The sequence below is a fragment of the Aegilops tauschii genome, chromosome 1 (genome assembly GCF_002575655.3).
Source record: "Aegilops tauschii subsp. strangulata cultivar AL8/78 chromosome 1, Aet v6.0, whole genome shotgun sequence".
In the NCBI taxonomy this organism is placed as follows: Eukaryota; Viridiplantae; Streptophyta; class Magnoliopsida; order Poales; family Poaceae; genus Aegilops; species Aegilops tauschii.
The window spans coordinates 38103921-38176009 of record NC_053035.3 but is presented as its reverse complement, the minus strand read 5'-3'; the positions used below and the strand labels follow the sequence as shown (position 1 = coordinate 38176009).

General features: G+C 43.6%; 1 protein-coding gene across 1 annotated transcript; it reads left to right on the top strand.

Annotated features, from left to right (window-relative positions):
* The first annotated feature begins 44093 nt into the window (after nt 1-44093).
* Nucleotides 44094-54175, top strand: LOC109782766 (nuclear pore complex protein NUP107). Its single transcript, XM_020341380.4, has 25 exons — nt 44094-44504; nt 45235-45551; nt 46053-46122; nt 46375-46490; nt 46599-46630; nt 46733-46858; nt 47710-47868; nt 48263-48355; nt 48432-48599; nt 48778-48876; nt 48994-49196; nt 49277-49334; nt 49746-49834; nt 49924-50055; nt 50387-50509; nt 50902-51000; nt 51108-51299; nt 51619-51790; nt 51909-52065; nt 52240-52442; nt 52629-52770; nt 52868-53028; nt 53149-53265; nt 53354-53454; nt 53873-54175. The coding sequence occupies exons 1-24, from the start codon at nt 44395-44397 to the stop codon at nt 53429-53431; spliced, it is 3216 nt and encodes a 1071-aa protein (XP_020196969.1). The 5' UTR covers nt 44094-44394; the 3' UTR covers nt 53432-53454; nt 53873-54175.
* Nucleotides 54176-72089: the final 17914 nt, after the last annotated feature.

The window sequence follows — 72089 nt, the reverse complement described above, 5'->3', positions numbered from 1 at the left end:
ATTCCTACTCCAGTTCCCCAAAATCCCCCTCCTGTACTCCTTGTACTCAAGCGCACTATCATGTCACCGGTCAACGCAGATCTCCGAGCCGGAGATCCTGAGGTCCGTCCTGCCTTCGGGCGCTCCATGCTGTCGCTCAACAGTGGCATGGCGGCGCTTGACGACCAGTTTGCCAGCAAAGTGATGATGGTAACCATCAACGGCGACCGGCCTCCCGTCTCGCCGGACGACCTTGTCAAAGCTCTTGGCATTGCGCACGGCATCCAAATAAGTAACTTGCTCATCGAAGTCTGTCCGCCACCGGCTGATTTCTTCATCAGGTTCTAGACAACTTTCGACTGCAGTCGTGTGTTCGAATCTTCCCGGCATTTGTTTTGCGATGACACGCTGGTGAGCTTTGATCGATGGCACCCAGGATGGGGCTCGGTGCCCTCTGAGCTTGAGTTTTTAACAAAGCTTACCTTCCACGGCATGCCTCGACGTGCTTGGAACAGCGAGTCCATGAATGAGCTTATCAATGACCTTGGAGGTGAGCTCGTAAGTATATTTGTTCCTCCAAATAGCTGGGCTCTGACGGTTATGTCATGGATGAAGAAGCCGTCCACCATACCGAAGGTGATTGGTGTTGAGATACCGGTGCAGGAACCGGGGTTGTACTATTCGTCGCCACTAAGGCCGCCGCGGACCACGTTAGGGATGTACCTGTATCGAGTGTTCGTGCATGTCGAAGAAGTGGTCAATCCATCAATCGAAGTCCTGCCGCCGTTGCTGGTGCCCGGGTCCATCGACGACGTCCATTACAGGAGTCAACGTCAGACTTTCCTCATGTTGCTCGGAATGGTGGATGGCATAGGGCCTACTCCATCGCACAGCGGAGGCCACTGCTTCTTTGGCAGAAGAGGCAAGGCTGGCTGCCTGGATGTGCTCTAATTTGAGGTAACAACTGAATCTTGTCAGATGACCTGTTCTATTTTTTTACCTGAACTTTTTTTAGAAAGGGTTGTACGTCAACTTAATGTTCTAGCAGAACTTATATATTGTGTTGTCTGTCTGTTTTCTTTGCATGGCATTCAAGATATTTCCCCGTCATTGATAAAGAAGATGAATCGTTATGTACGAGTTTGTTGGTTTCAACATAGCCCTACCCGTAGCGATCCACTGCTTCCACCCTGATTGTGTCGCCTGCGTGAAATTTTTGTATGCAAGTTCAGTTTTCTATGATGTTCTATATGTTGTGTCAACTATATAAGTTTTTATTGAGCATCATCAATGCATATGGCTGAAAGATGTATTTACGAGAATCGACCGATGGGTCTCCCTCTCACACACACACACATGCACACACGCACAAGTGGGACCCGTTGAATTATTTCTTCGCTCGTGACAGCTTTTAATTAGGTTCCATTGTACTCTAACTTTTTTCTTAAGTTATTAATTGAGCTCAGTGACTTCAAAAAGTTGTATAGAAGCCTTGTTTGGGCCTTTCCGGTGTCGCTGAATGTGGGCTGAGTAGCCATGTAAGGTTGTACTGTACTACACAGGCCTTTTTTCAACATCAGCAATGCAACTGGGCCGACAGTTGTACACAATCCGGGTAAACTCGTTATTCTCCGCCCCGCTAGGCTGCAAATCTTTCCTAGGAGGGATGCATTAGGCTTAACAAGAAAATGGGCTTTAAAAAATAATAAATGGGATGTAATTATAAAAACTGGACAGTAACTATAAAAAAATGCACCAAACATGTAATTAGTTTATAAAATATTACTTTTGGATTTTGAAAATTTTAATTTCATTAATTGTTGCGTGTGCAATATTTCGTTGGATTTTTACGTAATACAAATTTATATTGAAATTGTATTTAATCTAACTAGAAATTTCGTGACAAAAATATTTCGGATCCTATCAAAATGTCGGGAATTTTATTGAATTCTGTTCTGAACGGTTGGTTCAAATTATTAATCGTTGTCCTAGCTAGAAAATGGGTTGTACTTTTAACAAACTGTAAATGGGTTGTAGTAAATTCCATTAGAATTCAAAAATGGGTTGTACATTCTTACAAATCGCAAATGGGCTATAAGTTCTCTGCCACACACTTGTGGGCCTACTAAGTTGACACGTATGCAAGGCTTTGTCAACTTATAGTCAACACACGGTTCTAGCAGCAGTGTCCGTTGGATGTCCATCCAACGGATGTCGTGCTTCTTCTTCAATCTCGGATATTCTAGCTTGAGCCGCTCAAAAAATGATTCCTCCCCCTGACATCTGGGGCGCACCGTTTCGGAGGCTGACCTGTGGGCCTACTAAGTTGACGCGTACCAAGGGCTTTGTCAATTTAGTCAATATGAACGATTCTAGTTGCAGTGACCGTACGATGTCCATCCAACGACAGTTGTGATTCTTCAACCTCTGGTCTTCTTGCTCCAGCCGCCCAAAGCAGCGCCGGTCGTGCCGCCTGCTCCTGTCTCCCGTGGCCGGCTATGCTGCCGCGGAGGCCTCACCGCCCCTACCACTCCCACCGCTGGCCAGGCCCTGCGGCGACGGCATCCTCACACCGCAGCCGAACTAGTGAACCCTCGTACTCCTCTCCGCGTGGGCATCCACTGCCGCGTATTCCCCGACTACGCGTCGTCCCCTTCCTAGGCCTCGCTGTCGTCCACCGCCTTGGTGCTCTCGGCGCGGCGTGGTCAACATGGTCAAGGAACGACATCCATCAGACGTGGACTGTACGTGGAGAGGCTGACAGCTGGGTCCACGGCCGCACACAAGGAAATGCCTCCTTATTACGCGCAAAACAATGATTCCTCCACCTGACAGCAGGGAGCCACCGGACGGGCCAGCGTATTTCGTGAAAAAAACGTTTACCCTGACAGCTGGGACCCACCAGCTACATCTTCGCACGCAAGGAAGTGCGTCCATATTACGGGCAAAAAAATGATTCGCCCCCTGACTGCTGGGACCCACCAGCTACATCTTCGCACGCAAGGAAGTGCCTGACAGTCGGGGCCCACCTGGTCGAAGCATATGTAGCGTTGTCATTCTGGTCGTGAACGTGTACGTACATACTGGTCGATGTAGAGGCGCACACGTGTCGTAGTAGAGGCGCGCACGTAGCATGTACACGTACGTACAGCGGCCAGGGTGCAAAAAAGTAAATACGTCCACGTACGTACATACGGGCGGTGTCTCGAATGCCTACTCGCGCATACGTATGGCCAGGGCTCATGTACATGGCTGGTCGGAACGGAGAAACTGCGTCGTCGTCGTGTTCATGGGGAGGCAACGGAATGCGTCGTGTTCATCGGGAGGCAACGGAACGCGTGCTGTTCATCGGGAGCCAACCGGCTTGGATGGAACAGCCGATGCAAACGAGGCCTGGCGTACCACAGAACGGAGGAAACTGCCTTGTGTTCGACCGGCCATGGTCGAAACCGGATCCTGTTCATCGGGAGGGGTCTGGCGTACCGCAAAACGGAGGAAACGGACTTCTATTGGACCTCCTACGGTCGAAACGGGGTCCTGTTGACTGGGAGGGGTGTGGCATACCACAAAACGGAGTAAACGGACTTGTGTTGGAGCGCTACGGTCGAAATGGGGGTCCTGTTCATCAGGAGGGGTGTGGCGTACCGCAAAACGGGGCTCCACGGGATATTGTTCATCTCCACCGTCGACCTCCTCCAGCCTCCACGGGCTACTGTTCATCCACCGTCGACCTCCTCCATCCTCCACCTGCGACTGTTCATCCACGGGCTCCTGTTCATCCAGCCTCCACCGCTCCTCCACCGGCTACTGTTCAACCAGCCCTCTCCACGGGGTCCTGTTCAACCACCCCTCCACGGGCTACTGTTCATCCAGTCATCCACCGGCTACTATTCAACCAGCCCTCCACGGGGTCGTCCTGTTCATCCAGCCCTCCACGGGGTCCTGTACATCCACCCCTCCACCGGCTCGATCGATCGGGGTACTGTTCACCCAGCGGCAACGGCCTCTACTACCACGGGGTCTTGTTCATCCAACCCCCCACCGGGAACTGTTCATCCAAACCCCCCAAAAACACTCACTGTTCATCCAGAGGTAGCATCGATCGGCTTCAGTTAGTAGCAGTAGCGAAGGAATCACTCGGGTTCAGTTAACAACAAGGGATCGATCGATCGCTCGGGTTCAGTATCGCGTAGCCTGCAGTCCAATCGCTCGGGTTCAGTAGGCGAACGCCTCGCTGGGGTTCAGTTAGAGCCCAACGCCTCGCACCCATGCGCGTACGTGTACGAGAGAAACATGCATCGCTTGGCCCCCGACCACCCACTGTACCGGGAACTCCCCGATATTTTCCGCGCCCTCGCTTCTACCACGGTTTTTCCGTCATGGATGGCCCAAAGAATGTCATGCAACTGCGTCTCCGGCCCGCCCAGGACGAAAAGCCCATTTTCTGTCATGATTTTTTGTCATAGAAGTAGGAGCCCACCACATCTATGATGATACCGGGTTTTGTCACAATTATCGTCATAGAAGTGTCATAAGTATGACAGAATTTTTTTTCGTTCGGCCCAAAATGTCACGGATGTGTCTTTTTTTTTGTAGTGTATGTTGTCACTTTCATATACTAGTGGGAATTTTTCATTATAGGATTAGATGCACACCCACTTAGTTTTCATATTGAGCTTTCATACACTTATAGCTCTTAGTGCATCGTTGCATGGCAATCCCTACTCCTCGCGTTGATATCGATTGATGGGCATCTCCATAGCCCGTTGGTTAGCCGCGTCGATGTGAGACTTTCTTACTTTTTTGTCTTCTTTTTATTTACCCCTATCATCATACTCTATTCCACCCGTACTGCTATACCCATGGCTTGCGCTCATGTATTGCGTGAGGGTTGAAAAAGCTGAAGCGCGTTAAAAAGTACGAACCAATTGCTCGGCTTGTCATCGGGGTTGTGCATGATAAATACTTTGTGTTAAGAAGACAGAGCATGACAAGACTATATGATTTTGTAGGGATAGCTTTCTTTAGCATCGATACTTTGAAAGACATGATTGTTTGTTGGGATGCCTGAGTATTGATGTCTTTATGTCAAATTATAGACTATTGCTTTGAATCACTTATGTCTTAATATTCATGCCATGACTAGACATTTGATCAAGTTTATGCTAGGTAGCATTCCACATCAAAAATTATATTTTTTATCATTTACCAACTCGAGGACGAGCAGGAATTAAGCTTGGGGATGCTAATACGTCTCCGTCATATCTATAATTTTTGATTGTTTCATGCCAATATTATACAACTTTTACATATTTTTGGCAACTTTTTATATGATTTATTGGACTAACCTATTGATCCAGTGCCCAGTGCCAGTTCCTGTTTTTTGCATGTTTTTGTATCGCAGAAAATCCATATCAAATTAAGTCCAAACGTGATAAAAATTTACGGAGAATTATTTTGGAATATATGTGATTTTTGGGAGTTGGAATCACCGCAAACGGAGGCCCACAGCCCACAAGACACCAAGGCGCGCCCCAGGCCCCTGGCGCGTGGTGGTGGGTTGTGCCCTCCTCGAATGTCGGTTGGAGCTCTACTTCTAGCGCAAGGAAGCTTGTATCTGGAAAAAATCGTGTTAAAATCTTAGCGCAATCGGAGTTACGGATCTCCCAGAATATAAGAAATGGTTTTCGGCCAGATCATGGGAGGGCAAAACAGAAGAGAACAGAGAGGGAGATCCAATCTTGGAGGGGCTCCCGCCCCTCCGCTGCAATGGAGACCAAGGACCAGAGGGGGAACTCTCCTCCCCATCTAGGGGGGAGGCCAAGGATGAAGAAGAAGTAGGGGGGCTCTCTCCCCCTCGCTTCCGGTGGCGCCGGAGTGCCGCCGGAGCAACGATAGGGACGGCGATCTACATCAACAATCTTGCTACCATCAACACCAACTTTCTCCCCCTCTATTGTGGCACCCTGGCTTAGAGCGACCGGTTTACCCTGTATTGCCAACCCAGAGATCATGTCTTCTGGCAACACACAACATCTTCGTACAGAAATCGCCGCTTTATTGAAACTAGCGGAAGCATAGAGTGACATTACAACAAGTTGCGAGGCTAAGCGGCACACTCGGTGCGGCTGAACAATATGTACATTATTTAGTAGACATAAAGGGGCCTCGACTACGACATCTACATGGCAGGGGAATAACGACGTAGCGGGACTCCATAGCACAGGGACACCGATGTGCACACGGTCTAGACACGGCAGCTCTCCGATCCAGTTAGACTTTCCTGAAATCTGGCATAACACGCCAGGTCAATACATTGAATGTACTTGCAAGCTCACAGCAAAAAGAACCATAATGACAAACAACATCATGACATTTAATCAAGTTAAATGCAAACAATAACATACTACTCATGCAGTGAAACCAAACTTGTGCATAGAGTCACACGGACTCTCTTACCAACCGGTTGCCTTGCAACCGAAACAATGCTCACGACGAAGCACGAACGGAACCAATGCTTGGTCCAACTGGTTAACTCGTAACCAAAACATGATCATTCCCGGATCACAAATGATACCACAACAGTCAGCCTCACTGGCTTCATCATCATCCAACAAGTGCAATGCAAGTTGATTAGTGTGCAAGATTTATTAAAAACAGTTGATCCATGGTGTGACTTACTTACGAACTGGGCCCTTATCCGCGGGCGCGGCTAGCGATAGATTAATACACTCTACAGAGGTAGCGCACTTTACCCACACCACAGAATCCATGCCCTCACACTCCCATTCGGGTGCACCAACGACATTCCGACAGAACTCCCCCATTGCCATGACACTCTTATGGCCACTCCGACCAACTCCCCACTGGGCTTAGTCCTGGGTGGCCCAGTCTACCAAAGGAAAACTACCACCATCGTGGCAAACAAACTGTCCCAAACGGGGACTCGGTACCATAACAACACGGGTCCACAAGGTTATGTCTGCTTATCGGGCCAGGGTAACACATGCCCATAACCTTCCCTCGTTGGAGGCACCGTCAACAGGCATGACAACGGACGACTACCGGCCTCCCCATAAAGGCAAATGTGGTTGCACTCGTCAGCCCGATTCAGTGGCACCATGACCCGACCAACTTTATGTTCAGGTTCATTTACCATCAGGTTTAATTTGAAATAAAATGCTCGATTCAAAATATGCCATGCTTATGCAATCATATAACATGCATCACAACTCACAACAGATCAACTTTAATCAAGTTCTACTTGCTCAAACTTAACTTTCAACATTTCTGGTTCTTCCTTACTTGGTATTTATACTCATTACTTTAGTTGGCATAAATCAAACAAAAAATTTCTTAGCATGAATATAGCAAAAATAAGACTGATAATCATATCATCATAGTCATGACAATCTACTTGGATCAACTATTCAAGCTACACTAACTAGCTCAAACATTCACTTCTGCTAACTAAGCCTTCTTATAATGACAAAACTAAATAACACAAGCATCATTTATTTTAACACTATATACAAGGAATAATATATATATATATATAATCAAGTAGAAAATCATGAATATTGCAAAGACACCATGATAATGTTGTTGTGGCTTGCCTTAGTGCAGAGAAGCTTCACACTCCTTCTGGATGCCTTCAAGACAAGCTTCACCTTCTGAAAATAATTCAAATGACCAAAAAGAAAATGTCAAAACACTTCTGAAAATTACCAGAAATTCTAGGCATCAAGAAAAAATCCCATCTTGGGTGTGCCGCTAGAGTTTTCCAGTAAGAACAGAATGCAAAAAGAATCAAATCATTTGGACTTGTAGAATAGGAGTTAGAGATGATCAAAGTTCTGGTCAAAATTTAAAGTAAATTTGAATTAAAAAGAAAATCCAGGGGGGGTGACGTCGAAGGCGTAAAACGCCCGGGCGCCACCACTCATACCGCTTCGGGCGTGGCCTGAGTGGCTGACAACGGGCCCCGCTGGTCAGGTCGGAGGGGGAGGGGAGAGAGACAGAGCACGGCGAGGCTCAGCCGAAGCACACGCCGGCGAAGAGGGGTCCTTGGCCCGATCCAAAGGGATAGGAATGGAGAGAGGTCGAGGCGCACCTGCCCGTACCCGTAGCGTAGCTAGAGGTGGCCGGACGGGTCGGAATGGAGCTCTCCAGTGGCGGCAGCGGGCGGGGCTCATCGGAGTTGATGATTCCGGCGAGGTGAGGCCGGTCCAGCAACTCCAACAGCACCAACTGGCTCCAGTGGATCACCACAAGCACGCCTGAGGAGTTGGTGGGGCGCGAGAGGATCTGGAGAGGGAGGGGCCTAGGACGGGGATCGCTGGCGAGCTCAGGACAGGGATGGCGGCCAGAGGCCTGCCCGGCCGGGCTGCGGCTTCCTACGGGGTCGTGGTGAGGTGCTGAGTGTGTGAGTGAGGAGGGAAATGAGCTCGGGAGGGGCTATTTATAGCCGAGGCTGAGGCGGGGATCGGGAGCTCGCCGGAGCACTCTGGAGCGTCGCCCGGTGACGAATGGCGTCAGTGAGAGAGGGGGAAGATGCCAGGGATCACGCGGAGGCTGTAGATGAGCGGCGACGAGCATAGGAGCGCGGTACGCGACGAGCACAGGGGCACGGGCGCACTGTTGCCTTGGCCGCACCGTGCCCGTGCTTGCTGCGGCGAGCTCCAGCGTCGGCGAGCGCCAGGAGGGAGTTAAGGACGTCAAGACGGTGATGGTGGCGTGGTTTGGCAAGGTGCGGCAGCCGGGGAAGCGAGCACGCGATGAACAGATCGCTCAGCGGCATTCAGAGTGCGTCGACTAGCACGTTGGCATCATGCACATGCGTGGTCACCGCGTGAACTCTGGCATAGAGCCACGGCTTGCCATAACTTCATGTTTGGCAGTTAGTCCTTAGTGGTTTTGGTCGTTTTGCATAGTTGGCTTGGTCACAGGTGCACTGTGGGAGTGGCTCTCTTGCTGGCAAGTTTCTGGACAGAAACTTGTGAGCTTGACTGTGGTCAAACCAGAGAGGGTTTAGGGCTGATTTTTGGTGGTTAGTAGTTTCTTAGGAGGTTAATGATGCTCAAGAAAAATCAGCCTTAATGGATCAAGGAAAATGGTACTTGCTGTAGAAAGTGATCATTCTGTCCAGAATAGAAATGATTTTCTGTAGCAAAAATATTACAAAACATTATGCAATGTTTTCGCTCAGGAAGGTGCCCTAGGGTTCAAAGAACATTTGTGAATTTATTCAGAATTTTAGGAGCAAGAAATCTAGGGGTTGCTTTGGAGCATACTTCTCTGAAGTGATTTTCAGGGAAGAAAATGAATATTTTTCTTTTATGAAAAATATTCCTTGGGCTTTTGTGGAAGTTTTTCAGAGAATGAAAAGTGAGTCAGAGGTGGAGAGGTCACTTGGGTGAAAATCAAGGGTAGGCCCAAGTGTTCAAGTCCATTTGAATTGATTTGAAACTCCAAATCCAAAGCAAATGCAATTGAAAGTCCGGAAAAAGATAGAAGGCAAAAACCAGGCTATCACATCTATGCAGCAGTGTAACACCTCTTCCCTCCGTTTTAATCTCTACTTAAACATGGTGCTCAACTCCATATATTATTTCCCAATGATCTATGGTTATCCTATGATGTTTGAGTAGATCTGTTTTGTCCTATGGGTTAATCGTGATCTTGGTTGGTATGATTGTATATTTTATTTATGGTGCTGTCCTATGGTGCCCTCTGTCTCGCGCAAACATGAGGGGCCCCCGCTGTAGGGTGTTGCAATATGTTCATGGTTCGCTTATGGTAGAGTGACAGAAACTTAAACCCGAGTAGGTGGGCTATGACGTATGGGAGTAAAGAGGACTTGATACTTAATGCTATGGTTGGGTTTCACGACCTTAATGATCTTTAGTAGTTGCGGATGCTTTCTAGGGGTCCAATCATAAGTTCATATGATCCAAGTAGAGAAAGTATGTTAGCTCATGCCTCTCCCTCATATAAAATTACAAGAATGATTATCGGTACTTGTTATCGATTGCCTAGGGACAAATAACTTTCTTGTTGACGAAAATCCTTTTACTAAACACCTAACCTTTATTATCTTGCAAAGTACTTCTAGTTTTATTCTTGCAAAGTAGTTCTAGCATCACACCTACAAAATAGTTTCATACTTATTTCCGGTAAAGCAAACGTCAAGTGTGCGTAGAGTTGTATCGGTGGTCGATAGAACTTGAGGGAATATTTGTTCTGCCTTTAGCTCCACGCTGGGTTCGACACTCTTATTTATCGAAGAAGGCTACAAACGATCCCCTATATTTATTGATAACCCACAAGTATAGGGGATCGCAACAGTTTTCAAGGGTAGAGTATTCAACCCAAATTTATTGATTCGACGCAAGGGGAGCCAAAGAATATTCTCAAGTATTAGAAGTTGAGTTGTCAATTCAACCACACCTGAAAGACTTAATATCTGCAGCAAAGTATTTAGTAGCAAAGTAGTATGGAAGTAACGGTAACGGTGGCAAAAGTAACAGTAGCAGTTTTTGTAGTAATCATAACAGTGGCAACGGAAAAGTAACTAAGCAAAGATCAATATGTGAAAAGCTCATAGGCAATGGATCAACGATGGATAATTATGTCGGATGCGATTCCTCATGCAACAGTTATAACATAGGGTGACACAGAACTAGCTCCAGTTCATCAATGTAATGTAGGCATGTATTCCGAATATAGTCATACGTGCTTATGGAAAAGAACTTGCATGACATCTTTTGTCCTACCCTCCCGTGGTAGCGGGGTCCTATTGGAAACTAAGGGATATTAAGGCCTCCTTTTAATAGCGTACCGGACCAAAGCATTAACACTTAGTGAATACATGAACTCCTCAAACTACGGTCGTCACCGGGAGTGGTCCCGATTATTGTCACTTCGGGGTTGGCGGATCATAACACATAGTAGGTGACTATTGACTTGCAAGATAGGATCAAGAACTCACATATATTCATAAAAACATAATAGGTTCAGATCTGAAATCACGGCACTCGGGCCCTAGTGACAAGCATTAAGCATAGCAAAGTCATAGCAACATCAATCTTAGAACATAATGGATACTAGGGATCAAACCCTAACAAAACTAACTCGATTACATGGTAAATCTCATCCAACCCATCACTGTCCAGCAAGCCTACGATGAGATTACTCACGCACGGCGGTGAGCATCATGAAATTGGTGATGGAGGATGGTTGATGATTACAATGGCGACGGATTCCCCTCTCCGGAGCCCCGAACGGACTCCAGATCAGCCCTCCCAAGGAAGATTAGGGCTCGGCGGCGGCTCCGTATCGTAAAACGCAATGAATCCTTCTCTCTGATTTTTTCTCCCCGAAAGTGAATATATGGAGTTGGGGTTGAGGTCGGTGGAGTCCCAGGGGGCCCACAAGGCAGGGGGCGTGCCCTGCACCCTCGTGGACAGGGTGTGGGCCCCTGAAGGAAATATGCCCTAGAGGCAATAATAAAGTTGTTATTTATATTTCCTTATATCATGATAAATGTTTATTATTCATGCTAGAATTGTATTAACTGGAAACTTAGTACATGTGTGAATACATAGACAAACAGAGTGTCCCTAGTATGCCTCTACTTGACTAGCTCGTTAATCAAAGATGGTTAAGTTTCCTAGCCATAGACATGTGTTGTCATTTGATGAACGGGATCACATCATTAGAGAATGATGTGATGGACAAGACCCATCCGTTAGCTTAGCACTATGATCGTTTAGTTTATTGTTATTGCTTTCTTCATGACTTATACATGTTCCTATGACTATGAGATTATGCAACTCCCGAATACCGGAGGAACACTTAGTGTGCTATGAAACGTCACAATGTAACTCGGTGATTATAAAGATGCTCTATAGGTTTCTCCGATGGTTTTTGTTGGGTTGGCATATATCGAGATTAGGATTTGTCACTCCGTGTTTCGAAGAGGTATCTCTGGGCCCTCTCGGTAATGCACATCACTATAAGCCTTGCAAGCAATGTGACTAATGAGTTAGTCACGGGATGATGCACTACAGAACGAGCAAAGAGACTTGCCGGTAACGAGATTGAACTAGGTATGGAGATACCGACGATCGAATCTCGGGCAAGTAACATACCGATGACAAAGGGAACAACGTATGTTGTTATGCGGTTTGACCGATAAAGATCTTCGTAGAATATGTAGGAACCAATATGAGCATCCAGGTTCCGCTATTGGTTATTGACCGGAAGTGAGTCTCGGTCATGTCTACATAGTTCTCGAACCCGTAGGGTCTGCACGCTTAACGTTCGATGATAATCGGTATTATGAGTTTCAGTGTTTTGATGTACCGAAGATAGTTCGGAGTCCCGGATGTGATCACGGACATGACGAGGAGTCTCGAAATGGTCAAGACATAAATATCGATATATTGGAAGGCTATATATGTTTGGACACCGGAAAGGTTTCGGATGAGTTCGGGCATTTTCCGGAGTACCGGGAGGTTACTGGAACCCCCCCGGGAGTTAATGGGCCATGGTGGAAGAGAGGAGGAGGCGGCCAAGGTGGGGGCCCCCCAAGCCCAATCCAAATTGGGAGGGGGGCGGCCCCCCTTTCCTTCTCTCCCTCTCCCTCTTCCTTCTTCTCCTACTCCAACTAGGGAAAGGGGGAAACCTACTCCTACTGGGAGTAGGACTCCCCCCTTGGGCGCGCCATAGGAGGCCGGCCCTCCCCCTCCTCCACTCCTTTATATACGGGGGAGGTGCACCCCATAGACACACAAGTTGAATGTTTAGCCATGTGTGATGCCCCCCTCCACAGATTTCCACCTCGGTCATATCGTTGCAGTGCTTAGGCGAAGCCCTGCGTCGGTAACTTCATCAACACCATCATCACGTCGTCGTGCTGACGATACTCTCCCTCGACCTCAGCTGGATCTAGAGTTCGTGGGACGTCACCGAACTGAACGTGTGCAGATCACGGAGGTGTCGTACGTTCGGTACTAGGATCGGTCGGATCATGAAGACGTATGACTACATCAACCACATTGTCATAACGCTTCCACTTTTGGTCTACGAGGGTACGTAGATAACACTCTCCCCTCTCGTTGTTATGCATCACATAGATAGATCTTGCGTGATCGTAGGAATTTTTTTGAAATTACCGCGTTCCCCAATAGTGGCATCCGAGCCAGGTCTATGCGTTATATGCACGAGTAGAACACAAAGAGTTGTGGGCGATAATAGTCATATTGCTTACCAGCATGTCATACTTTGATTCGGCAGTATTGTTGGATGAAGCGGCCCAGACTGACATTACACGTACGCTTACGCGAGACTGGTTCTACCGACGTGCTTCGCACACAGGTGGCTAGTGGGTGTCTGTTTCTCCAGCTTTAGTTGAATCGAGTGTGGCTACGCCCGGTCCTTGTTGAAGGTTAAAACAGCACACTTGACGAAAAATCGTTGTGGTTTTTGATGCGTAGGTAAGAATGGTTCTTGCTAAGCCCGTAGCAACCACGTAAAACTTGCAACAACAAAGTAGAGGACGTCTAACTTGTTTTTGCAGGGCATGTTGTGATGTGATATGGTGAAGACGTGATGATACATAAATTGTTGTATGAGATGATCATGTTTTCTAACGGTTATCGGCAACTGGCAGGAGCCATATGGTTGTCGCTTTTATTGTATGAAATGCAATCGCCATGTAATTGCTTTACTTTATCACTAAGCGGTAGCGATAGTCGTAGAAGCAATAGTAGGCAAGACGACAATGATGCTACGATGGAGATCAAGGTGTCAAGCCGGTGATGATGGTGATCATGACGGTGCTTTGGAGATGGAGATTAAAGGCACAAGATGATGATGGTCATATCATATCACTTATATTGATTGCATGTGATGTTTATCCTTTATGCATCTTATTCTGCTTAGTTCGGCGGTAGCATTATAAGATGATCTCTCACTAAATTTCCAGGTATAAGTGTTCTCCCTGAGTATGCACCGTTGCGACAGTTCGTCGTGCTGAGACACCACGTGATGATCGGGTGTGATAAGCTCTATGTTCACATACAACGGGTGCAAGCCAATTTTGCACACGCAGAATACTCGGGTTAAACTTGACGAGCCTAGCATATGCAGATATGGCCTCGGAACACTGAGACCGAAAGGTCGAGCGTGAATCATATAGTAGATATGATCAACATAGTGATGTTCACCATTGAAAACTACTCCATCTCACGTGATGATCAGACATGGTTTAGTTGATATGGATTACGTGATCACTTAGATGATTAGAGGGATGTCTATCTAAGTGGGAGTTCTTAAGTAATATGATTAATTGAACTTTAATTTATCATTAACTTAGTACCTGATAGTATTTTGCATGTCCATGTTGTTGTAGATAAATGGCCCGTGCTACTATTCCGTTGAATTTTAATGCGTTCCTAGAGAAAGCTAAGTTGAAAGATGATGGTAGCAACTACACGGACTGGGTCCGTAACTTGAGGATTATCCTCATTGTTGCACAGAAGAATTACGTCCTGGAAGCACCGCTGGGTGCTAGGCCTGCTGCAGATGCTACTGATGATGTTAAGAACGTCTGGCAGAGCAAAGCTGGTGACTACTCGATAGTTCAGTATGCCATGCTTTACGGCTTGGAACCGGGACTTCAACGACGTTTTGAACGTCATGGGGCATATGAGATGTTCCAGGAGTTGAAGTTAATATTTCAAGCAAATGCCCGGATTGAGAGATATGAAGTCTCCAATAAGTTCTATAGCTGCAAGATGGAGGAGAATAGTTCTGTCAGTGAACATATACTCAGAATGTCTGGGTACCACAACCACTTGACTCAACTGGGAGTTAATATTCCTGATGATAGTGTCATTGACAGAGTTCTTCAATCACTGCCACCAAGCTACAAAAGCTTCGTGATGAACTATAATATGCAAGGGATGGATAAGACAATTCCCGAGCTCGTCGTGATGCTAAAAGCTGCAGAGGTAGAAATCAAGAAGGAAAATCAAGTGTTGATGGTCAACAAGACCACCAGTTTCAAGAAGAAGGGCAAAGGGAAGAAGGGGAACTTCAAGAAGAACGGCAAGCAAGTTGTTGCTCAAGTGAAGAAGCCCAAGTCTGGACCTAAGCCTGAGATTGAGTGCTTCTACTGCAAAGGGACTGGTCACTGGAAGCGGAACTGCCCCAAGTATTTGGTGGATAAGAAGGATGGCAAAGTGAAAGGTATATTTGATATACATGTTATTGATGTGTACTTAACTAATGCTCGCAGTAGCGCGTGGGTATTTGATACTGGTTCTGTTGCTCACATTTGCAACTCGAAACAGGGGCTACAGCTTAAGCGAAGATTGGCTAAGGACGAGGTGGCGATGCGCATGGGAAATGGTTCCAAAGTCGATGTGATCGTGGTCGGCAGGCTACCTCTACATCTACCTTCGGGATTAGTTTTAGACCTGAATAATTGTTATTTGGTGCCAGCGTTGAGCATGAACATTATATCTGGATCTTGTTTGATGCGAGACGGTTATTCATTTAAATCAGAGAATAATGGTTGTTCTATTTATATGAGTAATATCTTTTATGGTCATGCACCCTTGATGAGTGGTCTATTTTTATTAAATCTCGATAGTACTGACACACATATTCATAGTATTGAAGCCAAAAGATATAAGTTCAATAATGATAGTGCAACTTATTTGTGGCACTGCCGTTTAGGTCATATTGGTGTAAAGCGCATGATGAAACTCCATGCTGATGGACTTTTGGAATCACTTGATTATGAATCACTTGATACTTGCGAACCATGCCTCATGGGCAAGATGACTAAGACTCCATTCTCTGGAACAATGGAGCAAGCAACAGACTTGTTGGAAATAATACATAATGATGTATGCGGTCCGATGAGTGTTGATGCTCGCGGCGGGTATTGTTATTTTCTAACCTTCACAGATGATTTGAGCAGATATGGGTATATCTACTTGATGAAACATAAGTCTGAAACATTTGAAAAGTTCAAAGAATTTCAGAGTGAAGTGGAAAATCGTCGTAACAAGAAAATAAAGTTTCTACAGTCTGATCGTGGAGGAGAATATTTGAGTTACGAGTTTGGTCTTCATTTGAAACAATGTGGAATAGTTTTGCAACTCACGCCACCTGGAACACCACAGCGTAATGGTGTGTCCGAACGTCGTAACCGCACTTTATTAGATATGGTGCGATCTATGATGTCTCTTACTGATTTACTGCTATCGTTTTGGGGTTATGCTTTAGAGACGGTTGCATTCACGTTAAATAGGGCACCATCTAAATCTGTTGAGATGACATCTAAAGTTTGGGGCTGCGATGCTTATGTAAAAAAGCTTCAACCTGATAAGCTCGAACCCAAATCGGAGAAATGTGTCTTCATAGGATACCCAAAGGAGACTGTTGGGTACACCTTCTATCACAGATCCGAAGGCAAGATATTCGTTGCTAAGAATGGATCCTTTCTAGAGAAGGAGTTTCTCTCAAAAGAAGTGAGTGGGAGGAAAGTAGAACTTGATGAGGTAATTGTACCTTCTCCTGAATTGGAAAGTACACAGAAATCACTTTCAGTGATTCCTACACCAATTAGTGAGGAAGCTAATGATAGTGATCATGAAACTTCAGATCAAGTTACTACCGAACCTCGTAGGTCAACCAGAGTAAGATCCGCACCAGAGTGGTACGGTAATCCTGTTCTGGACGTCATGTTACTAGACCATAACGAACCTACGAACTATGAGGAAGCAATGATGATCCCAGATTCCGCAAAATGGCTTGAGGCCATGAAATCTGAGATGGGATCCATGTATGAGAACAAAGTGTGGACTTTGGTTGACTTGCCCGATGATCGACAAGCCATCGAGAATAAATGGATCTTCAAGAAGAAGACTGACGCTGACGGTAATGTTACTGTCTACAAAGCTCGACTTGTTGCGAAAGGTTTTTGACAAGTTCAAGGAGTTGACTACGACGAGACTTTCTCACCCGTAGCGATGCTTAAGTCTGTCTGAATCATGTTAGCAACTGCCGCATTTTATGATTATGAAATTTGGCAAATGGATGTCAAAACTGCATTCCTGAATGGATTTCTGGAAGAAGAGTTGTATATGATGCAACAAGAAGGTTTTGTCGATCCAAAGGATGCTAACAAAGTGTGCAAGCTCCAGCGATCCATTTATGGACTGGTGCAAGCCTCTCGGAGTTGGAATAAACGTTTTTATAGTGTGATCAAATCATATGGTTTTATACAGACTTTTGGAGAAGCCTGTATTTACAAGAAAGTGAGTGGGAGCTCTGTAGCATTTCTAATATTATATGTGGATGACATATTGTTGATTGGAAATGATATAGAATTTCTGGATAGCATAAAAGGATGCTTGAATAAAAGTTTTTCAATGAAAGACCTTGGTGAAGCTGCTTATATATTGGGCGTCAAGATCTATAGAGATAGATCAAGACGCTTAATTGGACTTTCACAAACCACATACCTTGATAAGATTTTGAAGAAGTTCAAAATGGACCAGTCAAAGAAAGGGTTCTTGCCTGTGTTACAAGGTGTGAAGTTGAGTGAGATTCAATGCCCGACCACTTAAGAAGATAGAGAGAAAATGAAAGTCATTCCCTATGCTTCAGCCATAGGTTCTATCATGTATGCAATGCTGTGTACCAAACCTGATGTGTGCCTTGCTATAAGTTTAGTAGGGAGGTACCAAAGTAATCCAGGAGTGGATCACTGGACAGCGGTCAAGAACATCCTGAAATACCTGAAAAGGACTAATGATATGTTTCTCGTTTATGGAGGTGACAAAGAGCTCGTCATAAATGGTTACGTCGATGCAGGCTTTGACACTGATCCGGATGACTCTAAGTCACAAACCGGATATGTGTTTATATTGAACGATGGAGCTGTCAGTTGGTGCAGTTCTAAGCAGAGCGTTGTGGCGGGATCTACGTGTGAAGCGGAATACATAGCTGCTTCAGAAGCAGCAAATGAAGGAGTCTGGATGAAGGAGTTCATATCCGATCTAGGTGTCATGCATCGGGTCCAATGAAAATCTTTTGTGACAATACTGGAGCAATTGCCTTGGCGAAGTAATCCAGATTTCACAAGAGAACCAAGCACATCAAGAGATGCTTCAATTCCATCCGTCATCAAGTGTCGGAAGGGTACATAGAGATTTGCAAGATACATACGGATCTGAATGTTGCAGACCCGTTGACTAAGCCTCTCTCATGAGCAAAAAATGATCAGCACCAAGACTCCATGGGTGTTAGAATCATTACAATGTAATCTAGATTATTGACTCTAGTGCAAGTGGGAGACTGAAGGAAATATGCCCTAGAGGCAATAATAAATTTGTTATTTATATTTCCTTATATCATGATAAATGTTTATTATTCATGCTAGAATTGTATTAACCGGAAACTTAGTACATGTGTAAATACATAGACAAACAGAGTGTCCCTAGTATACCTCTACTTGACTAGCTCATTAATCAAAGATGGTTAAGTTTCCTAGTCATAGACATGTGTTGTTGATACGTCTCCAACGTATCTATAATTTTTGATTGCTCCATGCTATATTATCTACTATTTTGGACATTATTGGGCTTTATTATTCACTTTTATATTATTTTTGGGACTAACCTATTAACCGGAGGCCCAGCCCAGAATTGTTGTTTTTTGCCTATTTCAGAGTTTCGCAGAAAAGAAATATCAAATGGAGTCCAAACTGAATGAAACCTTCGGGAACGTGATTTTCAAAACGAACAAGATCCAGGAGACTTGGACCCTACGTCAAGAAATAAAGGAGGAGGCCACGAGGTAGGGGGCGCGCCTACCCCCCCCCCCAGGGCGCGCCCTCCACCCTCGTGGGCCCCCTGTTGCTCCACCAATGTACTCCTTCCTCCTATATATACCTACGTACCCCCAAACGATCAGATACGGAGCCAAAAACCTAATTCCACCGCCGCAACCTTCTGTACCCACGAGATCCCATCTTGGGGCCTGTTCCGGAGCTCCGCCGGAAGGGGCATCGATCACGGAGGGCTTCTACATCAACACCATAGCCCCTCCGATGAAGTGTGAGTAGTTTACCTCAGACCTTCGGGTCCATAGTTATTAGCTAGATGGCTTCTTCTCTCTTTTTGGATCTCAATACAATGTTCTCCCCCTCTCTTGTGGAGATCTATTCGATGTAATCTTCTTTTGCGGTGTGTTTGTTGAGACCGATGAATTGTGGGTTTATGATCAAGTTTATCTATGAACAATATTTGAATCTTCTCTGAATTCTTTTATGTATGATTGGTTATCTTTGCAAGTCTCTTTGAATTATCAGTTTGGTTTGGCCTACTAGATTGATCTTTCTTGCAATGGGAGAAGTGCTTAGCTTTGGGTTCAATCTTGCGGTGTCCTTTCCCAGTGACAGTAGGGGCAGCAAGGCACGTATTGTATTGTTGCCATCGAGGATAACAAGATGGGGTTTTTTATCATATTGCATGAATTTATCCCTCTACATCATGTCATCTTGCTTAAGGTGTTACTCTTTTTTTATGAACTTAATACTCTAGATGCATGCTGGATAGCGGTCGATGAGTGGAGTAATAGTAGTAGATGCAGGCAGGAGTCGGTCTACTTGTCTCGGACGTGATGCCTATATACATGATCATACCTAGATATTCTCATAACTATGCTCAATTCTGTCAATTGCTCAACAGTAATTTGTTCACCCACCGTAAAATACTTATGCTCTCGAGAGAACCCACTAGTGAAACCTATGGCCCCCGGGTCTATCTTCATCATATTAATCTTCCAATACTTAGTTATTTCCTTTGCTTTTTACTTTGCTTTTATTTTACTTTGCATCTTTATCACAAAAATACCAAAAATATTATCCTATTATATCTATCAGATCTCACTCTCGTAAGTGACCGTGTAAGGATTGACAACCCCTTATCGCGTTGGTTGTGAGGATTTATTTGTTTTGTGTAGGTGCGAGGGACTCGCGCGTAGCCTCCTACTGGATTGATACCTTGGTTCTCAAAAACTGAGGGAAATACTTACGCTACTTTGCTGCATCACCCTTTCCTCTTCAAGGGAAAACCAACGCAGTGCTCAAGAGGTAGCAAGAAGGATTTCTGGCGCCGTTGCCGGGGAGGTCTACGCAAAAGTCAACATACCAAGTACCCATCACAATCCCTTATCTCCCGCATTACATTATTTGCCATATTCCTCTCGTTTTCCTCTCCCCCACTTCACCCTTGCCGTTTTATTCGCCCTCTCTTTTCCGTTTGCCTCTTTTTGCCCGTCTCTTGTTTGCTCGTGTGTTGGATTGCTTGTTTGTCACGATGGCTCAAGATAATACCAAATTATGTGACTTTACCAATACCAACAATAATGATTTCCTTAGCACTCTGATTGCTCCTCTTACCAATACTGATTCTTGTGAAATCAATGCTACTTTGTTGAATCTTGTTATGAAAAATCAATTCGTCGGCCTTCCTAGTGAAGATGTCGCTACTCATCTAAATAGCTTCGTTGATTTGTGTGATATGCAAAAGAAGAAAGATGTGGACAATGATATTGTTAAATTGAAGCTATTTCCTTTTTCGCTTAGAGATCGTGCTAAAGCTTGGTCTTCGTCTTTGCCAAAAAATAGTATTGATTCATGGAATAAGTGCAAAGATGCTTTTATCTCTAAATATTTTCCTCCCGCTAAGATCATCTCTCTTAGAAACAATATTATGAATTTTAAGCAACTTGATCATGAACATGTTGCACAAGCTTGGGAGAGGATGAAATTAATGATACGTAATTGCCCTACTCATGGTTTGAATTTGTGGATGATTATACAAAACTTTTATGCCGGATTGAATTTTGCTTCTAGAAATCTTTTAGATTCGGCCGCGGGAGGCACTTTTATGGAAATCACTTTAGGAGAAGCTACTAAACTCCTAGATAATATTATGGTTAATTATTCTCAATGGCACACTGAAAGATCCACTAATAAAAAAGTGCATGCGATAGAAGAAATTAATGTTTTGAGTGGAAAGATGGATGAACTTATGAAATTATTTGCTACTAAGAGTGTTTCTTCTGATCCTAATGATATGCCTTTGTCTACTTTGATTGAGAATAATAATGAATCTATGGATGTGAATTTTGTTGGTAGGAATAATTTTGGTAACACGCGTATAGAGGAAACTTTAATCCTAGGTCTTATCCTAGCAATTCCTCTAATAATTATGGTAATTCCTACAACAACTCTTATGGAAATTTTAATAAGATGCTCTCTGAATTTGATACTAGTGTTAAAGAGTTTATGAATTCACAAAAGAATTTCAATGCTTTGCTTGAAGAGAAATTGCTTAAAGTTGATGAATTGGCTAGGAACGTTGATAGAATTTCTCTTGATGTTGATTCTTTAAAACTTAGATCTATTCCTCCTAAGCATGATATCAATGAGTCTCTCAAAGCCATGAGAATTTCCATTGATGAGTGCAAAGAAAGAACCGCTAGGATGCGTGCTAAGAAAAATTGCTTTATGAAAGCGTGTTCTTCCAATTTCTATGAAAATAAAGATGAAGATCTAAAAGTTATTGATGTGTCTCCTATTAAATCTTTGTTTTGCAATATGAATCTTGATAATGATGAGACTGAATATGATCCACCTTTACCTAGAAGGCGTTCTAAAAATTCGGAGTTTTTAGATCTTGATGCTAAAATTAATAAAAGTGGTATTGAAGAAATCAAAATGTTAGATATTAATAAACCCACTATTTTGGATTTCAAGGAATTTAATTATGATAATTTCTCTTTGATAGATTGTATTTCCTTGTTGCAATCCGTGCTAAATTCTCCTCATGCTTATAGTCAAAATAAAGCTTTTACCAAACATATCGTTGATGCCTTGATGCAATCTTATGAAGAAAAACTTGAGTTGGAAGTTTCTATCCCTAGAAAACTTTATGATGAGTGGGAACCTACTATTAAAATTAAGATTAAGGATCATGAGTTCTATGCTTTATGTGATTTGGGTGCTAGTGTTTCCACTATCCCCAAAACTTTGTGCGATTTGCTAGATTTCCGTGATTTTGATGATTGCTCTCTAAACTTGCACCTTGCGGATTCCACTATTAAGAAACCTATGGGAAGAATTAATGATGTTCTTATTGTTGCAAATAGGAACTATGTGCCCGTATATTTTATTGTTCTCGATGTAGATTGCAATCCTTCATGTCCTATTATTCTTGGTAGACCTTTCCTTAGAACGATTGGTGCAATTATTGATATGAAGGAAGGGAATATTAGATTCCAATTTCCATTAAAGAAAGGAATGGAACACTTCCCTAGGAAGAAAATAATATTACCATATGAATCTATCAACAGAGCCACTTATGGATTGCCTACCAAAGATGGCAATACCTAGATCTATCCTTGCTTTTATGCCTAGCTAGGGGCGTTAAACGATAGCGCTTGTTGGGAGGCAACCCAATTTTATTTTTAGTTTTTTGCTTTTTGCTTCTGTTTAGGAATAAATATTTGTTCTAGCCTCTGGTTAGATGTGTTTTTATGTTTTAATTAGTGTTTGTGCCAAGTTAAACCTATAGGATCTTCTTGGATGATAGTTATTTGATCTTGCTGTAATTTCCAGAAACTTTCTGTTCACGAAAATAATTGTTAAAAATCATCAGAACGTGATAAAATACTGATTCAAATTGCTTCTGATCAATAAACAAATTGTATAGGTCTTCCTATTTTGGCTGATTTTTTGGAGTTCCAGAAGTTTGCGTTAGTTACAGATTACTACAGACTGTTCTGTTTTTGACAGATTCTGTTTTTCGTGTGTTGTTTGCTTATTTTGATGAATCTATGGCTAGTAAAATAGTTTATAAACCATAGAGAAGTTGGAATAAAGTAGGTTTAACACCAATATAAATAAATAATGAGTTCATTACATTACCTTGAAGTGGTCTTTTGTTTTCTTTTTGCCCGGAAGGCATCCCCTCTTTCGTCTACTTCCATCGGTAACTTACTTGGAGCTATATTTTTATTCACTACATGATATGTGTTTTGCTTGGAGCGTCTTGTATGATTTGAGTCTTTGCTATTTAGTTTACCACAATCATCCTTGCTGTACACACCTTTTGAGAGAGCCATATATGATTTGGAATTTGTTAGAATACTCTATGTGCTTCGCTTATATTTTTTGAGTTATATAGTTTTGCTCTAGTGCTTCACTTATATCTTTTAGAGCACGGTGGTGGATTTGTTTTATAGAATCTATTGATCTCTCATGCTTCACTTAGATTATCTTGAGAGTCTTAAATAGCATGGTAATTTTTTTAAATAATCCTAATATGCTTGGTATTCAAGATTAGTAAAAACTTTCTTATGAGTGTGTTGAATACTAAGAAAAGTTTGATGCTTGATAATTGTTTTGAGATATAAAGATGGTGATATTAGAGTCATGCTAGTTGAGTAGTTGTGAATTTGAGAGATACTTGTGTTAAAGTTTGTGATTCCCGTAGCATGCACGTATGGTGAACCGTTATGTGATGAAGTCGGAGCATAATTTATTTATTGATTGTCTTCCTTATGAGTGGCGGTCGGGGACGAGCGATGGTCTTTTCCTACCAATCTATCCCCCTAGGAGCATGCGCATAATACTTTGCTTTGATAACTTGTAGATTTTTGCAATAAGTATATGAGTTCTTTATGAGTAATTTTGAGTCCATGGATTATACGCACTTTCTTCCTTCCACCATTGCTAGCCTCTCTAATACCGCGCACTTTTCGCCGGTATCATACACCCACCATAAACCTTCCTCAAAACAGCCACCATACCTACCTATCATGGCATTTCCATAGCCATTCCGAGATATATTGCCAAGCAACCTTCCACCGTTCCATTTATTATGACACGCTCCATCATTGTCATATTGCTTTGCATGATCATGTAGTTGACATCGTATTTGTGGCAAAGCCACCGTTCATAATTCTTTCATACATGTCACTCTTGATTCATTGCATATCCCGGTACACCACCGGAGGCATTCATATAGAGTCATATTTTGTTCTAAGTATCGAGTTGTAATTGATGAGTTGTAAGAAAATAAAAGTGTGATGATCTTCATTTTTAGAGCATTGTCCCAAGTGAGGAAAAGGATGATGGAGACTATGATTCCCCCACAAGTCGGGATGAGACTCCGGACGAAAAAAAAGAGGCCATAAAAAAAGAGGAAAAGGCCCAAATAAAAAATAAAAAAATGAGAGAAAAAGAGAGAAGGGACAATGTTACTATCCTTTTACCACACTTGTGCTTCAAAGTAGCACCATGATCTTCATGATAGAGAGTCTCTCATTTTGTCACGTTCATATACTAGTGGGAATTTTTCATTATAGAACTTGGCTTGTATATTCCAATGATGGGCTTCCTCAAAATGCCTAGGTCTTCGTGAGCAAGCGAGTTAGATGCACACCCACTTAGTTTCTTTTGTTGAGCTTTCATATACTTATAACTCTAGTGCATCCGTTGCATGGCAATCCCTACTCACTCACATTGATATCTATTGATGGGCATCTCCATAGCCCGTTGATACGCCTAGTTGATGTGAGACTATCTTCTCCCTTTTTGTCTTATCCACAACCACCATTCTATTCCACATATAGTGCTATGTCCATGGCTCACGCTCATGTATTGCGTGAAAATTGAAAAAGTTTGAGAACGTCAAAAGTATGAAACAATTGCTTGGCTTGTCATCGGGGTTGTGCATGATTTAAATACTTTGTGTGGTGAAGATAGAGCATAGCCAGACTATATGATTTCGTAGGGATAACTTTCTTTGGCCATGTTATTTTGAGAAGACATAATTGCTTTGTTAGTATGCTTGAAGTATTATTATTTTTATGTCAATATTAAACTTTTGTCTTGAATCTTTCGGATCTGAATATTCATACCACAATTAAGAAGAATTACATTGAAATTATGCCAAGTAGCACTCCACATCAAAAATTCTGTTTTTATCATTTACCTACTCGAGGACGAGCAGGAATTAAGCTTGGGGATGCTTGATACGTCTCCAACGTATCTATAATTTTTGATTGCTCCATGCTATATTATCTACTGTTTTGGACATTATTGGGCTTTATTATTCACTTTTATATTATTTTTGGGACTAACCTATTAACCGGAGGCCCAGCCCAGAATTGTTGTTTTTTGCCTATTTCAGAGTTTCGCAGAAAAGGAATATCAAACGGAGTCCAAACGGAATGAAACCTTCGGGCCGTCCACACGCCAGGCCGGTGTGGAGAGAAATGCAAGTCTTCATCGACTTCTCCGACGCGACACAACATCGACACATCGTCGTCGCGAGGGACGCCTTCAAGCGACATCATCGTCGACACGCCGCTGCAACGTCATTGCCGACACTTCATCAACATGGTCTTCACCAACAACTTCATCAACGCACCGCCGCCGCCGCCTCGTCCACAAGATGGACACTTAGCGTCCTCCGACAGACTTTTTTGCAAGATGCGACCTCGACGACGGCAATGACCGCGTCACGACAATGGCATCGACCGCGTCATCCACGACGGCACGATTGCATCGACACAGGGTCACTATGGTGACGAGCCCTACACGGCCATACGGTTCTGGCAAAACTGATGTGTGCTCGATGGGCTTCCTCCGGTCTTGGCAAAACCTCTGGACTCATCGCCGACGGCACCCTCTGGCATCCGCAAGGTGCATCGTCCACGTCTACAGCCCCGTCATAGCGCATTTTTTTGCGCCTCCGGCTTTGTGCGGCTTCATTATCCACGATGACCACACCATCGACCACGACTACCTCGACCATGGTTACATCACCATGACCGGCTACCTCGACATTAATGGCTACGTCTGCAGCAACTCATCGGCAACAACTCCAGTCAACAGCGTCCGCCTCGTCACATGCGTCCACGATACTCCCGCTGTGACTGCGGGAGGGAATAGAGGAGAAGACAGGGAAGGCACCATAAGGGGACGCAGTCACCGCCCTAGGTGCCGACCCATCAGCCATCAGAGACGCAGTTATGATGGTGCAGCAGAGAAGAAGACAGAAGCGCAAGACTTCCAATTCAGTCGCAATCGTCCGCTTCACTCCCGCTACGACTGAGGGGGAATGTTAGAAATATAATTGTGTAGAGATAAGCGTAAATAGAGATAAGTGAAGGAAATATGCCCTAGAGGCAATAATAAAGTTATTATTTATTTCCTTATATCATGATAAATGTTTATTATTCATGCTAGAACTGTATCAACCGGAAACTTGATACATGTGTGAATACATAGACAAACAGAGTGTCACTAGTATGCCTCTACTTGACTAGCTCGTTGATCAAAGATGGTTATGTTTCCTAGCCATAGACATGAGTTGTCATTTGATTAACGGGATCACATCATTAGGAGAATGATGTGATTGACTTGACCCATTCCGTTAGCTTAGCACTCGATCGTTTAGTATGTTGCTATTGCTTTCTTCATGACTTATACATGTTCCTATGACTATGAGATTATGCAACTCCCGTTTACCGGAGGAACACTTTGTGTGCTACCAAATGTCACAACGTAACTGGGTGATTATAAAGGTGCTCTACAGGTGTCTCCGAAGGTACTTGTTGGGTTGGCGTATTTCGAGATTAGGATTTGTCACTCCGATTGTCGGAGAGGTATCTCTGGGCCCTCTTGGTAATGCACATCACTTAAGCCTTGCAAGCATTGCAACTAATGAGTTTGTTGCGAGATGATGTATTACGGAACGAGTAAAGAGACTTGCCGATAATGAGATTGAACTAGGTATTAAGATACCGACGATCGAATCTCGGGCAAGTAACATACCGATGACAAAGGGAACAACGTATGTTGTTATGCGGTTTGACCGATAAAGATCTTCGTAGAATATGTGGGAGCCAATATGGGCATCCAGGTCCCGCTATTGGTTATTGACCGGAGACGTGTCTCGGTCATGTCTACATAGTTCTCGAACCCGTAGGGTCCGCACGCTTAACGTTACGATGACAGTTTTATTATGAGTTTATGAGTTTTGATGTACCGAAGGAGTTCGGAGTCCCGGATGAGATCAGGGACATGACGAGGAGTCTTGAAATGGTCGAGACGTAAAGATCGATATATTGGACGACTATATTCGGACATCGGAAAGGTTCCGAGTGATTCGGGTATTTTTCGGAGTACCGGAGAGTTACGGGAATTCGTATTGGGCCTTAATGGGCCATACGGGAAAGGAGAGAAAGGCCCCAAAGGGTGGCCGCACCCCTCCCCATGGACTAGTCCGAATTGTACTAGGGAGGGGGGGCGCCCCCTTCCTTCTTTCTCCTTCTCCCTTCCCTTTTCCTACTCCAACAAGGAAAGGAGGAGTCCTACTCCCGGTGGGAGTAGGACTCCCCCCTTGGCGCGCCCTCCTCCTAGGCCGGCCGCCTTCCCCCTTGCTCCTTTATATACGGGGGCAAGGGGGAACCCCATAGACACAACAATTGATCTATTGATCTCTTAGCCGTGTGCGGTGCCCCCCTCCACCATATTACACCTCGATAATATCGTAGCAGTGCTTAGGCGAAGCCCTGCGTCGGTAGAACATCATCATCGTCACCACGCCATCGTGCTGACAAAACTCTCCCTCAACACTCGGCTGGATCGGAGTTCGAGGGACGTCATCGATCTGAACGTGTGCTGAACTCGGAGGTGCCGTGCGTTCGGTACTTGATCGGTCGGATCGTGAAGACGTACGACTACATCAACCGCGTTGTGTTAATGCTTCCGCTTTCGGTCTATGAGGGTACGTGGACAACACTCTCCCCTCTCATTGCTATGCATCACCATGATCTTGCGTGTGCGTAGGAAATTTTTGAAATTACTACGTTCCCCAATAGTGGCATCCGAGCCTGGTTTTATGCGTTGATGTTACATGCACGAGTAGAACACAAGTGAGATGTGGGCGATATAAGTCATACTGCTTACCAGCATGTCATACTTTGGTTCGGCGGTATTGTTGGATGAAGCGGCCCGGACCGACATTACGCGTACGCTTACGTGAGACTGGTTCTACCGACGTGCTTTGCACACAGGTGGCTGGCGGGTGTCAGTTTCTCCAACTTTAGTTGAACTGAGTGTGGCTACGCCCGGTCCTTGCGAAGGTTAAAACAACACCAACTTGACAAACTATCATTGTGGTTTTGATGCGTAGGTAAGAACGGTTCTTGCTAAGCCCAGTAGCAGCCACGTAAAACTTGCAACAACAAAGTAGAGGACGTCTAACTTATTTTTGCAGGGCATGTTGTGATGTGATATGGTCAAGACATGATGCTAAATTTTATTGTATGAGATGATCATGTTTTGTAACTGAGTTATCGGCAACTGACAGGAGCCATATGGTTGTCGCTTTATTGTATGCAATGCAATCGCCATGTAATTGCTTTACTTTATCACTAAGCGGTAGCGATAGTCGTAGGAGCAATAGTTGGCGAGACGACAACGATGCTACGATGGAGATCAAGGTGTGGCGCCGGTGACTATGGGGATCATGACGGTGCTTCAGAGATGGAGATCACAAGCACAAGATGATGATGGCCATATCATATCACTTATATTGATTGCATGTGATGTTTATCTTTTTATGCATCTTATCTTGCTTTGATTGACGGTAGCATTATAAGATGATCCCTCACTAAATTATCAAAGTATAAGTGTTCTCCCTGAGTATGCACCGTTGCGAAAGTTCTTCGTGCTGAGACACCACGTGATGATCGGGTGTGATAGGCTCTACGTTCAAATACAACGGGTGCAAAACAGTTGCACATGCGGAATACTCAGGTTAAGCTTGACGAGCCTAGCATATAACAGGTATGGCCTTGGAACACGGAGACCGAAAGGTCGAGCGTGAATCATATAGTAGATATGATCAACATAGTGATGTTCACCGTTGAAACTACTCCATCTCACGTGATGATCGGACATGGTTTAGTTGATATGGATCACGTGATCACTTATAGGATTAGAGGGATGTCTATCTAAATGGGAGTTCTTAAGTAATATGATTAATTGAACTTAAATTTATCATGAACTTAGTCCTGATAGTATTTTTGCAAATTATGTTGTAGATCAATAGCTCGAGTTGTTGCTTCCCTGTGTTTATTTTTGATATGTTCCTAGAGAAAATTATGTTGAAAGATGTTAGTAGCAAAGATGCGGATTGGATCCATGATCTGAGGATTATCCTCATTGCTGCACAGAAGAATTATGTCCTTGATGCACCGCTAGGTGACAGACCTATTGCAGGAGCAGATGCAGACGTTATGAACGTTTGGCTAGCTCCAAATGATGACTACTTGATAGTTTAGTGCACCATGCTTAACGGCTTAGAATCGGGACTTCAAAGACGTTTTGAACGTCATGGACCATATGAGATGTTCCAGGAGTTGAAGTTAATATTTCAAGCAAATACCCGAGTTGAGAGATATGAAGTCTCCAACAAGTTCTATAGCTAAAAGATGGAGGAGAATAGCTCAAGCAGTGAGCATGTGCTCAGATTGTCTGGGTACTACAATCTCTTGAATCAAGTGGGAGTTAATCTTCCAGATAAAATAGTGATTGACAGAATTCTCTAGTCACCATCACCAAGTTAGTAGAACTTCGTGATGAACTATAGTATGCAAGGGATGACGAAAGTAATTCCCGAGCTCTTCGCGATGCTGAAATCGACGAAGGTAGAAATCAAGAAAGAGCATCAAGTGTTGATGGTTAACAAGACCACTAGTTTCAAGAAAAGGGAAAAGGGATAGAAGGGGAACTTCAAGAAGAACGGCAAGCAAGTTGCTGCTCAAGTGAAGAAGCCCAAGTCTGGACCTAAGCCTGAGACTAAGTGCTTCTACTGCAAAGGGACTGGTCACTGGAAGCGGAACTGCCCCAAGTATTTGGTGGATAAGAAGGATGGCAAAGTGAACAAAGGTATATTTGATATACAGATTATTGATGTGTATTTTACTAGTGTTCGTAGCAACCCCTCAGTATTTGATACCGGTTCAGTTGCTAAAGAGTAGTAACTCGAAACGGGAGTTGCATAATGAACAGAAACTAGTTAAGGATGAAGTGGCGATGTGTATTGGAAGTGGTTCCAAGATTGATATGATCATCATCGCACACTCCCTATACTTTCGGGATTAGTGTTAAACCTAAATAAGTGTTATTTGGTGTTTACATTGAGCATGAATATGATTTGATCATGTTTATTGCAATACGGTTATTCATTTAAGTTAGACAATAATTGTTGTTCTGTTTACATGAATAAAACCTTATATGGTTACAAACCCAATGAAAATGGTTCGTTGGATCTCGATCGTAGTGATACACATATTCATACTATTGAAGCCAAAAGATGCAAAGTTAATAATGATAGTGCAACTTATTTGTGGCACTGCCGTTTAGGTCATATTGGTGTAAAAGCATGAAGAAACTCCATGCTGATGGGCTTTGGAATCACTTGATTATGAATCACTTGATGCTTGTGAACCATGCCTTATGGGCAAGATGACTAAGACTCCGTTCTCCGGAACAATGGAGCGAGCAACTGACTTATTGGAAATAATACATACTGATGTATGTGATCCGATGAGTGTTGAGGCTCGCGGCGGGTATCGTTATTTTCTGACCTTCACAAATGATTTGAGCAGATATGGGTATATCAACTTGATGAAACATAAGTCTGAAGCATTTGAAAAGTTCAAAGAATTTCAGAGTGAAGTGGAAAATCATCGTGACAAGAAAATAAGGTTTCTACGATCTGATCACGGAGACAAATATTTGAGTTACGAGTTTGGTCTTCAATTAAAACAATGTGGAATAGTTTCACAAATTCGTGCCACCTAGAACACCACAGCATAATGGTGTGTCCGAACGTCATAACCGTACTTTATTGGATATAGTGCAATCTATGATGTTTCTTACCGATTTACCACTATAGTTTTGGGGTTATGCATTAGAGACAGCTGCATTCACGTAAAAAAGGGCACCATCTAAATCCGTTTGAGACGACACCGTATGAACTGTGGTTTGGCAAGAAACCAAAGTTGTCGTTTCTTAAAGTTTGGGGTTGCGATGCTTATGTGAAAAAGTTTCATCTTGATAAGCTCAAACCCAAATCGGAGAAATGTGTCTTCATAGGATACCCAAAGGAGACAGTTGGGTACACCTTCTATCACAGATCCGAAGGCAAGACATTCGTTGCTAAGAATGGATCCTTTCTGGAGAAGGAGTTTCTCTCGAAAGAAGTGAGTGGGTGGAAAGTAGAACTTGATGAGGTAACTGTACCTGCTCCCTTATTGGAAAGTAGTTCATCACAGAAACCGGTTTCTGTGACGCCTACACCAATTAGTGAGAAAGTTAATGATGATGATCATGAAACTTCAAATCAAGTTATTACTGAACCTCGTAGGTCAACCAGAGTAAGATCCGCACCAGAGTGGCACGGTAATCCTGTTCTGGAGGTTATGTTACTAGACCATGACGAACCTACAAACTATGAAGAAGCGATGGTGAGCCCAGATTCCGCAAAATGGCTTGAGGCCATGAAATCCAAGATGGGATCCATGTATGAGAACAAAGTATGGACTTTGGTTGACTTGCCCGATGATCGGCAAGCCATTGAAAATAAATGGATCTTCAAGAAGAAGACTGACGCTGACGGTAACGTTACTGTCTATAAAGCTTGACTTGTTGCGAAAGGTTTTCGACAAGTTCAAGGGATTGACTACGATGAGACCTTCTCACCCGTAGCGATGCTTAAGTCTGTCCGAATCATGTTAGCAATTGCCGCATTTTGTGATTATGAAATTTGGCAAATGGATGTCAAAACTGCATTCCTGAATGGATTTCTGGAAGAAGAATTGTATATGATGCAACCGGAAGGTTTTGTTGATCCAAAGGGAGCTAGCAAAATATGCAAGCTCGAGCGATCCATCTATGGACTGGTGCAAGCATCTCGGAGTTGGAATATACGCTTTGATAAGTTGATCAAAGGATATAGTTTTATACAGACTTCCGGTGAAGCCTGTATTTACAAGAAAGTGAGTGGGAGCACTACAGCATTTCTGATAAGTATATGTGAATGACATATTGTTGATCGGAAATAATGTAGAATTATTCTGCAAAGCATAAAGGAGTGTTTGAAAGGAGTTTTTCAAAGAAAGACCTCGGTGAAGCTGCTTACATATTGAGCGTCAAGATCTATAGAGATAGATCAAGACGCTTGATAAGTTTTTTCAATGAGTACATACCTTAACAAGATTTTGAAGTGGTTCAAAATGGAACAGTCAAAGAAAGAGTTCTTGCCTGTGTTACAAGGTGTGAAATTGAGTAAGACTCAAAGCCCGACCACGGCAGAAGATAGAAAAAGAATGAAAGTCATTCCCTATGCCTCGGCCATAGGTTCTATAAAGTATGCCATGCTGTGTACCAGATCTATTGTATACCCTACACTGATTTTGGCAAGGGAGTACAATAGTGATCTAGGAGTAGATCACTGGACAGCGGTCAAAATTATCCTTACTGGAATAAGGATATGTTTCTCGATTATGGAAGTGACAAAAGGCTCGTCGTAAAGGGTTACGTCGATGCAAGTTTTGACACTAATCTAGATGACTCTAAGTCTCGGTCTAGATACATATTGAAAGTGCGAGCAATTAGCTAGAGTAGCTCCATGCAGAGCATTGTAGACATAGAAATTTGCAAAATACTTACGGGTCTGAATGTGACAGACCCGTTGACTAAAATAATCTCACAAGCAAAACATGATCACACCTTAGTACTCTTTGGGTGTTAATCACATAGCGATGTGAACTAGATTACTGACTCTAGTAAACCCTTTGGGTGTTGGTCACATGACGATGTGAACTATGGGTGTTAATCACATGGTGATGTGAACTATTGATGTTAAATCACATGGCGATGTGAACTAGATTATTGACTCTAGTGCAAGTGGGAGACTGAAGGAAATATGCCCTGGAGGCAATAATAAAGTTATTATTTATTTCCTTATATCATGATAAATGTTTATTATTCATGCTAGAACTGTATCAACCGGAAACTTGATACATGTGTGAATACATAGACAAACAGAGTGTCACTAGTATGCCTCTACTTGACTAGCTCGTTGATCAAAGATGGTTATGTTTCCTAGCCATAGACATGAGTTGTCATTTGATTAACGGGATCACATCATTAGGAGAATGATGTGATTGACTTGACCCATTCCGTTAGCTTAGCACTTGATTGTTTAGTATGTTGCTATTGCTTTCTTCATGACTTATACATGTTCCTACGACTATGAGATTATGCAACTCCCGTTTACCGGAGGAACACTTTGTGTGCTACCAAACGTCACAACGTAACTTGGTGATTATAAAGGTGCTCTACAGGTGTCTCCGAAGGTACTTGTTGGGTTGGCGTATTTCGAGATTAGGATTTGTCACTCCGATTGTCGGAGAGGTATCTCTGGGCCCTCTCGGTAATGCACATCACTTAAGCCTTGCAAGCATTGCAACTAATGAGTTTGTTGCGAGATGATGTATTACGGAACGAGTAAAGAGACTTGCGGTAACGAGATTGAACTAGGTATTAAGATACCGACGATCGAATCTCGGGCAAGTAACATACCGATGACAAAGGGAACAACGTATGTTGTTATGCGGTTTGACCGATAAAGATCTTCGTAGAATATGTGGGAGCCAATATGCGCATCCAGGTCCCGCTATTGGTTATTGAACGGAGACGTGTCTCGGTCATGTCTACATAGTTCTCGATCAGGGACATGACGAGGAGTCTCGAAATGGTCGAGACGTAAAGATCGATATATTGGACGACTATATTCGGACATCGGAAAGGTTCCGAGTGATTCGGGTATTTTTCGGAGTACCGGAGAGTTACGGGAATTCGTATTGGGCCTTAATGGGCCATACGGGAAAGGAGAGAAAGGCCCCAAAGGGTGGCCGCACCCCTCCCCATGGACTAGTCCGAATTGGACTAGGGAGGGGGGCGCCCCCTTCCTTCTTTCTCCTTCTCCCTTCCCTTTTCCTACTCCAACAAGGAAAGGAGGAGTCCTACTCCCGGTGGGAGTAGGACTCCCCCCTTGGCGCGCCCTCCTCCTAGGCCGGCCGCCTTCCCCCTTGCTCCTTTATATACGGGCGCAAGGGGGCACCCCATAGACACAAAAATTGATCTATTGATCTCTTAGCCGTGTGTGGTGCCCCCCTCCACCATATTACACCTCGATAATATCGTAGCGGTGCTTAGGCGAAGCCCTGTGTTGGTAGAACATCATCATCGTCACCACGCCGTCGTGCTGACGAAACTCTCCCTCAACACGTGGCTGGATCGGAGTTCGAGGGACGTCATCGAGCTGAACGTGTGCTGAACTCGGAGGTGCCGTGTGTTCGGTACTTGATCGGTCGGATCGTGAAGACGTACGACTACATCAACCGCGTTGTGTTAACGCTTCCGCTTTCGGTCTACGAGGGTACGTGGACAACACTCTCCCCTCTCGTTGCTATGCATCACCATGATCTTGCGTGTGCGTAGGAAATTTTTGAAATTACCACGTTCCCCAACAATCAGATAGGTTTAAACAATGTCTTGCATTGTACTCCAAGTCTCTCTCCCTATTGTACTTCTATGTATACCCCTACGAGGGTCAGATCAATACAACAACAACAATATTCATCCATCCTATAATTTCTACACTAGGATCGGTCGGATCGTGAAGACGTAGGACTACATCAACCACGTTGTCATAACGCTTCCGCTTTCGGTCTACGAGGGTACGTAGATAACACTCTCCCCTCTCGTTGCTATGCATCACATAGATAGATCTTGCGTGATCGTAGGATTTTTTTTGAAATTACTGCGTTCCCCAACAGCCCCCTGATGCTGATTCTTTCGCCAATATTTTTCATTAATTCCAAAACGTGTCTCCGTGGATTATCAGGTCATTCCGAGAACTTTTATTTCTGCACAAAAATAACACCATGGCAGTTCTGCTGAAAACAACGTCAGTCCGGGTTAGTTCCATTCAAATCATGCAAGTTAGAGTCCAAAACAAGGGCAAAAGTGTTTGGAAAAGTAGATACGTTGGAGACGTATCAACTCCCCCAAGCTTAAACCTTTGCCTGTCCTCAAACAATTCAGTTGACAAACTGAAAGTGATAAAGAAAAACTTTTACAAACTCCATTTGATCTTGTTGTTGCAAATATGTAAATCCATCATTCAAGTTTTCAGCAAAGATTATGAACTAACCATATTCACAATAACATTTAGGTCTCATGTTACTCATATCAATGGCATAGTCAACTAGCGAGCAATAATAATAAATCTCGGATGACAAACTTTCTCAAAACAATCATAACATGATATAACAAGATGGTATCTCGCTAGCCCTTTCTGAGACCGCAAAGCATAAATGCAGAGCACCCCTGAAGATTAAGGACTGACTAGACATTGTAATTCATGGTAAAAGAGATCCAGTCACAGTCATACTCAATGTAAATTAATAGCAATGCATGCGAATGACAGCAGTGCTCTCCAACTGGTGCTTTTTAATAAGAGGATGATGACTCAACATAAAAGTAAATAGATAGGCCCTTCGCAGAGGGAAGCATGGATTTGCAGAGGTGCCAGAGCTCGAGTTTTGAAATAGAGATAAATAATATTTTGAGTGGCATACTTTCATTATCAACATAACAACCAAGAGATCTCGATATCTTCCATGCTACACACATTATAGGCGGCTCCCAAACAGAACGGTAAAGTTTATACTCCCCCACCACCAACAAACATCAATCCATGGCTTGTCCGAAACAACGGGTGTCGTCCAACTAACAACAATCCTGGGGGAGTTTTGTTTGCAATTATTTTGATTTGATTTGAGCATGGGACTGGGCATCCCGGTTACCGGCCATTTTCTCGTGAGTGATGAGCGGAGTCCACTCATCGTGAGAATAACCCACCTAGCATGGAAGATATAGACAGCTAGTTGATACATGAGCTATTCGAGCATACAAAACAGAATTTCATTTGAAGGTTTAGAGTTTGGCATATACAAATTTACTTGGAACGGCGGGTAAATACTGCATATAGGAAGGTATGGTGGACTCATATGGAATAACTTTGGGGTTTATGGAAGTGGATGCACAAGCAGTATTCCCGCTTAGTACAAGTGAAGGCTAGAAAGAGACTGGGAAGCGACCAACTAGAGAGCGACAACAGTCATGAACATGCATTAAGATTAATCAACAATGAGTGCAAGCATGAGTAGGATATAAATCACCGTGAACATAAATATCGTGGAGGCTATGTTGATTTTGTTTCAACTACATGCGTAAACATGTGCCAAATCAAGCCACTCGAATCGTTCAAAGGAGGATACCACCCTATCATACCACATCACAACCATTTTAATAGTATGTTGGCACGCAAGGTAAACCATTATAAACTCTTAGCTAATTAAGCATGGCATGAGCAACTATAATCTCTAATTGTCATTGCAAACATGTTTCATTCATAATAGGCTGAATAGGAACGATGAACTAATCATATTTACAAAAACAAGATAGGTCGAGTTCATACCAGCTTCTCTCATCTCACTCAGTCCATCATATATCGTCATTATTGCCTTTCACTCGCACGACCAAACGGTGTGGATAATAATAATAATAGTGCACGTGCATTGGACTAAGCTAGAATCTGCAAGCATTTAATACAAGGGAGAAGACAAGGTAATATGGGCTCTTGGTTAAATCAACAATAATGCATATGAGAGCCACTCAACATTTTCATCATGGTCTTCTCCTCTCGACCCCCAAAGAATAAGAAAAGAAATAAAACTATTTACACGGGAAAGCTCCCAACAAGCAAAAGAAGAACGAGAAATCTTTTTGGGTTTTCTTTTAATTACTACTACTACAGGCATGGAAAGTAAACTAGCTAAAAGCTACAACTAATTTTGTTGTTGTTTTTCTTAAGGTTTTTCAAACACACAAGAAGAAGGCTTAGAAAAGAAAATAAACTAGCATGGATAGTACAATGAAAAAGTATGAGCACCGACAACTGGCATGAGTGTGTGAACATGAATGTAATGTCGGTGAGAAATACGTACTCCCCCAAGCTTAGGCTTTTGGCCTAAGTTGGTCTATGGCCACTGCTGGCCCGGAGGATATCCAAAGTCATAGCTGGGGTTGTACTGAGATGCAGCAGCTACTGCCTGAAGAGCTGCAGCTTGGAGGCGAGCTGCCTCCGTCCTCCTCTCATACTCGTTCGCCTCCTCCCTGGTTATACATATATCTCCTTTTTGCCTGAAAGTTAAAGAAAGTAGGAGCAGGGAGGGCAACATGGACAGTGCGCTATCTGTCAAAGATTAGTCGGTACTGGAGGAACTATTCATTCCTCTCAAGAAACTGATGGCGAACCATAGCCCTATAATCTAGATAAGCAGAAGGCAACTCCATATCATTTCCATGTATGGGTACACCAAGATAATTAGCTACACGAGTTGCATAAATTCCACCAAACAAATCTCGACTTGTACCGTTAAGATGCAACCTTCGTGCAACAATGGCCCCCAAGTTATATTGTTTATCACTTAATACCGCACTCTTGAGGACACTAAGATCTGGAACGCACATGTGACAAGCCTCATCTTTACTGTTAATGCATCTACCTATAAAGAGAGCAAAATAATGTATGGAAGGGAAATGAATGCTCCCTATGGTAGCTTGTGTGATTTCTCTAGATTTCCCCACAGTGATACTAGCAAGAAAGTCTTTATATTCAGATTTGCGAGGTTCACTAACATTGCCCCACTGCGGGAGTTTACAAGCAATATTAAAATCTTCTAGGTCCATGGTATATGATTTATCATAAAGATAAAATAAAACAGTGTGAGAATTGTGCAAGGATGTAAATTTAAACCTCCTCACAAAGGAATCAGTTAGGTAGTGGTACTGTAGGCACTTATCTGACACGAAGTCCTCAAGATCAGCATTACGCACATACACGTCAAATTCATCCTTGATGCCTGCCTGGACCATAAACTCCTCTGACGTCCATTCACAAGGCCGCACTTGAGCTTCCCTCGGTGGTTCATCGTCCGGCTCACGTATTGCGAGCATTGGTCCTTGCTTCCTTGAGGAACCACCTTGGTACATTTTCCTATGCATTTTTCTTTCTCTTATAAATTTCTGAAATTTTAGTGACTAAAAATAAAAGTGAACCAAACTCAACAAGATTGATAGCAACTACTCCCACAGGCGCCTAGAGTCTATATCATGCATTAAAACTACCTTGGACCATATAAATTTGAAATGCAAGCTCAAGAACAGGGTCACCTTAGCAGCAAAAATTTGCAATAAATAAAGCACTAGAACAAAAACTAATTGGACCATTGGAGGAGTCACATACCGAAGAACAATCCCCCAAAACAATTTTGTGAATGGAGCTTTGAGCAAAGAGATCGAAAATGGCAGCAAGATGAGCTAGAACACGGGTTTGAGCTATGGGAGGATTTTTTCTGGAGGAAGACGAAGTGAGTGCATGCTGGAATAAGTGGAGGGGTCCACATGGGGCCCACGAGGCAGGGGGCGTGCCCTGTGCCCTCGTGGCCAAATGGTGGGCCCCCTGGTGTGTTCTCAGTGCCAGAAATTCTTAAATATTCTACAAAAAAATCATATTTCATTTTCAGGACATTTGGAGAACTTTTATTTTTGGGGTATTTTTATTGCAATGATAATTCAGAAAACAGACAGAAAATACTATTTTTGCTTTATTTAATCTAAATAACAGAAAATAAAAGGAGGGTACAGAGAGTTGTGCTTTCTAACTTCATCCATCTCGTGCTCATCAAAAGGAATTCACTAACAAGGTTGATCAAGTCTTGTTAACAAACTCTTTCCGAATAACATGAAAACGGAGAATTTTCGAATAACACTAGGTTACCTCAATGGGGATATGCATGTCCCCAACAATAAGAATATCATATTTCTTCTTGACAGTAGGAAGAGGGAATTCAAAACCTCCAATAGTAATCGTTGAAAATTTTCCAATAGAATTGATACTGTGGACTTGAGGTTGTTTCCTCGGAAAGTGTATCGTATGCTCATTACCATTAACATGAAAAGTGACATTGCCTTTGTTGCAATCAATAATAGCCCCTACAGTATTCAAAAAGGGTCTACCAAGGATAATCGACATACTATCGTCCTCGGGAATATCAAGAATAACAAAGTCCGTTAAAATAGTAACGTTTGCAACCACAACAGGCACATCCTCACAAATACCGACAGGTATAGCGGTTGATTTATCGGCCATTTGCAAAGATATTTTAGTAGGTGTCAACTTATTCAAATGAAGTCTACGATATAAAGAGAGAGGCATAACACTAACACCAGCTCCAAGATCACATAAAGCAGTTTTAACATAGTTTCTTTTAATGGAGCATGGTATAGTTGGTACTCCTGGATCTCCTAGTTTCTTTGGTATTCCACCTTTAAAAGTACAATTGGCAAGCATGGTGGAAATTTCAGCTCCCGGTATCTTTCTTTTATTTGTAACAATATCTTTCATATACTTAGCATAAGGATTCATTTTAAGCATATCAGTCAAACGCATACGCAAAAAAGATAGGTCTAATCATTTCAGCAAAGCGCTCAAAATCCTCATCATCCTTTTTCTTGGATGGTTTAGGAGGAAAAGGTATGGGTTTCTGAACCCATGGTTCTCTTTCTTTACCGTGCTTCCTAGCAACGATGTCTCTCTTATCATAACGTTGATTCTTTGATTGTGGGTTATCAAGATCAACAGTAGGTTCAATCTCTACATCATTGTTATTGCTAGGTTGAGCATCAACATGAACATCATCATTATCACTAGGTTCATGTTCATTACCAGATTGTGTTTCAGCATCAGAAATAGAAATATCATTGGGATTCTCAGGTGTGTCAACAACAGGTTCACTAGAAGCATGCAAAGTCCTATCATTTTTCTTTTTCTTCTTCTTAGAAGGACTTGGTGCATCAACATTAGTTCTCTGAGAATCTTGCTCAACTCTCTTAGGGTGACCCTCAGGATACAAAGGTTCCTGAGTCATTCTAGCCCCTCTAGTCATAACTCTAACAGCATTATCATTTTTCTTATTGTTTAATTCATTGAGCAAATCATCTTGTGCTTTAATCACTTGTTCTACCTGAGTGGTAACCATAGAAGCATGTTTACTAATAAGTTTAAGGTCACCTTTGACTCTAGACATATAATCACTCAAGTGTTCAACCATATAAGCATTACGTTTCAATTGTCTACCAACATAAGCATTGAAGTTTTCTTGTTTAACAATAAAATTATCAAACTCATCCAAGCATTGGCTAACAGACTTATTACGAGGAATATCACCTTCATCAAATCCATAGAGAGAATTTACCTTTACTACCTGTGTCGGGTTATTAAGACCATGTATTTCTTCAATAGGTGGTAAATTCTTAACATCTTCAGCTTTAATACCCTTTTCTTTCATAGATTTCTTTGCCTCTGGCATATCTTCAGGACTGAGAAATAGAATACCCCTTTTCTTTGGAGTTGGCTTAGGAGTTGGTTCAGGAAGTGTCCAATCATTATCATTACTCAATATATTATTCAATAGCAATTCAGCTTGCTCAACAGTTCTTTCCCTGAAAACACAACCAGCACAACTATCCAGGTGGTCTCTGGAAGCATCGGTTAGTCCATTATAAAAGATATTAAGTATTTCATTTTTCTTGAGAGGATGATCAGGCAAAGCATTAAGTAATCGGAGAAGCCTCCCCCAAACTTGTGGGAGACTCTCTTCTTCAATTTGCACAAAATTATATATTTCCCTTAAGGCAGCTTGTTTCTTATGAGCGAGGGAAATATTTAGCAGAGAAGTAATAAATCATATCCTGGGGACTACGCACACAACCAGGAGCAAGAGAATTAAACCATGTTTTAGCATCACCCTTTAATGAGAACGGAAATAACTTAAGGATATAGTAGTAACGATTTTTTCCTCATGAGTGAATAGGGTGGCTATATCATTCAATTTAGTAAGATGTGCCACAACAGTTTCAGATTCATAGCCATAAAAAGGATCAGATTCAACCAAAGTAATTAACTCAGGATCGACAGAGAAATCATAATCCTTATCAGAAATACAGATAGGTGAAGTAGCAAAAGCAGGGTCATATTTCATTCTAGCATTCAAAGACTTTTCTTTCCGCTTAGCTAACAGTTTCTTAAGATCATATCTATCTTTGCAAGCAAAAAGGTCTCCAGCAGTTTCTTCATCCATAACATAACCCTCAGGCACATCAGGCAATTCATATCTAGGGGGGAGAATCTTCATCATCACTTTCATCAATATTATCTGTTTCAATAATTTCATTCTCTCTAACCCTAGCAAGTTGTTCATCAAGAAATTCACCTAATGGCACAGTATTATCAAGCATAGAAGTAGTTTCATCATAAGCATCATGCATAGCAGAAGTGGCATCATCAATAACATGGGACATATCAGAATCAATAACAGGTGTAGGTGTCACAAATTTACTCATAACAGAAGGTGAATCAAGTGCAGAGCTAGATGGCAGTTCCTTACCTCCCCTCGTAGTTGAGGGAAAATCTTGGTTCTTTCATCTTTCAAGTTCCTCATAATGATCAACAGATATAAATCCCAAGTGACTCAAAGAATAGAGCTATGCTCCCCGGCAACGGCGCCAGAAAATAGTCTTGATAACCCACAAGTATAGGGGATCGCAACAGTTTTCGAGGGTAGAGTATTCAACCCAAAATTATTGATTCGACACAAGGGGAGCCAAAGAATATTCTCAAGTATTAGCAGTAGAGTTGTCAATTCAACCACACCTGAAAGACTTAATATCTGCAGCAAAGTATTTAGTAGCAAAGTACTATGGAAGTAACGGTAACGGTGGCAAAAGTAGCAGTAGCAGTTTTTGTAGCAATCGTAACAGTGGCAACGGAAAAGTAACTAAGCAAAGGTCAATATGTGAAAAGCTCGTAGGCAATGGATCAATGATGGATAATTATGTCGGATGCGATTCCTCATGCAACCGTTATAACATAGGGTGACACAGAACTAGCTCCAGTTCATCAATGTAATGTAGGCATGTATTCCGAATATAGTCATACGTGCTTATGGAAAAGAACTTGCATGACATCTTTTGTCCTACCCTCCCGTGGCAGCGGGGTCCTATTGGAAACTAAGGGATATTAAGGCCTCCTTTTAATAGAGTACCGGACCAAAGCATTAACACTTAGTGAATACATGAACTCCTCAAACTACGGTCATCACCGGGAGTGGTCCCGATTATTGTCACTTCGGGGTTGCCGGATCATAACACATAGTAGGTGACTATTGACTTGCAAGATAGGATCAAGAACTCACATATATTCATGAAAACATAATAGGTTCAGATCTGAAATCATGGCACTCGGGCCCTAGTGACAAGCATTAAGCATAGCAAAGTCATAGCAACATCAATCTTAGAACATAATGGATACCAGGGATCAAACCCTAACAAAACTAACTCGCTTACATGGTAAATCTCATCCAACCCATCACCGTCCAGCAAGCCTACAATGAGATTACTCACGCACGGCGGTGAGCATCATGAAATTGGTGATGGAGGATGGTTGGTGATGACGATGGCGACGGATTCCCCTCTCCGGAGACCCGAACGGACTCCAGATCAGCCCTCCCGAGGAAGATTAGGGCTTGGCGGCGGCTCCGTATTGTAAAACGCAATGAATCCTTCTTTCTATTTTTTTTCTCCCCGAAAGTGAATATATGGAGTTGGGGTTGAGGTCGGTGGAGTCCCGGGGGCCCACGAGGCAGGGGGGCGCGCCCTGCACCCTCGTGGACAGGGTGTGGGCCCCCTGATGCTGATTCTTTCGCCAATATTTTTCATTAATTCCAAAACGTGTCTCCGTGGATTTTCAGGTCATTCTGAGAACTTTTATTTTTGCACAAAAATAACACCATAACAGTTCTGCGGAAAACAGCGTTAGTCCGGGTTAGTTCCATTCAAATCATGCAAGTTAGAGTCCAAAACAAGGGCAAAAGTGTTTGGAAAAGTAGATACGTTGGAGACGTATCAGTTATCAGGCCTTCATACTAACGCCCTGTTATAGTCCTCCTCCTTAGCACTCGTTGCACCTGCCGGATAATGCAACCGACGCTCATGCCAGAGAATTCGTTGATGCGAGAGATGGTTCCTTGTTCACCGTTGACCACTGAGTGCTAACCACTGGCCATGGGTTGTTGGCAGTTGATTTTGACAGAATTTTTGTTTGAAAAATTTAAAAAGGAAATTCCATAACAATGTACACAAATTTGGAAAAAATTAATGAATTAGAAAAAAAAATGTTCACAGATTCAAAAAAGTTTCATGAGTTTGAAGAAAGTTCTTGGATATGGGAAAAAATGTTTGTGAAATTTGAAAAAAGTACGTGTATTGAAAAAAAATCACAAATTTGAATAATGTTTATGGACTTTGAAAAAAGGCTCAGGAGTTTGAAAAAACTTCACAGAATTCAAAAAAAAGTTCATGAATTCAAAAAAAACTCGTGAAATTGAAAAGTTCAAGAATTTGGGGGAAAAGGAATTTTAAAAAAGATAATGAATTTAAGAAAAAAAAGAGAATTTGAAAAAGTTCATGAATTTTAGAAAAAATGTTCACGAATTTGAATAAAAAAGGTCAGGAATTTGGGAAAACTAAACGAAAAACAAAAACAAATATATAGTACAGTACAAACAAAATGATCAAAAACCGGAGAGAAACAAAACAGGAAAAAGAACCGGCCAGATTTTTTTTGAGACACAGAAAAAAAATGATTCGGGTCCTTTTGTCCGCAGCGATTCTGTCTTGGGTCGCCCTTCTGGGCCTGGAATTCACTTCTGTTCCATCTAGTGGACTTGGGCCGACGTCCAGGAGTGGCCCGTGTCATAACAGTCTCCTCGCTCGGCCCGCAATCCCTCCTCTCCTCCCCTTCCCTCCCCTCACCGCCCCTGCCCGAACGGCGCCGCCCAACCTCCCGCACCAACACCGGCCATCCTCACCGCCTCCGGCCGCCATCGCTCCACTCCATCTAAAACAGAAGAAACGACAGAAATCGTGGTCGCCGGAGTGGAGTCTGCTGCCGAACAAAACTGCAAACCGTGCAGTGGAGTCGAGGATTCTGGGGAGCGGAGGGCTCTAAAACCCTAACCCCCTTCGGATCCACGCCGCGCCGGTCCATGGAGGTGGACCCGTCGCCGTCCCCGTCCCCGCCGCCGCCGCCAATGTCGACGCCGGGCTACTTCGACCCGGAGTCCTCCCGCCTCCGGGAGGAGTACCGCCGCTACAGGTGAGAGACGCGCGCCCCTCTTCCTCTTCCACTGTTTTTTTTGAATGGTTCCTCTTCCGCCTCTCCAGCTCGAATGCTGGCGTTGGCTGGCCCGGGTGGTTCGGTAGGGCAGTGGAGGCGAGCGTGGTGGCTGGCCGCTAATCGAGTGGCGAAATGGAGTCAGATTGAGCGGGGAAATCGATAGAATTCAGTGGTTGGCGCTCAGATGTTTGGTACTAATGGTTTATTCGTCGCTGAATCAGGCCATATGCTACCCACTGCTCATCCCACCCTGGCAGCATTTTTAGAATACCCGCTGTGATTGGATAATTGCGGCGTGTTAGTAATTTTCTCAAGTATTTTAGTAGCCCTATCTTGATGCGATCATATAATTCGATGGATCTGTGGAGCGTGCCTGGGTCAGGCTCGGTTATTTGGTGGCCAGGAACACAACTGACAAGTGGACAATCCAATTGGTGGGTTGATATTGCCATATTGGCAATGCACACTAAGTCTGTAGTATTTGTGACCACATGGAACACCCACCTCGGTGCTTGCTCGATCCCCGAGCAGGTTGTCCTATTAAAGATATCTGCAATTTAGTGCCAGTACTTAGTGTAGCTAAAACATTCATGGAAGGGTTAATGTAGCCTACTCGTGTGAAATGTGAGAACATGCCACTTCAGTATTTCTACTGGCACTAGTTTGCTACACTAGCTGATTTTGTTGTTTTCCCTTGTGGTTTACTCAGAAAGAGACTATCTTCTTCAAACGACTCCCCAATGTTGGGGACCTCATTCTCCAGATTCTCGGAAGCAAGGGCATTGCATGATGGAAGCAGCATACCTAGGCGGCCCAATGCTGGTCTACTACTTGAAGAAGTCAAGCAGGAGGCTGCTGATTATTCCGACATTGATGGCTTGAATGGACCGAAACTGCTGGATGGTGGTTCAGGTAGGAAGGCGGCAAGATCAACGTTGAATCTAGTCAAGCTGGAGGACGATATGCCACGAGAAGGAGAAACAACTTTTACAGCGTTTGCATCCCTTCTTGATTCAGCAATACAAGGTCAGTTTGGCAATGCCATATGGGTAGTGATGCTTATAATCTAGCATGCTCTGCCATTGCTGACAGTTCTTAATTTGAATATTGTATTTTCACATTGTAGTCATTATTATTATCAGCCGTTGTTTGTATATGATCCATGTCATTGCGTTCCCTTTTGTTTTCTATAATTTTCACTAACCAATAAGTTAATGAAAAAGGCTTCCCACAAACTAAGCTGCACAAATCTTCAAGTAGCAGTGAATAGTGAAATAAAAGGTGCTTGAGTCATGCTCTCAACTTTAGGGAAATGTGCCTTCTCCTTCTTTTTTTCCCGAGAGCAGAGGATTTGGCGCACACATATCTATTACCAAAACCACGACAAGAATTATGGAACGGAGGGAGTACTAGATTAATAGCATGGAGAAACCTGTACTTTTGTTTGCTTACAGAAATCTGTGAACGCATATTATCTAGCTAATCCTTGCGGTTATTTGTGTTTACTGATGTGTTCTTCTGTTGCAGGATTGATGCCCTTCCCAGACGTGATTTTACAATTTGAGAGGACATGTAGAAACGCTTCAGAGTCACTAAGGTTTTATATTGCCTTACACTAGTAATAATGCTCCATTGTATGACTTTGTATGATTGGCATATTCTACTGCTGACCAATTCTTGGATGCAACTCTTTGCCACATTACACTTTACTGATATACACTACAATTATTATTTTTACATCACGTGAAGATGAATAATTATTATGCTCCAAGTACTTTATTTTCCAAGGTAATAGATGCCTGTGCTGTAGCTTGTGGATGCTAATGTGGGGATGCTTTTTAATTTTCAGGTATGCTGCCATAGGAAAGGTTCGGATGGTGGAGGATAAACTTATGCAGCAAAAAGCACAACTATTACTGGATGAAGCTGCTTCTTGGTCACTTCTTTGGTACCTCTATGGGAAAGGTAATAACTTCTATGATAAGTCAGTTGAAGTAGCAGTGGCTATAAATCAACGTTCTTCTAAGTAAACTGTTTGCTACACTGCATGAAATTCCATGTGCTACATTGCAGCAAATGAAGAGCTTCCTGAAGGACTATTCATGGTAAGCTACATTTCTAATTGTGAATGTCTTAAAGTCTTTTCTTTCTGTTCATGTGCTTGTATCTGTGGATTTATCTAAAGGGTATTTTTTTGTTGTTGACAGTCACCAACTACATCCCATCAGGAGGCTTGCCGCTATGTTGCAACAGATCTTACAGCACAATTGTGTCTGCGGATTGTACTTTGGCTTGAAGGACTTGCTTCTGAAAGTCTTGATTTGGAGAAAAAGGTAAGATAACCATGCTATGTTTTTTACTAAGACTTTAGTCGTTTCTATTTCCTGTTTGGTACGTGGGAGCCCTGTAGTGGAACATGATTGATTGAATGGAACAACCCGCCTTAGGTAATATAGATTCTAGAAGTTCCATCAATAAAAGAATTAGCAAAGTAAACAGATGCATCTCTCCACGATATGTTAACTTAAATATTTGAGTTGAAAGGTATTAAGCTACAATGTACTCCCACTGAACAGGAATATAGAAGGACAATAATCAACATGGTACTAGAATTGTCTAAATTACCCCTAATTAATATTTGTTAATACATTCAATGCAACTGCTCTCTGTTCCATCACCTAATAACACCAGCATCATCAAATAATCTGTGAAAGGAAATGCATGCATGCATGTGAAATGTCACTCTGCCTCCAGGCGCTGCATTTGGGGCACTGAAATCAGAGCGCAGGCAGCCAGAGCAGGGGCAGTAAGTGCATACAAGTGTCATTCCGACTTTTTCATCCAAACAAACATTAATGGCATGCAACCGGTGCATAACAGAGGAAAATTGAACAAAAGTATATGGAAGAAAGTGTGGGCCTTGTAATTGTGGACAAAAGCCAAAATGGAAGACACTTAATAAAACTGGATGGAGGGAGTAAATCTCATGTGTACATTGCTCTTTCATAAAGATCTATCCTGATCATCTAAATTTCAGTAGTTATTTTTCTTCCTTAAATGACCTTGCTTTTGTTTTAATCACACAATAAGCTATGGAGTAACAGAGTATTTGACTTACTATTCATGAGCAAATTGATGATAGAGGTACACACATTTCTTGTGGTGTTATATTTCTGTTCTGCAGGTGAGAGGATCTCATGTTGGTTCATATCTACCAAGTTCTGGTGTTTGGCATCGTACACAGAGGTACCTAAAGAGAAAGAATAATGATTCTAATATAGTGAAGCATGTGGATTTTGATGCTCCAACTCGTGAAGTAGCCCAACTTCTTCCTGATGACAAGGTAGGCTATTTGGTATCTATTTCGAATACAGTGTAAAGATCCTTTCATAAAGCTGCTAATAATTTATTATGATATTTAAAATGCTGCAAGTATGGATTATAATTGGTTCTACTTGACCTTTCCAGAATGTTTTTATACTCTTTAATGTGATAATAGGCCATCTTTCACCTCATAATCTCACTTTAAGAGGATGCCTTGGATAACTGTCTAGTACTTAACCTTCAAATTTAATTATTTACTAAGTTAAAGCAGTAATTACTGGACTAACAGCACTACAAAGAAGACAAATCTCTTTCAGTTGTTGAAGATCTCTTCTCATTAATCATCTCTGGTGAAGTAACTAGAATTTGCCTCTAGTAAAATCAGAACTCACCTTTCCTTTATGTGTAAGCAGAAGCAAGATGAATTGCTTTTAGAAGATATCTGGACTCTCTTAAGAGCTGGAAGATTAGAAGAGGCATGTGAATTGTGCCGATCTGCTGGACAGGTTGGTCAGCTTGTATAGGCATATGCATTTCTTATGATGTATCTCCACTTGATGCTAACGCCTCGAGTATATTCAGTCATGGAGAGCAGCCACTCTTTGCCCCTTTGGTGGCATAGATCTGTTTCCTTCCCTGGAGGCCATGCTCAAGAATGGAAATTCTAGAACACTACAAGCAATTGAACTGGAAAGTGGTATTGGACGGCAGTGGCGTCTTTGGAAATGGGCATCCTATTGTGCTTCAGAGGTAAACTCCTGTGCTGTACTTATGTTGTTGAACTATGCTGCTTTGCGCTTTGCTGTTATATTTAATGTGGTTCTGTAAATATTACAATGGTTTTGTCTTCAAAATAGTTATGTGTGTATATGTTGCCAATACTTAATACTTTGTTAAACTCAACTCTAAATTAATAATACTATTGCAGAAAATTGCTGAACACGATGGTGGCCAGTATGAGATGGCTGTATATGCTTTACAGTGCAGTAACTTGAAGCGTACCTTGCCAATCTGTACTGACTGGGAGGTATGTATATTATTCAATTCATTTCTAAGCCTGCCTTTCTAATCTGATCCAATGTTATTCTCTCTGATGCTGGTTTCTTGGCTCCATGTGATGCATCTTTTTCCTTCCATCTCTTAGTCAGCTTGCTGGGCAATGGCTAAATCCTGGCTAGATGTTAAAGTGGATATAGAATTATCTCAATATCAAACCAGCAGACCAGAAGAGAAAGAGTTTGATGATGATATGAATGGAACCCAGCTTGGCCCAGAAAATTGGCCATATCATGTTCTTGATCAGCAACCTCGTGATATAGCTGCACTTCTGCAGAAACTCCACTCAAGGTACTGCTGTACTAACATTGTTTAGTACTTCCACACATTCACTATTTGCCTGCTTATTATATGTGTCACTTGCGATGCAGTGACCTTGTTCATGAAACTGTTTCTCGAGCATGTCGGGAGCAGCATCGACAAATTGAGGTAAGATACATTTCCAAGAGCGAAGAATATGCAATTTCTCTACTAAGTTCATTTAATGTTTTCTAGTATAGCTGTATAATTTACTTGACATTAGATAAGTGGAAACAGGCAGTAATTGACAGTTCCTGTACAATTTGCCAGTTTGATGACTAGTTTAGACATGTTTTCTGATTTTGTAGATGATTATTCTGAAAACCAAGTATTTAAACATTATCTTAGTTAACGTTCTACTAAATCTGTATTTTGCAAAAAAATGTGACTCAATAAAACATTCTGGTGACTCATGGTATTAACTGGAATAAACACAAATACTTGAACCACTTTCCACGGAAATGGAGTTCTCCAATAGCTGTACAATTGAATTTACGATCGTTCACTTGCCTAACCATTCCATGTTTACTTATTTGGTAGATGAATCTCATGAGTGGAAATTTAGCTCATCTTCTTGACCTTCTATGGTCATGGTTGTCTTCCATCGAAGAGGGTCAAAACGTCTTGAGGTACTGCTTTTATGATTTTAGTTTAGATAACCCCAATATTTAATTTTGCTTTATTATTTAACTTTTGAGTAACTTCTTGGCCCAATTAGGTCCCGTGATGATTCCGACATGATACGTTTTGGGGCACATATTGTTCTTGTTTTGAGATACCTTCTCAGCAATGAAATGGAAGACGAGTTTGAGGAAAAGCTGGTTACTGTCGGTGATCTCATCATCAACATGTAAGTATTGTTTACTAATCTTTGTGTGGCTTTATGCCTTTTTAGCCTTCTGGAGTAATGTCATGTTAAAATGGCATCTGTTTGGTTAAAAAAAGGTCTTTCTGGTTGCGGTTAATATACTTTTATTAATAGTATTCAGTTGCATAAGTAGTTTTCTTTCATTTTGTTGGGTCAAGGGCTTACTCCAGTACTTCTACTGTTCTCTTAACTAAAGTTTATGCTTTGTCATTGATCTTCAGATGAATCTTTTATTCCTATTTTCTCCATATTATGTTGCTACATTGCCTGTTTCTTAATCTTCACAGCAGGAAAAGCTAATGATTAATTCCAGGTACGTGAGATACTTGTTTTCAGAGGGGCAGGAAGAGTTGGTTGGAGTATATGCCTCTCAGCTTGAACGTGATGTTTGCATTGATTTGTTTGTGGACATGATGGAACTAAGGTTAAATAGCAGGTATTACTTCATGTGATTATACCTTTTATGTTTTTGCAATCTGGGAAATGTTACATATATTAGTATTCTGCAATCTTTTGTGACATATTAGTGCATGATGTACCTGTTATTGGCTGTTCATGTTTGTTCTAATATTTACCAATAGATTTTAGTCTGTGAGCTATGTGTCTCCGGTGCAGCTCCCTTTAGCCTTAGATTTATGACAATTCCATGAAAAGTATAATAGGTACAATACTTGCATGTTCAACTTTTTATGTTTACCCATAAAAATTGTGCTGGTAATGTTGTTGTTCTTTCACACAGAAATTTTCTCAAATGCGTTATTGCTGATGGTTTATTTTGCTTCCAAGACTTCGATTAGCTGGCATCACACCTCTTTTTTCCTGCCACAGCTTGCATACCATGTACAAGCTTTTCCTCTCTGCTGTGGAGTATCTGCCATTCTCATCTGGAGATGTATCCAAGGCTTGTTTTGAAGAGATAATTGAGAGGTTCGGTGATTGTGGGGATACATATAACAATTGAATACATCAAATTTCACATATTTAACTTGTATTTATTTGTGGACATGTTCTGACAAGATTTTAATTTAGTGCAGAGTTCTTTCAAGGTCTCGAGAAATAAAACCCCATCAGTACAATGAAGATTTCTCTGATGTCGCAGAACAGCATCACCTGCAAGCACTTCAGAAGGCAATGATCATTCAGTGGCTTTGCTTCACACCACCATCCTCTATTCCAGACTTTGAGATGATCACAGGGAAACTTCTGATACGGGCGTTGATTCATAGGTAACTATATCTAATTTGTTCTTGTGCCAGAGAAAACTTTGCTAGTCATACATGCAGCCCTCCTGCATGGTCTTGGAAACATTTATCCTCTTATGGCATTGCGTCTGTATGTTTGTTGCTGAAATATATCAGTAAACAGTACTCGCTTGTCTTTTTTTTTTTCTTTGTTACCATTGAGTTCCTCTTTGATTGCTAAAACAGTACTCATTTGTTTTTCTCACTTTGTGAGAGTGGAACTTATTTTTGGTTGATGAAACAAGATATTTATCCTCCTTTATATCGTAGCATTGCAACTCACCATCAATTTCTTTATCTTCAGCAACACACTATTCAGAGAATTTTCCTTAATATCAATGAGGAGAGTCCCTGAACTACCAGTAGGACCACATAAGTTGCTTGCCATCCTTGCCGAACCATTGAAACAAAAGGAAAATTTATTTTCGCTTGAAGATCAAGAGGTGTCTGATAACTTAGAAGAATTTGAAGATTGGGTAAGATCTCATTTTTTGCTTCTTCTGCTCTCGATGCTTCCAGTACTGGTATTTCCACTTAGAGTTTAGTCAGTACCTTGGTATTCTTGACAAAGTAATTGCTTTTGTGGTGAGACAGCACGAATATTACTCCCTGGATGCAACATACCGGGGTTGGCTTAGATGCGAGATGGAGAATTCTTCTGTTCCCCCTGAAATGCTTTCGGCAGAAGAAAAGGATCAAGCTGTTGCTGCAGCGACACAAACACTGGAGTTAGCATTCTTGTTATTAGAAAGTAAGTAATAAACTTTCATCGAGACACAAACCTCTTTTCTCGAAAACAAATAAATGTTTCTATCAACATGGCCCTTTAGCCTACAAATATGCTTTTTAAACTGCTAAACTTGTGAAAGTATATGGTGGTGAACTTGTTGCCATTATTTTATATGTTCTGGTTTTCTGTAATCAGGGGAAGAGAGACCATGGTTAAATGCTGTCGAGACAAGCCCATTTGAGTCATCAGAGCTTGTTTTCCTTGAGTTGCATGCAACGGCAATACTCTGTCTACCTTCTGGGGAATGCATGACACCAGATGCAACATCATGCACGGCTCTGACTAGTGCACTTTATTCAACTATCAGCGAAGAGGATGTGCTGCATCGCCAGCTGAAGGTTGAGTCCATCTCTCTTCTCCTGAAGGCCATATGCATATTATGCTTCAGGATATAATATGAAGTGTTGTACATTACAGATCATATCTTGGTGTTTACTAAGGATTGTTAAATCTTACAGTTTAATTTCTAGTTGTTGCTTGTCACGGTTGCTTCTGCAACTTCTGACTGTATAATTCATGGACAGGTGGAAGTTAAGGTCTCGTCTAAAGATCCTTGCTGTATTGAAGTTGCGCTCCGTTGCTTGGCAACAGAAGGTGATGGGTTTGGGCTTCATGAAGCCAATGATGGAGGTCTTCTTGCTGCAATTATGGCCGCAGGCTTTAAAGGTATCTAAAATTTAGAGCAATAGTATGCTTCAGTTCTTTTTTTTTTAATGCAAATAATATTTTGTGCAATAATTATATGGATAATTTATTTTTGCAGGTGAACTCAATCGGTTTCAACCTGGAGTTTCGATGGAAATTTCACGACTTGATGCTTGGTATTCTGATTGTCATGGTTCGGTTGAAAGTACTGCTGCTTATATCATTCGAGGACTTTGCCGAAGATGCTGCCTGCCGGAAACAATTCTACGCTCCATGCAGGTGATCTTGTAAACAGATTCTACAAGTATCTGCCTGCTACATTGAATATAGGTGAAATGGTTGCTGTTTTGCAGTTTCAGTACATATGGTATATTAATATCAGATGCTAATATTTTGTAGGCATCCATCTCCCTTTCCGAAGCTGGCGATTCTCTAGACCGTTGTGATAAACTCATCGAGTTAGTTGCTTCATCAGATTCTGGGATGATGCACTTGTTCAGCCAGCAGCAGTTACAGGTTACTTCATGTTCTTTAGTTTGTTCATCTAATAACTGCAGTGCAGAGCTTTCCTAATATCAGCAAATGTCTTAAATTTCTTACTCAGGAGTTCCTGATTTTTGAGAGGGAGTGCTTCATATGTAAAATGGAGCTTGAGGAAGAGCAGAGGCCTGCTGATGGCTAAGCCACTCATGTTTAAATTATCAGGTGTGTCATCTGAAACTTACTCGGGAGTTCCTGATTTTTTTGTATATCTGGTACTGTGAAACAGTTATTTTTAATCTGATCGGTCACAACTTCACAATACCTCATATTCTGCCTGCTGCGATGCTTAGCACTGCGGCTTTACTGCTTTGTAATTGCTTGCTCTCAGCTGATAGCATCAGCAGACGGAAATTAACTCACTTTAGGTGGACTATCATACGGTTTTCGTAAATCTAATACTAGACGAGGAGGCTGTTGCAAATCCTCTTGAAGGATACACCAAGTCACCAACATGGAAATCTTCTGCACTTTTTAGCTGCCCTGATACACATCTTCGTTCCAGATTTGGTACACATTGCATACAATTATACAGGCAAAGAGAATGTGATCTAACTTTCTCCAAATCACTCATCTGCTGCAGTTTATTGAAGCCTGAATCTTCCAAGGTCTTGCCTTTGTCTCTGGCACGTTCGTCACAATGAACAGAATAGCTATGGCCCAAACGGAGGCGAACAAGTATGTTCCTGCAAGATTTCGAGGCGAGGGAGAAGAATGTTCCTGCTAGATTTGCATATCAGTCAGATGTCCCTGGATGTTTCATATATTAGACAAAAAACGTAGGGGTCTGATGTAGATTTGGCAACAGGGGAAATATCTGCGTCCAATCCGATTGACCATGTCAATGTAACAACCAATTTCTCAGTTTATATGGTGTTGTAAGAAATCTTGAGTGATTGGATTGTTAGGTTTCTTGTGGTGGAACCTGTCTCACCCGAGTTCAAGTCCTAGATTTGGCATGGGTGCTTGCATTTTTCTGCTTTATTTTAGGATTTAACTGCTTTATTCTTTCATGCGTCTGTGATGACTTCGTCAATCACATGCCGGCTCAGTCTCGTAGGAATAGGGGGTGACTCTATGTGTGTGTGTAGTTTAGCAAAAAAAAAAAACCCTGCAATTTTTGACCTGTTTCAGTTAGACAGAAGGATTTAGCATGGGCAAGAAGTTCTGTCTAAGTCAGCTTTGAGCAAAGCAAAGTCTTTTTTAGATGTACCGGTATGCTGCTGTGTGTGACGATTGGGACTTGCTCCGGGATTATCCCGTGAAAGCGCATGCAGTGCAATGCAATGGAGATGGAATGGTACTGGTAGCATAACATAGGAGTGCCCCGATGGGAGTCAGATCTGGAAATCTGCAGAAAGAACGCCAAAGTTTTAACACTGGCATAGAACAGGACCCCGTTTGTCCCTGCAAACTGCTGGAGAACCATTAGACGGACGCGGATAATGGCACCGCGGATGTATGCAGCTAAGGGCATCTCCAACGCTGGGTGCCTATCTAGGCGCTTGTGGCAAGAAAAATAAATATCTAAAAACAAAAGGGGATCTAGCGCCCACTCTTTCAATGGGAGGCGCTAATAACGGGCTCTAATTACTGATTAGAAGGAAGGGCCCAGACTCTCATACGTGAAAGGAAACGGCCTAGCGCTCGATGCTTTCCCTTGCGTCGATGCCATACCTGGCGCTAGGAATAAACAGTCTAACCGTGAGTCTACCGGGATTTGTTTCCTGGCGCCCTGGCTTAGCGCCTCCCATTGGAGATGCCCTAACGGTGTCAAACCTGGATGTCTGCAGCTTCAAGGGACACGTCCGTGCCTTTGCCACGGAGGCGTTGGAGTGCCATTCAAGCCTCTTTTGCTGGACAACCTTTGCCTGTGGCGAAATATTTGGTGCTGAATTGTTGAAAGAGTGAATGCTAGATGCTACTACAAAGATGTCATTCAGCAAACTACCAGCCCCATCGAGGAGATTCAGGAATGAAGAAGAGACCAAATATGAGAGTTATGCATCGAACAAGTCCTGGCAGAGGGGGAGACTCAGATTACATGGGGCTAAGATGACACAAAAAACTAAAACAAAGTTCTGTTTTGAGGGGCCAGAAGATACCCCCTACAACATACTCCCTCCATTCCAAAATATTTGTCATAGTTCTAGTTCAAATTCTAAAACTACGACACATATTTTGGAAGGAGGGAGTAGGTGTCAGCAACCAAAAGAGCAGGGCCACGTCACATACAGAAGGAGGGAACGCCAAGGTTACAAGGCCGCATCGAGGGCGTTGGTCCAACCACAAGTTATCTCAGCCGCGGGGGTTTCATACAGAGCATGTATCCGGTGCATCGGATGTCATAGAACATTTTTAAAATTTTGAAAAAAAAATCTAGCGCATTGACATAACATCAATGTATGTTGCCAAAGAATTTTGTATCAAAATTTGAAACACTTCTTAAGATATAAAAATGACATTAATGTGATAATGTGCCAAATCTAAGGCCCAACTTATGTTACTCCCTCCATTTCCTTATACAAAGCCACAAACTCATATTACAAGTACCAAGGTAAAATCTAATGAGTGATTTGCAAGCCAATTTTTTTCCCGTTAACTGGGATCATTAATACGTCCGCATGCATGCAAGAAAGAAATGAGAAGGAAATAGCACAGTGTCATTAGGCTAGTCATAGTGCGGAGTAACTTAGACTAGTGTCATGCATATGACACTAGTCTTTGTTACTACCTTCATAGTGCAAACATACAAGTAGTATCATAGATGATATCATTTATTACATTATAGACTCATTTTGCTTTGGGTTGCGTTATGTTATAGTAACACATTATGTTACTCCAAACACCTCTCTCCTCATTAACTATATGCCACATAAGCAAACTTGTCTTGGAATGCGCTATTTTACTTGCTAAGAGCATGGTTAATAGTATAGCCAGCTGCTGGCTATAAGCCAGTGCCATGTCATCTACAGTCCATCTTATAGCCAACATGTATAATAGTACATCAAAAAAGTGTACTACTTTTTTATTATGTGGCCCACCTTTCATTCTCACAAAGTGCCTAGGAGCACGTGCTAGAGCTGGCTCTTCACGGAGAGCCCGCTTACCTTCTCTCTCCTCCTCTCTTTCCTTCAACTAAGTAGAAATATACTAGTTTATTCCTTATAGCCCGCTGACTCAGCTCTATTATACTTGCTCTAAGTTACTCCCACTATGACCAACCTTATGACTACATGCATGCAAGTGTTAAATAAGTTGCTAGTACGAGGAACATCATTAATTTTTGCCTCGATTACTGTTAGTGACCTTGTATAGATGCAAAAATGTATTTTTCATAATGGCCTTGTATAAGAGAATGGAGGGAGTATGTAGTACTCGGTGTTGACTTGAATTTTTGTGACAAGCTACATTGATGTTGTGTGAATGTGTTAACATTTTTCAGAATTTTTTAAACATCTCACAATGTGCAACGTAAGTTCGGTGCATCGGTAGCACCACAAGCACCGGTGCACCAGATATTTTCCAGTTTCATAGAAGTTTCGGCCTGCAAGAGGAACAACGGTTGTAATTGAAGTGTGTATCTATGAGCAAAAGGGAATATCCCTATCCCACCGTACTTCTTCCTCCCCAGGCTTTCCTGTACTGGCACCAAACACAATTCCTCTATCGATATGTGATATACTCTTTCCGTTTCAAAATAGATGACCCAATTTTATATTAACTTTGTACCTAAAGTTAGTATAAAGTTGGGTTATCTATTTTGGAACGAAGGGAGTAGTAGTGAGGTCCTCACACGTGCCAACAGAGACCAGTCCTCCCCCCTTCCTCTCCATGGAGATGCACAAGCAAGCGAGCGATCGCGAACACCCTGTTCCCCACCATGGATCCAGTGCTCAAGGAGTATCTCGACAAATTCCAAGCAAATCTGACCAAGGTGAGCGACGAGACGTGGCGGACATCAAGCAACTCATGTTGTAGATCGATCACCAGTTGCCGCAGGTGGAGGGGCTCACGGTGCGGATTTACCTACATTTCCCTAGACATAGACACAATTTTTTTTTTCTGAATTTACCATGTCACTGGTACAAATTTTCCTACATTTCCCTAGACATAGACATATTTTATTCCGAATTTACCAAGTCACAATTACAAAAATCCCTACATTTTATCTACATATAGACATCAAAATTTTCTGAATTTGCCATGTTTGTTTTGAAAAAATATCCAAATATATTATAAAAGTTCATCGGAAGTATAAAACACCCCAAACACAATAAAAATTACATCAAGATCTCTAAACCATCTAAGGACCACCAACGCTGCCAGAACGAGCCGCCGACGCATCATTGTTGGCGTTCCCTTATCAGAACCAGCTTAACCTTGTCGATGGCAGTCGGAATCTTCATGCATGCATGTGCCCCTAAGGACCAGCACCTTAGAGCCATAATCGTCACCATTGAACCCTTGAACAGATCTGAAGCAACTGGCACCAAATTTTGTTGTCGTGCATGCACGACGAGAAACACTAACCTCGATATCCCAAGAAGACAACGGTAATCTACGTTGAATATGTCCAGATGGACAAACTCGAGGAGGATCGAAGCCCGAAAGACAAACTCGAAGAAGAAGCACTGCCACCCTCCCGAGCGCTCCTGCAAACCTAACATAAACTACTAGCCAGGAGCAAAGGCACCAAGATTTCCCTTCCCGCCACTATCCGGAGCGGCAGGCAGAGTTGAGGTGAATCCACGGTCTCGCCAACGAAGTCTGGAGGAAAGAGTTTGCCCTAGCCGCCGGGAGAAGGGAGAAAACGCTTGCAGAAAAAGTCACGTCACCCCTGAATTTGCCATGTTACTAGTACACTTTTTTATTATTCTTTTTTCTATGAACTAGAGAATAGTTTTTCTAATATTTCCATGATCTGTATAGGACTTATATAGTTTTTGCAAAGATCATGGAAAATTTACTGTTTGCAAGTTTTTACTTATTTGAAAAACGTATCAATGTAAATTTTTACATGTGTACCATGGCAAATTTGTTGTAGGTAACATGACAATTTTTCAATATAGAAATCATGAAAGTGTCCAAACACGTACAGGTGCATTTTTATCATGAACATGGCAAACTTCCTATTGTGTTTTCATATAACAAGGTTGGACATATAACTTAATCATACTACTAGATGGCAACACTTTTGCCATGCCATATGTCAAATAATATACATATCTGATGGCAACTTAATTTGCCCTGCTCTATATCATGCAAATTTATTCTCTTATATCATGAAAAGTTTCCTTCTCTATGTTTCAGCACTCCACAACCATACATCTAAAAAAAATGCCTTGCTTGTTTTTTTCATGACATTTTTGTGCATTGCATAAACAATCACTAGTAGAAAACAGGGCTTTGGTCACAGCTCAATATACACATTAGTCCCGGTTGCATTATGAACCGGGACTAATGTGAGAATTAGTCCGGGTTCGAGCGGCTAAAGGCATTAGTCCCGGTTCAAATGAGCCCTTTAGTCTCGGTTTGAGACACGAACCGGGACTAAAGGGTGTGATGCCCTTTAGTCCCGGTTCGTGTCTCAAACCAGGACTAAAGGGCTTCGTGTCTCAAACTCTACCCCCCCCCCCCCCCCCCCCCCCCGTGTATCGCCATTTCAGTTTTGAAAAAACAAAAGAAAATGATAAAAACTTCAAAAAGTAAAATCCTTCGAGATGTAGTTATATTACTATATATCGCCGTAGGCCTGTTTGCAAATTTTTTTGAATCCTCAAATTCTAAAAGGAAAAAAAGTTATGCTCAAATTTTAGTTTTTTTTTGAATTTTGGTTAAATCTGGTCAAACTACTTATTCAAGAAGTATTAGTTGTACTAAATAATTATTCAAGAATATTAGTGTTACTAAATAATTATTTTAGTTTTTTTTGAATTTTGGTCAAATCTGGTCAAACTACTTATTCAAGAAATATTAGTTTTACTAAATAATTATTGTTTTTTAGAATAATAATTTCAAACTCAAACAGTGAAACGTGTGACTTCATGCTCAAGCTAAACTCTTGAGGGTTAATAGGATTGACATCTTACTATTGTCAGGAAAACAACAAGTGCAGACTTGGAAACGAGGGTGAATAGAACCCGGAAGTTAAGCGTGCTCAGGCTGGAGTAGTGAGCGGATGGGTGACCGGCTGGGAAGTTAGATGATTTGGAATGATGAGGGGTGATTAGAGATTAGAGGTTAAATTGTGCAGTGATGAGTGGTGATTAGAGATTAAATTATAAAACAATTCAGAAATTTGAAATCGGAAAAAATTAAAATAAACAATTCAAAAAAATTTGTAAAATTTCCTTTAGTCCCGGTTGGTGTTACCAACCGGGACTAAAGGTGAAGCTCCAGACAGCGTCCACGTGGAGGGCCTTTAGTCCCGGTTCGTATAAGAACCGGGACTCAAGGGGGGGGGGCTTTAGTACCGATCCTTTAGTCCCGGTTCTAGAACCGGGACTAAGAGCAACTCTAGCAGACCCTACATCCCGCCCGGCCCGCAAAATAACCGCCAAATTGCGGGTCGGGGCCGGAAAATCTGCACGATCGGACCCCGCATCCCGCCTCGGCCCGCAAATATTTTTGCGGGGCGCGGCAAATCTTCTCCCCCACCCTCTATCTTCACGGGCTGGGAGGCCGACCCGAGCTCAACCCCTATCCGCCGCGAGATTTGGCGGGAGGGACATTTCCGCGCGCCCTTTCCCGCTCCCCGCACCCTCCGCCACCATTGCCCCCCTCCGCAAGCTCCGGTTCCTCCTCCCCGGCCGTCCCTCGCCGCCATGGACGACCCCATGCTGTCGCCCGTCACCGTCGAGGTCGCGCACGCTCCTTCCCATTAGGCGGATCTCGTCGACGACCATGTTGGCCCCGCCGCCGTCGCCCAAGCACACGCCGCGCCCGCCCGCAAGCGGCAGGGCAACGTGGTCGTGCAGGGCGGGAATCCGGCTGCCCCCACCGCGATGGCCCGCGCTCCGGGCGCCAACGCGACAACGCGATCCCGGCCGGCGGCGGAGAAGGTCGGCAAGGCCGCGGGCGTAAAGCGGAGGAAGATTCTGGCTACAAAGAAGCCACCTTCTTCATCCTCTCACTCCATCCCCCCGCAAGGAGGTGCTCCAGCGATGCCGTTCAACGGTGCCGCTCCCCCCGTGAGCGAGGTGTTCGACGAAATGGCCGGAAGGTATGCGTCTTCGGTCTTGGAGATTTCCTTTCATTTTCGCCATTATTCTCGATAGCTCGTGACTTGTTATCGTTCGCTATAGTGGTGGTTCGAACAATGCAACAACCGAGTTCGTGAGCTTGTTGGACACGAACGCGGTTGACATTGATCAAGCCCCTTTCGAACCATTCGACTACAATGAAACGGAGGGCGGCATGGATGATCATAGTTGTGCGGACGAATTGGAGGAGATCAAAGCGGAAGCGTATGAGCAATCGCAAGAAAAAACTGGGAAAAACCAAAGATCGGAGAACTACACGATCTTGGAAGATCAAGCTTTGATCCAAGCATGGAGTGCGGTGTCTCTTGATGAGTGCACGAGTACTTCTCAAACCGCCAAGAGATATTGGAAAAGGATCGAAGATCAATACTTCCGCATTATGGCAAAGCATCCCAATAGGACTCCACGCACATTTCGGTCGCTTCAAGGGCGTTGGGAGAATATCAAGCCTATGTGCAGCCGTTGGGCAGCTTGCTTGGAGCAAGTACGCAATCCACCTCCAAGTGGCACCGTGGAGTCCGACTATGTGAGTTTGTTTTGCCTTTGTTCAAGTTGTGCATCATCATATTGCATCATGGGAAATGATCGGATCACTTTGTTCACATTGTGTAGGACAAGATTGCTCAACATAGATACAAGGACATGGAAGCTTCGGAAGGCAGATTCTTCAAACTAGAGCATTGTTGGGAGTTGCTCCAAAAGTGCGAGAAGTGGAAGTTGATCGACAAAGAATCCCCACCAAAGAGAGGCTCACTTACAAACATGGATGAATATGAGGATGATGATGGCCCAAGAAATTTGCACAAGCCCAATGGCGACAAGAAGACTAAGGAGAAGATGAAGAGAGAGCAAGAAGCAGCGAGCTTGAGGGAGAAGATTGATGCCATGGTGCAATCCAACGAGTCGATGTTGTTGAAGTCGTTGGAGATCAAGAAAGAATTGGCCGCGAAGAAGGCAAATGAGAAGCAAGAAAAGTGGCAATTGCTCAAGGAAGAGGGGCTGCGCAGAGCTGCCATTGAGGAGAGAAGAGCACGCGCAGCTGAAAACAAATCCATGTCCATGTTGCTCGCCGAAGAGAACAAGATCATGTCAATGAACCGCAATGACATGGACGACCTCAACAAAACATGGCATGATATGGCAAGGAGAGAAATCTTGAAGAGGAGAACGGTCGCGTCGGCCGGTCCGTGTTACAGTTCCGGTGATGTTTTCTCTGCTCCATATGGTGGCAATGTGTATGATTTCGGTGCGGGAGTTGGAACAAGCGCCGGAGGTGGATTCGGTGGCGCCGATGAACTTCAAGATGGACTCAATGGCGCGGAGTGACGATCGACCCCCAAGATGATGCTGGACATGGGCGCAAACCTTTGCAGGGTCCTCTTTTGCGTTTGCCGTAATGAATTTGGCTTTTATTTGCGCGTAAAACTGTTTATGTCGTTTGAATTTGAACTTGTTTGTGAAACCCTATGTCAAATGCAAGATTTGCAGTTTTTCTGTTTGCGGGTCGTCGCGGTGGTGCCCGAGGAGAACCCGCAGAAGCCGACCCGTAAAAAAGCATATTCCGCGAATATACTTTTATGCGGGTCTGTTTGAGGGGTCTGCATCTGTGGCCGTCCGCGCCGGCCCGCAAAAGCGGTTTTGCACGAACTGCAAACGAGTTTTGCGGGCCGGCGGGATGTGGGGTCTTTTAGAGTTGCTCTAAAGGCCCTCTGGAACCCGGACAAATGGGCCTTTTTCTACTAGTGCATGCCAATTGTTTTGTCCTTTTGTGATATAGATCATGGCAGATTCATTCTGTAGATTCATGCCAAACCTTTTTTGTGTCCCATAGAGTGGTTTTTCTACACCCCAGCTTGGTGCACCCCCGGTACACCCACGCAAGAAAACGTAGCAAAACATTTTGAAAAAAAAATATATAAAATGTTGTGGGAATGATTATAAACAAAAGTTATACGTGCTTGCAAAGTTTGGTGGTCAAATGATATTCGAGGAGCTCTGTACAAAAAAATTACTCAAAATGTATGTGCACTGTTTGAGCAGAATTTGTATTTTTTTTACAGAGCTCCTTGGATGTCATTTGACCACCAAAGTTTGCAAGCATCTATAACATTTGTTCATAATCATTGCCGCAAAGTTTTAGATTTTTTCGAAATGTTTTCCTATGTTTTCTTGCGTGGGTGTAGAGTGGGTGCACCGAGCTGGGGTTCGATCACTAATTTTTTTAATAGAACATGATAGTTTCATTAGATACTACACGGCAGTTTACTTGTATACATCATGGCAAATATAAAAAGAACACGTTGGAAAAATGAAATCCACGTGTATACTTTTTTCTTGCCATTTTGATTACGTCGATCATGGCAATTTTCAATTTTTTATATATATGATTTACTAGGTGTTTCCTCTCATGACGTTTCTATTTTTTGCACTTTTCATTTGCATACATCATGGGAAATGGTATTTTGTAGCATTGTTTGTACTTGTCACATGACACATGTTTAAGAATTTTTTATACTTGTCACACGACACATGTTTAAGAATTCGTTCTTCGTAAAAAAACATGGCAATTGTACATATCCTGGCAAATTTTTTTGAAAATTTCGTGCAAATGCAGGGAATCTTTGTACTGCTCAGATGGCAAATTTGGGAATTTCCTTTTCATACTACCCTGGCAATTAAAGAATTTTTATTATGTGTTTTTACAGTTGTCAGTTTCATGCTATATATCATGGCAATTTGTGTGTATCCCCCCCCCCCCACCCCCCCCCCCCCCCCCCCCCACACACACACACACACATTTTCTAATACTGTCTATTATCTGTATCATGACAAATGTATTTTTTTTGTATGATGGCTCTGTTCAGCCGCAACCGATTTTGCCCCTCAAACCGCGACGTCGTCGACCCTTATCCATGGTTTAAAAGTCACGGTTATTACAGGGTCTGCTATAGATACTCTAAAAAAGCGAGCGAATGTTTTTATTGGTGATGGGTCGCACTTATGTACCATGACGAGTGAACATTCTTTCGCGCTGGGTACCAGGAGAGTGTATGCTCGCTTATTATTGGCGTCCAAGAAAATGAGTTTCATCTTATGTGCAAGTTTTTTCTTTTGCGAGAATGATGTGTAAGTTATATGTGCATTTACGTGATGACTTCATATTTGGTCTATCCTGTAGATGTCGAAGGACAGTTAACTTTTTGTGATCTAATTGGAGCACACAACCAGTGAGGTTTACGTCCATCAACTTTTTTTAGAAAAGGAGGATGACCCCCGGCCTCTGCATCTGGGCGATGTATATGGCCACTTTATTAATTATTCTCACAAGACCTTACAAAGCCATACAACAGCAAGACTAAAGCCACCGTCTAAGCAACAACTATCGCTACACCTATTCAATTGATGAAGGGGCGCAGATAGTCTGGGCCTAATACCAAACAGACATCGCAACCAAACCTAAACATCTAAGACTTGAGGTCCCAACCAGGACGCCTGCCGGGTATGGGGCACCTACCAGTCCGGTGCACTCCTTAACCAGGACGCCTGCCGGGTATGAGGCCGCCGCAGCCACCTGCCACCAATCCATCTTCAGAGCTGTACTGTTGCATGTACCGTGCCAGGTCGCTCTGCCATCGACGCTATCACGACGACCGACAGCGTCGTCCTCCTGCGCGAGTCCATCCTCCCACAAGAACTCCGAATCTGCACTGCGCCACGCCGTCAAGATCCGTCGCCATCAGTGTGTAGGATGAAGCACCGCTCCACCAAAGAATCCGTCCTCTGGTCCCTCGATCACGTGTGTACCTCCAAGAATGACGCTCCCAAGGGAGGAACGACACCAGAGCGCCGCCGTCATCCGATCATCCGATCTAGGGTTTCCCCAGAGGTAGCAGAGAGTGTCCTTGAACTTCTCCACGATGATGCCTTCAAGAAGGGAACGACGCAGATAGCGCCGCCACCGCCGGCCTTAGCAGGAGCTGAAGGCAAGTTTTCACCCAGATCAGTTCGAAGGGATCCAACTCTCGTGCCCGGGCCGCCGTCACCACCAACACCACTAGGCAGATCCTGGAGTACCAGCAGATCAGCGAGCCGCCGACACCACCGCATCCAGATCGCCAGGCACGCCGGGCCGCCGCCATCCCCCGCGCCGTCCGGGTCGGAGACTGAGCCGCCGACCGCGCACAGGGACCGCCGCCGCTTGCACACGCCGGAGCGCCGCCGAGAGCCCAGCGCCCGCCACCGCTTGCCGAAGCCAACCGCCCGAGCACTGGCGCCACCGTGGAGCCATCAGATCAGGGAGGAAGACGCGCGCCGACCACCCTCGCGGACCCCGCCGCACGCCCGAGCGCCGGCGCCACCGCGGCGCCATCAGATCGGGATGAGGAGGAGCCCGCGCGCTCGCCGCCCCACGCAGACCACGCCGCCGCCGGCGCCGCAGCGCCACCAAGCAGGGGAGCCCCGCCCAGATCCGCTGGCGGTCCCGACCTGCCGCCGAGTCGAGCGCCGCCGCGAGGGCCGGCCGTCCCGCGCCGCCCAGGGCCTCGCGAGGCGGGAGGGAGCCCCGCCGCCGCCGACGCACGCGCGGGCTTTGCCCGACGGCGTCCCCTGGCAGCGGCGAGGGAGGAGAAAGGCGAGAAAGGGGAGCGGCGGCGGCGATCTAGGGTTCCGCCCGGGCCGCTCGCGGGAGCGGCACGGGGGACGGGGGATGGGGGTTCCAACGTCCATCATGGGTGGCAGTTATCCCACATTAGGCTTGTCTTTTCTATTATCGCTGTAAAATGATTGTTTCTTTTTTGGGCTGCGTTGGACATGTTGTTTGTGTGCATCCTGTTATGCAGAGGTTCGACGTTCCCTAAATGCGGTTGTATCAACTCGATATGTACTTTATAAAAAAGGAAACTATTTGGGACCCAATTCGAAGTTTAGTGTATAGCCTAGTCCATCTACCAATGCGGGCACTGCTTCGACCACGACGCACGCCGGCGGCTGGCGTTTTAACTCCAACTCCCAAAGCAGCATGCTAATTAATGGCTATTCACGTTGACCATTTTTTCTGCTAATTTCTTCATTTTCGTATGGATTTCTTTCCTCCTATAAATACTTACCACCCGAGTATGAGCTGCAGATTTACCCCAAAGCGAATTCTAGGCTGCTGGCTCAATGTCTCAAAGAATTTGTGTAATTTTCAAACCCTTCTCTCTTTTGACCATTGTACTGTCGTCTATCCTTGTCTTTCCACTGAATCACTGGTCTTTTTCCTGCTTGTGCGATGTGTCCTTGTGCAGGTGCTGCTTTGAGGAGACGATGAGTCCATGGTAGATGAGTGAGGATCATAGCCGGATGCTTTCATGGTTGGATTTCCATCCCTCTCACAGATTACATAATATGTATCTCTGAATTTTCTTTTTTTCTTCAAAAAGGAGGAATACCCCGGGCCTCTGCATCTCTGAGTCTTTTGGTTGTGAAGAAAAAAGAGAGATGAAACAGAAAAGGTAGATGGTTTCATGTTTAGGAATGTTGGTGCTCACTGCTTAGAATCCCGAGGAATTAGATGTTTACAATAACGGAAAACAGCAATCTGGTTAATCATATATGTGGAAAATGATACACCAATCAGGACGCGTCTTTTCAGGGCTTAGTTAGCATGCTATTTGTTCCCCTTTTGTTGTTGTCATTAGAACTCCTATTTTCCTTGATTTGGAATCAAGACTTCAAGAGTCTGTAGCTGAGACTCGTACCACCTATATTTCAATGATATCATTAGCCCTTAAATTGTGGGGAAAAGAATCTATTCATCTTTCGCTCCATGATTAAATCGAACTGTAGTAGTTTTGAAGTAGTACCCATGTATGCAAGCAAACAAATTCTTTTAACTCCACTAACAGTAGATGGGGTCTTCTCTTTTTTTCTTTTCAGTTTGCCCATGGGCCTCTGGAAGGATAGGACCGGCCCTGCTGCCCGTCTCACAAGCAAGCCCTCGGCCCTGGACGGTGTGCACCAAGGAATGATGAGGCTCCCTCCGACTGAATGGGCAGAATGTGGACGCGAAAATTTGATCTTGCAGCAGCTGTCGTTGACATCTCTGAACCCAGGCAAAATTTCAGTGAAATGCCCAAGGAGTGACATCTTGCAGCAGGTTGTTCCTCTGTTCCATGATGTTCAGAGTCAAGCAGTACATCGTATGGTTTCTCTGATGTTTGGTTCAAGCAAGTTACTGAACTTTGTATGCATACCTGGACAGGTGAAAGGCTGGCGTTTCTTCATGTGGTTGGACAGGTACTTGGACATGGTCGCGGAAATTTGGATGAGAAACGCGGCAGCTCTTAGCATGTCGCGAGAAATGCAGCGACGCAATGATGCCATGAGGGCTGAACTTGATGCCATAATTGCTGAACATGATGCCAGGACGGCTGCCAGGAGGGCTGAATTTGATGCCATTAGGGTTGAGATTGCAGCATTGAACGAACGACTTAGTGAGATGGAGGCCGCCCAGAATGCAGAGATTCCGTCTTTAGCGTATTTCATTTTCGTCATTCTTCTAGTGTTGATGGTGATGATAGTAAATTAGAATTTCTGTGCAATGAATTGTGATCACCTTCCTGATCAAATTAGGGCATATGATGAACGGCTGATATGGATAGTATGATCAAATTTTCCTGGAGGCTGACTTGTCACAGTTATGTCTTTCTCCCAGATGGCTTTAGGCAAACATAGGCTCAGTGGCAAAATAAACAACAAACAGATTGATCACATTCTCTCAACAATAAAAACCAGTTCCAAGACAACAGCAACCACATAATTATCATCCAAGCTATGCCACCAAATATCAGTGTTTTTTTAGCAAACTGGAACTTAGGCAAACATAAGCAAGCTATTTAATAATGTCGCTTCATCTATCAACAAAATCGAGCTGGGTGTAGAAAAACCACTCTCGTTGTCAAATCGAAATGTCGCTTCATCTATCAACAAAATCCACATAAATCTCTTGTTAGAGGACACTTCAAAGTTGAAACATGACACGATAGATTAGTTATCTCACAAACAAACACATGCCAAATATATAATTGCTAACACAGGAGATTAGCTATGCAGCTTCATATATTCTTTATGGTCCAGGAGAATGTTGCTGCTTTTTATGTCGCAATGCACGATTGGATCATCACAGTCATGGTGCAAGTAGGGCAGAGCTCGAGCTACATTCCTCACGACAACAACTCTCCTGGACCAATCCAGCTCCTTCACTAGCTCTTGCTCACACAGAATGGACGTAAACTCCCCCTCTCGATAAGATCCTACATCAGGAATTTGAACCGGGAGAGGGAACAGAAGCCATATAGCTTGATGACGCATCGGTGCTTGATTTTGTCAGGATTTTAATCTCGGCATGAAATGTTTCCTCATTGCTGCATTCTTCCACTGAGTGGAGGAGCTTGGCGGCAAAGATTGCCACAGGTACGAGGCACGACAGTATTACATACGTGCATATATAGTCTGTTGATCTTGTTAACTGTTCAAAAGGAAGTGACTGCATGGTAAAGTCGAGCTACTTCAGAGTTTTTTTGAGGTAGCCGTAGTACACCTTTTTACTCATGTTGGAATACTAGTTGAGATCAACCATTTGACTAGAAGAAACTAAGGTTTATATTCATTTCGGGGTACCAAATTTGGTACTTACAAACTTTCCTATATTTTATACACATTTTTTTCGAACTGGGCTACTCGTTTCCATTATACTTGCATAACGGAAATACAAAGTCTGTTTTGTTGGGAAGAGCAGGGGACGGGGAAAGAGAAGTAGCAAGCTCGGAGCAATGCCAGGAAACCGACTGTTCTGCTGAAGGACACAAAACTATATTTTATACACATGCCGCCCTTTGCTATACTCCAAGTATCCCAAGCTTCTGCAGAATCAAGTGGTATGGAGTGTGGTCATAGACTGATGCACTCTGTTTCGAAGCTCCTACCGAATCAGCAATAAAGTCGTACGGAATGTGGTCACAACTGGTGAAGAAGGTGGACGAGGAACCTAGACTATAACCAGGAATTGCTTTACGGAATAAGAAGTGCATGCCAACAAGATATTTCACTGGATTTGGTGGACTCCAATATCTCAAAATAAATCCTCAGGTCGTAAAACAGTTGTTTATCTAAATCTTCTAAGAAAATGATTCCCAACAGCAGATGCATATCATAATAATTCCAAGCACCTTATGCTACTCCATCTCCTGCCATGCAGTCACAGCATATATATAGTTTGTAGCCATTCTCTTTGGGCATACTATTTTCATTTAGAGGGCATACTATTTTCATTTAGAGAGCACAAATTAAGCATGAGTCGATCATTCGATTACAATGGGATGTTGCCTCCTAATGCAAATGTTAGTAATTCAGCATGTTGCTTATTGGCATGCGTGTTGCATTCCGGAGAAGTTGGACTAAAGTACTAAATCAACGCGAAATCACTTTCTTACCTGCCACTCTTATCAACATAAGAGTCCCACTACACTAGCTTGATGTCCAAATTCATGTTCATCTTCCTGTACAAACGGGACGAACAAGGCTGTGTTGGCTGGTTCTGTGAGCTATATGGAGAGTTTGGAGAAATTGCAAGTTTGCCAAATGGCAAGATCTCCATTTCACATGCCAATATCAGGCTCGGAAATTCAAAATGATGATGCAATTAATTAGAACGGCATATGATCAAATCCTCTGTAGGCCATAAACATATGTAGAACAAATCCAATATGTAGAACAAAAACCAAGCATAAACACTTACCCACACTACTGGGAAAGGATTGATTTATCTGACATTCATACTCCCTCCACGTCGCCCCCCGCTAGGGCGGCTCGGGTGGAAACCCTAACCCCCGCCGCCGGGCACATCCATCCTCATCCTGCCCTCCGCCGCCGCTGGAGGAGGTCGCCGGGCGAAGCCCCGGGCGGCTGACGGCGGCGGCGGAGGCCCTCTTCCCTCCCGCGTCGGATCGGGTGAGGCGGGTCACCCATGGCGCCGGGGCGTTTCCTCCCCGATCTGCGTCGCGGCGGCGCAGCTGTTCGCCTCTGGCGACGGCACAAGGCGGCGGCGTGGTGTTGGGCGGAGGCGGCGAAGCTGCTGGGCTTTGTGGAAGATCTGGTGGCGTAGGCCGCTTGGTGGGCTCGCGGGGTCATGGCGGCCTTGGTCACGGTGGCCGGCGGCTCGGCCTGTCCACGGTGATGGAACATGGCCGGTGGCAGCGGCGATGTTTTTTCTGGATCCCAGGGCGGCGGCCCTGGAAGGTGGCGGCGGGTGAAGCTCGGGCTTCCCGCAACGGCATGGCGTGGTGCAGTCCATGTCCAAGGCGGATCTGCGTCGGCGATCTGGTGGTTTTTGCTACGGATTGGTTCAGATCAGAGACGGTAACGAGCGCGTGGGATCCATCTCGGCGGCTCTCCCGGTTTGGCGAGGTGGGGTGGGAGCCCTCCTCCCAGGCTCAAGTGGTGGCACACTCAGGCAGTGGCCAGTGTGCCAGTGCTCCTACGGTGGCATTGCCGTTGCGTTTGGTCGCTGGATCTAGGCAACTAGATCCAGGGCTTTGAAGGCGGTCGAGACAGTGCACAGGTTGTTTGGTGTATTTCTTGGGATGGATCCGGGTGAAAACCTGGTCTTCGGTCGGTGGCCGGAGCCGGTGATGACAATGCCCTTATCATCGTTTCCTTCATGAAGGCATCATCGAGGTGAAGCTCCCAACCCCATCCAATACCTTCGGGGGAAACCCTAGATCAGTTGATCGGATGATGGAGGCAATCATGTGTCGTTACCCCCTTGGGGGCGGCATTCTTGGAGGTGCACTCGGGCTCGAGGGACCAGCGGACGGCTTCTTCGGTGGAGCGGTGTTTCTTTCTACATACTCATGGCGGCGGTCCTCGGTGGCGTGGAGTAGTGAAGGCTCGGCGTCAGATGTGTGGCGATGGACAGGAGGACGATGTTGTCTGGCGTCATGGTGGCATCGATGGCAGAGAGGCCTGACAAGGTCGATGCGTCAGTATCTGCTTTGAGGATGGATCGATGGAAGACGGAGGTGACGACCCTTGCAGCGTGTGTGTGTGGTACTCACTGAGCCGGACCGGAGTGTTACCTAGTCTCGCCTATGAGGCTTCGACGGGGCATCCGGCTTTAGATGTTAGGCTTTGGTGCGATATCTATTTGGTATTTGGCCCGGACATTCGACACCCCTTCATCAAGAGGATAGGAGTAGCGATAGGTGTCATCTAGATGGTGGCTTCGGGCTTACTGATGTATTAATTTGTAAGGTCTTTGTGAATAATAAATACAATGGCCGCATGCATCACCCAGATGCAGAGGCTGAGGGTGCATCCTCCTTTTCTAAAAAAACACTATTAGGAAAGGGCTTATAGGTGAACCCCAAATAGTGATGGGCGTGGCGTGGCACCCGCCACTGTTAATTTTGAAAGAGAGCAGTGGTGAGTATTAAAACGGGCCCCCCACTGCCTGGCAAGTACTTGTGGCAGGCGGCTAAGATTACCCGCCACAGCTGTGCGCTTTCTCATTTCTTCCCGACTAGCAAGCTACTGTGGCGGGTGGCGTGCGGCGCCTGCCACAGTTCACTTGTACATATGTGGCGGGCAGACATTGACACCCGCCACAACTATATTTGGGCAGCCACGTGCCAACCATTTTTAAATATTTTCAAAACGTGGGTGGCGGGTATCATCAGCGGCCCGCCATAGCTATATTTGGTCACTTTGTCGCCTCACACACTTGTACTTGGGTGGCGGGTAACTCCTCGCGCCCGTCACTGCCCTACGACACATTATCTCCCCCCCTTGAATCACATTCTACACCCAAACCCTTTCTCCCCTCCTCTCTTGCCGCCGCCGACGATCATGGCGTCGTTCGTCGCCACCGGCGAGGTCGGGGTCCGCCGCCTCGAACGACGGCGAGGAGCCAATTTTCCACGTCGCCCGCGCCGTCCGTCCCCGCCTCGAAGTTCATCGGCGTTGCCGTGCAAAGCGACCTCGAACTACTTCCCCGTGCCCGTCGCCCGTGCCTTCCTCCGCATCCAACGCCGTCCTTGTCTCCGTCGAGCTCGCCGTCCACCGACGCCTCTGCCACCGACCTCCGACTCATACAACCACCCTTCCGACTCCGGCCCCGTAAGCACACCTCCCTCCTCTCTGTTAATGTCAATGGTTAGTTGTGGTATTGGGCTTCTCTCTCTCTCTCTCTCTCTCTCTCTCTCTCTCTCTCTCTCTCTCTCTCTCTCTCTCTCTCTCTCTCTCTCTCTCTCTATCAGTGTAATTAAAATGTACAACATACGGACATAAATCTAGTACAACATTTTATTAGTGTAGCTAAAATTTATTGTATGATATATCATTGTATCTTCATAAGGGAATGTCTTAAAATTGATTGCATGTGTTATATCAAAAGTACTACATATGGATGCAGGTGTATTCATAGTGAGTGCCAATGTTTTTGCGAAGCGTGGATTAAGTTCCGTTTCGCTTAATTTCTGGCACTCAATATGTCCAAAT

Coding starts and splice junctions, on each gene's coding strand:
- LOC109782766 (XM_020341380.4), top strand. CDS start 44,395: ATGGAGGTGGACCCGTCGCCGTCCCCGTCCCCGCCGCCGCCGCCAATG. Junction 45,552..46,052: donor TCTTGATTCAGCAATACAAG/GTCAGTTTGGCA, acceptor CTTCTGTTGCAG/GATTGATGCCCTTCCCAGAC. Junction 46,631..46,732: donor TTCCTGAAGGACTATTCATG/GTAAGCTACATT, acceptor TGTTGTTGACAG/TCACCAACTACATCCCATCA.